Source organism: Sparus aurata, chromosome 11 (genome assembly GCF_900880675.1).
Source record: "Sparus aurata chromosome 11, fSpaAur1.1, whole genome shotgun sequence".
Classification (NCBI taxonomy): domain Eukaryota; kingdom Metazoa; phylum Chordata; class Actinopteri; order Spariformes; family Sparidae; genus Sparus; species Sparus aurata.
Genome location: NC_044197.1, coordinates 3,863,776 through 3,918,690, shown reverse-complemented (window position 1 = coordinate 3,918,690; position 54,915 = coordinate 3,863,776). Strand labels below are relative to the sequence as shown.

Below are 54,915 nucleotides of genomic sequence, written 5' to 3'. Positions count from 1 at the left end.
TTTCCACAAACTGGCGGCTAACACGACTCTCCATTGCTGAGAAAACAAATATACCACATGAATCAAACCTCTGTAAACTGCTGGTTGTTGGAAGCTGGAACCGAATATCAGAATTAATTTTAGACCTGACAAAATGTTTCATAATGTAATCATAATGACGTTTTTAAGGAAAAAAGAGATGTTGTTTGCTCTGCAGCTGCCTGAAAGCTCTACAGATGTATTATTCTTTAAAAAAAACGATTTGTCTACATGAAACATGGCGTGTGGACGACTGTTTCAAGATGTTTGCTGCTGCTGGACATTTGATTCTCCGTCATCTCTGTATCATTAGTCTAGAAATGGCGCGAGTAAACATGAACTGACGACCGGCTTCCAGCACACCAAAGAAGTTCCACAGATTATCTTTAAGTCATTAAAAAGGCAAAATCGAGTTCTTGTGTCTGTTTGTCCTGCATCCTGAAAATGTATCGGAGGCGAAGAGACTGAGACCAGCCAAGATTAACTGGGCTTTGTTCAAAGCTCTCAACTTGTACAAACGAGTCCAATGTCGTGTCTGCAAGTTCGCTTTAATAAAACCCTTCAGTCGAAGGACAGCTTGTCATCCGCTACAGTGCCAGGATATTTGTACTGCTGCACAAGCTCAACATCCATTAATCATCACAGGAGGGATGATGGTAGGACCCTTTCTGAAAACCATTTCCTTCTCTTTACTTCTGGACACACAGATGGGCAACAGAAGGATAGTTCGTACCAGGCTGTGAATTCTACCCCGGCACAGGGACATTTTCAGGCTCGTCACTGCTGCGAAGAGATACAACAACAGAATCATCGTTTATCGTGCAAAAGAAATAATCGGGAGGTGAGAGGACGCAGCTCTGAGATGATCCAGAGGAGGAATAATGAACACCGACTTTCACACACATCAGTGCTGTAGGCGCTCTGGAACACTCCTCCTAAAATGGCCCTGGCCTGATGCAATTAAATGCAGCTGAGAAGTCAATAGAAAATAAAAAATACCAATTTCCTTGTTATCTTTTATTTTTACATCCTTTATCTAGCAGTCTTCAGTCCGACTCCATTATTAGCAACACTCTCAGACTCTCAGTGAGGTTATTAACCAATGACGCCATCATTTTCCCCTTTTCAATGTAATTATCCAAACAATACAAAACATTTTGTCCTTGTTAGGACTTAACATTGACTTCCACTCATTTGTACAGCCTGGCCTAAAACTCTTACGCTAACCTAAACATAACCTCTGTTCAGGGTTAGGGTTAGCTCAGGAGGGAGCCAATTTTAATTTAAGTATTTTTAAGTATTAAGGGCGTCTGTGGCTCAGGGGGTGGAGCCAGTTTATGTTGTCGGAAGGTCGTTGGTTCAATTCCCCTGGTCTGCATGTGGAAGTGTCCTTGGGCAAGATGCTGAACCCTCAACTGCTCCTGATGTGCTGGTCGGCACCTTGCATGACAGCCACCACCACCACTGTATGAATGTATGAACTGAATATGAAAAACATCTGCTGAATGTAAATGTATTTTTAATTCTCCGTGAGAGAATCAGACCGACCTGCTGGCCTCAGATCTGTCATTTATTTGGTATTTCTTTATGACATAAAGTAAACAGCTGTCTATATCAGAATCACAATCAATATTATTGCCAAGTACATTTTTATATGGGAGGAATTTGCGGTGAAAACAACAAACAACACCAAAGACAAATCAAAAACAGAAACAACAAACGACGAAAAGAAGAATATAGATTTAAAACACATATGTGTAAGAATGACTAGATTTATACAGCAGTGCAAAAACATTTGACCTGGATTGTGTGAGGTCACAGTGCAGATAATCAATGTAATGATCCTGCACCTGCGCAACAAGCAATAATCAATATTTGGGCTGCTGTGGCTCCTGCAGATGTTGATGTTTGTTGATGGAGCAGCTTGATCTGGACGCTTCTTCTGCAAAAAAAAAAAAAAAAAAAAAAATGTGTCTTTGCACACACTTAAAGTATTGGTTTATTTACCTTGCAGGTGAGTGTGTGTGTGTGTGTGTGAGAGAGAGAGAGAGAGAGAGAGCGAGAGGGAGAGAGAGAGAGAGAGAGGGGGAGGTATGTAAGGGTGGGTGGAGGTGCAGTGAGTCTCAGTCCAGCAGCAGCTCCACCGTCACACACAAACAAACACACACACACAGACGGCGGCGGTGTGCAGGTGTGTGCAGCAGCCGGAGATGGGCGGTATGACAGCGGGTCTTCACGCGCGCCACACCGCGGGAGTCACCGGGTCCACGTGCGTCTGACATGAGCGCGGACTGCGAGAGTTACTTCAGCAAAGAAAACGTGCTCGTGGAGAGCTTCACGTGTCCGAGGGCGGACAGTGACACCACGGCACTTTTCTGCTGCGGCTTCAGCGACCTGAAGTACTGCTGCGATGACCCCAACAGCTTCTTCCCCTACGAGTACGGATACATGTGGTGGCTGAGGTAAGGAAGGTGTGAATGTACCTGTGACAGTGATGCTCACAGTCCATCATCGTCCTGCTCAGAAACATTTCAGTCAGCTGATTCTGTCTGAGCTGTGTGATGATGGGCTGTCCACCTGCTGGCTCTAATTGGCTGTCATGACAGGGAGACACCAATTGGAAAGATGTATGATGAGGTTTTAACCTGTCAGCTGCGACACATACAGAATATATTAACTTAATAATGGTGCATTATATCGTTTTTTGGAAGACATATTAATCACAAGAGATCTTTATTCATATTTCTTTCATGCCTCAACAAACTAAATCAACTCTCATGCAGCACAACATTTTTATTAACTTATATATATATATAAATGTATAGGACAACTATACATAACAATGTGTGTTTGTTTGTGCCCGACGAGAGCTGCATTGTGTTTTTGTAACATGTGTGTAATATTGTTTATGTTACCTCGTTGTGTTAAAGGTGAGTTGTGTCGTTCTGGGGAAGAAGTTTTAATTTGGAAGATAGATAAAATATTCATAAACAAACTCAATTTGGTTTCTCTGACGACTGAATAAACAAACTGAGCATAAAGGATGACGCAGTTTATACTGTTTTATTTTTGTTTATATGTGGCGGACCCTGCCAGCTTTCTAGCTTCAAACAGCAGCACCTGTCACACAGAGAAGCTGCATTATTGCAAATTTTCCGCCGTTGGTCGTTCACACAGAGCGCAGCATCTCCGCCTTAAAGACGAACTGCCGTATAATTCAAGAGGCGTGACAGAACGCGTCATGATGAAGACGTCTGTGTGTTTTTTCCCAAGTGTCCTCCTGTCAATCTAAACCTGCAGACAGTTTATAATCATATGGATGTTGTTATAATGTGTGATTGAGATCCTGACCCAACAAACATCCTGGAAAGTGACAAAGTTACGTTTTTCGCTCTAAATGACATAATTACATAATCGCCATCAGTAAACTGGATGCTGTCTGACTCTTTCTCGTGAGGACGGAGGCTGTTTTCTGGGGGAAAGTTCACTGAAGTCTCAGTCCGGAGGGCTGAACGTCACCGTGATTTATATTCAACACAAACACGTGGGGAGTTAAAGTTTTTTGCTGGTGACAGACGCTGTTTTTTGGGCAGAAATGTGACGAGGAGTCGGTAGGACGGTCAGGAGGACAGACAGGAGGACAGACAGGAGGACGGAGGCTTCTCCACATCTGCGGTATTTTTATCCTCATATAAGTTGCCAAAGACAGTTACAGTTACTACTTTTCTGTTGTTTGGTCATGTAACGTTGCTTTGTGGGACATTGAGTGTCGCTATCAGACCGTCTGATCGACACGCCCTCGATACGCGCAGCCAGCATATCCATTCACGCTGGTTCAGTTCGCCAATACTGCACCTCTGATACTACCTCCAGAGGCGGATCAGCGCCGGGGCAAAATTTGGTTAGAGGCCGAGAATTGTCGCAGGATCCCTGCATCCAAACTACATTGTGAATTGAGCTAATGTTCCCTGAACCTTATTGTCCTCTGAGAACAGTTTGTTCACTCAGCGATGGAAAAGAAACTAAGAGTAAAAATAGAAAGCACAGCAAGTGTATTTGTACTCAGACACAAGGCAACTCAAAGTGCTTTACAGGTGCAGACGAATTACATTGGAAGACATTAAAATTTGCATTTAATACGTTAAGAACATGTTAAGAAAGAGGACAGTAGGCTTAAATAGAAGAGGTTTAAATAGAGATGAGACTAGAAATTAGAAGTCACAGCCTTGAATTTGCTTCAGTGAAAGGATACGGCGAACACAAAGGACTTCAGCCTTGATTTGAATAAATGTTCCAGAGTAGTCTGTATTATTACCTCGTTAAAATTAAAATCCTGAGTTTGAATTTCTTCTCCAAAACTACACAGTGCTCCCTGTTTACATGCAGGTTAATACAGTAAGTTGTGAAAAAGGATTCTGTGTAATTGGGGTGAACTGAGACTTTAAAGGGGAACGCCAACATTTTTACACATTAAAGTGTGTTCCAGAGGAGGAACAAGCTGCCGCCAGTGATGTCACTCAGCGACTATGTTGCATTGTGGGTAATGTAGGCACCAGTTTTTAGAAAAGCAAGAAAATCAGTTTCGATCTCTTGTTTTGAAACTAAAGTCCGACAGCGTTTCAGGAGCGTTGGACCAGTGGACTTCCTTTTCAAAACCTGGCTCCAACATTACCCACAATGCAACTTTGCCGCTTAGTGATATAACTGGAGGAAATGTATATCATGTTATTTATGTTATTACTAGTATATGATGCTACGTTTATTGTGAACACTGTAACTTTACATCAGTTTAAATCTAAAAGAATGACGGTGTTTTATTTGAGCTGATTCTACTTCTGCTGCTTTCTGGGTTTTGTAATTTAATTTCAATTTCATTTTACTATTTTAAATGTAATTATCGTGTGTGTCTCTCGATGTCCTTCGCTGTTATAAATAAAGGTCATGACGATAGTGAGTTAATGGAAAGCGTAGTGAAAACACACAGTCACATAGGTCAGAGGGCGAGACTTACTAAATTAATGCTTTTTAGGCTGTAATCCGATCAAATATCGCAGGATTTTTAAACTAAATACATCAATAATGTGACAATACTGTCGGGATGACTACTGGTCCTTTTTGAAGAACAGTAGCACAATGAGATGTTAGAGAAACAATTCTCAGTCGTGTGGATGTATTGACTAAGAGGTTGAAGTCGAGTATAAGAACAACAAAAAATATGTCACTTTACTCAAAGTGGCGGACGGACGTCACCGGGTCGGCGGTTCTGTTCAAGGCCCCTGCACGCTACAATTGCTTCTATTGATTGTTCTAACATTGTGTAGGTCTGAATTCAATACAAACACACAAGTGGCCTTTGTATGAATGTGTTGTTCGATTGCTGCCTAGTGTTGTAAAAGTACTTCAGTGGTTGATCAGACGTGAATGTTCAGCCTGTCGTCACTCACAACGTGTGAAACCCAGCAGGAGGGCGGCCGGTCTCTCACAGGACTTTCCTTTACGGAGAACTGGACCTTCATGTCCTGTTAGTGACCAAGAGTCAAGAGTGATTTGTTTTTGATTAAATTAAGTTAACGTACGTAGACGAGGTAACTCCCATACATCAGATGATGTGAGTTACGTTCTGTGAGTGAGTGAAAATATGATGAGTGTTATAAACAGTCCAAAATGTCCAAAATATGCATCTAGTATGCGTCTATAAGTCTGTCTGACGTACATATTATGTGTTATTGCTGTTTAAAGCTGCTGAATTTGACGAGTTAAAGAGTGAGAACGCGTTGAAACGTTGTCCAATCACCATTTTCAAATCAGGAAAAGAAACACTTCATAACGATATCCAAACATCTAAGACCATACATAGTCCCAAATCACGATTAACAAATTAATATGAGAAGTATGGAAACTTTCTTTTAGACATTAGAAAGCAGAAATTGATTCTCAGGTGCACATTTTAAATTCCCAGTTAACTTTTTGCCATTTACGACAATTAAAGTTTATACATGTCTTTGTTTGATAGCTGCATTTGAGAGTCAATCGGTCAATATATCAATTTTCTGCGTCAGCCGTAAAACTCCAGAATCCTTTCAGCTCTAACAGGAATTTTTATAAAAGGAAAACAGGCTCCCATTGAAAATCTGATTATTCAATCTGCAAAACATTTCTAATAATCTGTGTTTTATGAGGGTTTTCTGTGTAAAGAAAGTTTATCTTTGTTTATTGTTGGTTTTTCAGTAAAATGTATCACAAAGCAATTCACAGCGTGCTGCCAAATCATCTCTGCAGGACGTTTCGGCGAAATAATGAGCAGCCTCTGGGCGGCCCAATATCCCGCCATCCTGCATCATTATGTGTCATTACGTGTAGTGAGAGTTTTCCTGAAACGCTGCTTTGCTTTTTACTGGAGTGCTTTGAGGCTTTCAAGGCGCAGAGTAGCCGCTCATATGGGAAGGCATGAGCAAAACATCTCCTCTGCTGCTCGATGATAACAATTTTCATCCAGCTGCGTTTGTATTTTTGTATCCGAGCTCTTAATGCTGCGGATTCAACTTCAGGTACACTCGAGGTGTCTTTATGCTGCTGACGGTAAAATAAGAAAAAGTCATCGTCACACCGAATATACATGTGAGAATAAACTGGTTAAGATAAAGCTCACATGCACAACCGTGCAACAGACGATGTGTTTGAGTTCCTCACAGAGCGATCTGTTAAACTTAAATTCAAAACTTCATGACAGACTCAGGGTCAGGATAAAAGACGCAACATAACGTGGAATATGTTCTATTTTAAAGAGGAAATTAGAGACAGTGGTGCTGGTTGAGAGATCTGAGGCAGCGAAGACATGAGAAGAGATTTCTGCCTGAAGTTTCTATAAGCTTGCTTTTCTGTAGTTTAATGTGTGTATTTTAAAGAGCTACATCTTGCAGCGATGCCTGTAAATATCATCATCGCTTAGTTGTTCTGTAATGTCCGAGATATTTAACTCTGTTACTGACTGCAAGATTACTGTCAGACAGTTTGTCCTCTTTGTCTCCACAGAGTAAGATAAAACTCTAACTGGCCTTGTATTTGATATTATGTTCAAGACCACGAACAGAACAAAAAGCAGGACTGATGACCTATTTATAACCTGTTATCACACACAAGCTTTCTCCTTTTCAAAGAGCATCAGAGGCAGAAAAAACATATTCAACTGTGTATAACCTCACTTAACTAATTTTCTTTTTACCTGTCGTACATCTAGAATTATTGAGCCACTCAGTCCAACATCGTATGCATTTATAAAAGAGAACATCAGACCCCACTTAGGGAATTGAACATACATACATTCATGCAGCACTTTAAAGTCTCTGTCGTGTGCATTTATCTTCTTTTGCGTCACAAAAAGCTCTTCAAGAAATAAGTGATCAAAAGCATTATCAGTTAGGCTTTTATTAGACTGCAAATAGACCACCTGTTGTGCTTAATGACTAACACGCAGGTCGTACAGTAATGATTGAGGGATTGTCGCTGTTGGATTACTGTCACATGCTGTTTAATGGACTGATGAACTGACAAAAGCACTCAGATGAAGCACATCTTTTTAACAGCTTTGCATCAATTAAACATGGGAAAAAACACACCTGCGCTGACGTGCATACGTGTTCCGTATCACAAAATCTCTGTGGTCGGTGCACCAGAGTCCATCTGTAAGCGGGGTGACAACACCCTTTCTTGGAGATTGTATTTGTGTAATTGTTGTGTTCATGAAGACCCAAACTGACTAATGTCTGACGGGGAAACACTCCGAATCTGAAACAACCGCTCCAAACGAGCCAGGTGTGACTGCGCTAGAGTCCACAGCCATGCTAGCATAACCCATGTTAAGTAATTAGGGTGTTAGCAGGCTAGCATTTGCTAATTAGCACTAAATGAGGGAATATCATCAGTTTTTGACTTGATAAGAGCTCTAGATGTAAAGTCAAGGGTTTCCCAATCATCATCATGTCAGTAGCAAATGTCACAGTAATCTATCTGATAGTCGTGGAGCCTCCTGTCGACACAAACGTCAGCCTCAGAGGTTTTGTAGAGGAGACCAAAGTCTCAAGGATTCATTCTCCGGACACGATGAATGTTTAAGTTAAGGCGATCCACCCTCAGTGTCACGATAACGTTTCTAAAAAACATTTCTGAAAGACTTCTAAACTGTCTGGTGAACACCTCCACCCAAATTTTGTCTCAGGGAGAACGAAGGGAGATGAAGCAGTTTCCAAGAAGCAGCATGTTGGAGATGCTTTCAGCTGAAGGAATTTGCCAGAGAGAGTTTTTTCGCTCGCTTGCTGAGAGTTAGTTCAGAAGGTTGTTACCTCTCATGTCTTTGAGTTGAAGTGTGGAGCTACGGCAGAGAGACGATGATACATTAGCATAAAGATTGAAAGCGGGGGGAAATAAATCTCCTGGCTCTGTTGAAGTGAACAGACACAGATGCAGCAGATTTAAAAAGTTTTGAGGTTTGATAGACTGTCGGCTTGTTTCACTTGCTTTTACATTGTGGTCAAAATGACCTCGGTTGGTTCCACAACATAAATTATGTATAACACAATTAAAGAGGTTGTATTATGCTGATTTTCAGGTTCATACTTTTATTTGGGGGTCCTGGTAGAATAGGTTTGAATACTTTAATCTTCATGAAACACATTATTTTTCCTATATTGCTCATTGCTGCAGCATCTGTTTTCACACTGTGTCTTTAACACTCCGTTTTAGCTTCAGAGTGTGACGTCTTAACGGGCAGGAAGCAGCCAATCAGAGGCAGAGTAGGGCAAGGTAGTGTGATCTAAAATAACGCTGCTACAAGCTTGTAACCATGGCTTCGGTACAGCTGTATATATGTTATGATATATATATATATATAAATATATATTTATATAACGTCTGTTACATAGTGACACATTGTGAAGTAAAAGCTCAATTCTGGGTTTTTTTTACTTTTCAGAACTTTTACATGCACTTTTAAAATGCTTCAAAGCAATAAAGGAAATGCAAAAATCCCCAAATCATCATATGACGTCTTTAATGTTTAATCGAAGTTGCTGAGAAATAAAATATATCAAAATGAAAGGATGGTAACCAATTGAACAATATGTATTTGTGACTTATATCAGCAAAAATAATCATCTCTTTTGTGTAGTGAGAAGAATCAGGACCAATCATCATCACCGACCATAATGCAGTTGGATAGATTTTCTTTATGCATCTGCTGTATTTCATTTTCTGTTTGACGGTAATAACTCCCTCTGTGTGTGTTTTTATTTTCCTGTTTCACAGCCTGGGCGCTCTCGTGGGTCTTTCTGTAGCAGCTGTGGTTCTTCTCGCCTTCATCATCACTCTCTGCGTCCTCTGCTATCTGTTCATCACCACTAAACCCAGAGGTCTAGACAACGGGCTGCCGTTGCGAGCGCCAGGTACCGACTGCACGTTGCTCTCTATGTATGAGGCGTTTCTCGCATTGATGAAATGCCATGAGTTATTGAGGAGCTGCATCCTGACATTTACAAATTGCCAATCCAAGAGTTTACAACGGAAGAAACTGCCGGCTTGTTATTTTCACATGGTCTATGATTTAGCTTTAAGGCTTATTTTGAGGTAAATGCTTCGCTTTTGAACGAGCACGAGCAAATTTCAGCAATACAATCAACCGACAAGATCAGATTTAATCTAAGGTTTCCTACTTTCTGTATTTCAAAACGTCTCTTGACATTTTTCTCCAGCTGTTTTTAAAAGATTCAGATTCGTTCCAGGTAGAAGAATCTGCTAAGTATAACTTAAAAAGTCACGCCTGTATCTGTGTTAACCAGTTGTATTACAATTGGTGAATGGCTGCCAAGACAGGGAGAAGGTTAAAGTTATTCATTATTTATTATTGATCAGCTGTAGTAGTGGGCAGCGACGGTGGGCTCAGGCTGGCGGCTCAGCAGGTGTAGTTGCAGAAGGCTCACAAAGGCTTAAGTGGACAAACACTGTAGAAGTCGAAGAGAAACAAAATTAGTCAGGTAAGCGAATATAGAGAGCAAGAAGTAACAGAGAAGCGCTAGCAGTGTAGCCGTAAACCATGTCGAAGAGTCAGTGGAGTGGAGAGAACACCAACGGTTTTAATCACCCGCTGTAAAGCCTTTCGGTCAGGATGCTTTCTATCCCTCCTCAGTAGAAGATGACCAGAATCTGACTCGGGAGTTTAGCCTCTGTAAGTTTACGACACTCCAATTGGAGCAGGTCTGGACCATTTATTTTACAGAGACAGGTGGATCTGTTGGTTCTGAAAGCATACCTGTGAGAGTCTATCTGGTCGTCATGATGTTGGTGGCTGTCCTGAAGAAGGTGGAAGAATCCTTCTCTGAGAGTGTGAAAGGTGTAAAAAGTCTCTGCAGTGGGCTGTTGTCAGCTCACCTCAGCCTTGTGCAGCCTGCATTCGTTCCTCTCGCATTAACACTGTTAATCTATTATAAATGATCTGAGCCCGATAAATACTAAAATATGCATCCCTTGCTTGCCAACCCTATTGATTCTCCTGCGCCTCACAATTAGCCTGGAGAGTGTCACACAGCGAGACTAGACGAGAGCAGCGACATGACTTTTCAGGTCGAAGCGAATAGAAGCTGCTCTGATCTCGCTTTTTAATTTAGACGCGATGGATATAAACTGTCGAATCTTAGAGCAAACAACTTCAGAGAGAGGTCAGGGACAAACTGCGCATTTACATGTATTAGTTCTGTCAGACACCGGGTCATCCCAACTGGTAATCATGGAATTACAGAGATTGATGCAGTTCAAGACCCACTACTGTGCAAACTGGTTAAAGCCTGTTGCAGAAACCCTTGTTTAAAAGTCTAAAATTCAAACTATCACAAAACAATTCTCTAAATCTGGCTTATTTATATTCCTGTGTGCCAGGCGTTGTGTTTTCAGGTTGTCCTTCCATCTGATTAAACAGCATGATTGGTGCACAGGTTTGTCTTTGCACTGATTGTCATGAAAGACGGCTTTCAACGGTTTTACCTTGGAAATAAAAGAGACATTTATTAAACTCTAAATAAAATATGGACTACAGAACTAGTCAGTAACCAGCAGGACCAACGTTTTCCTCGTGCAGTGCGACACATCTCTTCACACAGAGTTGAGAATCAGACATTCGGGAAAATTAGCATTCAGTTCACAGGCGACAGCTCTTGTGAACATTTCCTGCATTGAGCATGCCGACTGCACGCTCCCTCAAAAGTGACATCTGTGGCTTTGTGTTGTGTGATAAAACAGTTTAGAGTGGCCTTTCAACTCTGATGAGCCCAAAACACACCCGCATACAAATCACGCTGGCTGTTAATCAGCTCAGATTTCACACTGCCGCCTCCTTCTCTGATTCAAGTCAATAAAAACGTAAGAATTCGTCAAATGAAAAGACGACTGTTAGTGAAAATCAGGCCGCATTTCCAAGTAAAACAACATATTTGGTTAGCCATTAGCTCACGTTAGCGTGTAATGAGCTAGCTAACATTACTGTTTGATTACATCCAGTGTGTGTTTTACCTCCACGCCAAGATGTGCGTTTTATATTTAAGAGTTAATTTACACTTTCAAATGTTAATGTTAGCAACTGAGTAGTTGAATGCTAACGTTAGCGGGTGTCTGACAGAAGCTAATCATGCCACCCTGAGCATGACGTGAGAGGAAAATGGCCGCCGTAGGAATATTGTCTACTTGTCATCATGACCAGAACCGACGCCTTGACTTATCAATATGAAACTATTTGTAATAAGCTGTTTCTGAGGGAATTGTTTGTCTTCCAGGCAATTCGGCAAGTCCACAAGAACCGGGTCCGAGTCACGCCAGCGCCCCTGCTGGACCTCAAGGCCTCAGGAAACACTTCCTGAGGGGCAAGCTGGACTGCGACAACCAGCCACCGGACCCTGACCGCCTTTTCCAGCGATGTTTCATGGCCACCGTGACATCCATCAACGTCGAGGGTCCCGCATAGATCGCTGGACTATTTGACTTTTTGACCTGCGTATCAGAAACATGGTTTGTCTTTTCTGGACTCGACGGCTAACGAGTTTCTGAAATCATAGAAAAGTTGACCAGAATCTGATCTCAGTGAGTCGGACAGAAATGATTTGTTGTTTTTCTACATTACAGAATCAAAGCAACACTTTTTGCTCCTCATCATCAAGACACGCAACAAAACTGTGATTGCTAATTCCTGTTGTTTTGTCTGTTTCCTCCTGTGCAACAAAACTATTAGAAAAAGCAGCTCGGAGGCAAGGACACGAAACAAAACAGCACAATTATGTATAAAATCAATGTTTTTTTTAAAAGGCAGTAAATCAGAAGAGGCAAGTCGTCGGAAAATGATGTTTTCTGACTGCAAAAGCACGAGATGAATACAGATTCTTGGAAAGTTTTAATTGGGCCTGAGACGGATGAGATGAGCTGACTTGTAATAAATGTATTAGAGCTCATTCCGTGCAGTCAGGAGGTTGTCTGTGCCTCTTTGGTTGTGCATTTTTCTGCAAGATTGATTAGAAAACACTCAAAATGTTTTCAGAATGAGTCCACTGAGAAGCGACGTCGACATGCTCTCTGAATGATGATTAGTCTTTGACTTAGAGATGTTCTGTCGAACCTCAGAGACGGAGCGAATTGGACAAACAGCTTAATCTGAGTGAACCGTCTGGCTCGTCCACGTCTCTGAGGGCGCCGAGTTCCCCCTCATGCTGTGTTGTTTGATTTATTTGTGCCTGTCTTCTTGTCGAAGCCACAAGGTCTAATCTCTGCTCTCTCAAAGCAACGGAGCGTTCAGTGAAGATGCGAGGCGAATAAGGAATATTTAGTGGTGAAAGTTTTATGACAAATTTATTTGAAAAAAAATTAAACGGTATTTTAAAGGGCCATTCCACTGAGTCGACACACGGATACGTTTATTTAACATGAGGTTCAATGCAGCTTGGGGTTTGAAAATTTGTGGTTGTTTACCAAATCCAGAAAAAAAATCTCGAGGGAGTGCATTATGGGTAATGTAGGCTTAAGTGTTTCTGGAGCTTGAAGGGTAACTCCACTTATTTTAAACATTAAATGAGTGTTTATGGGTTTTTGGGGGAGTGCTGCTGCATATTTAAACGTTCTTTTAGATGCTACATGTAGTCTGATACATTTCCTCCAGTGATGTCACTCACAAGTTGCATTGTGGGTGATGTAGGCATCACATTTTGAAAAAAAGGGGAAAAAATAGGTGATATCTCTTGATTCTGCTGTATCGATTCTGATCATTTGTTTTTAAACTGTCCGTAATGAGTCCAGTGATGTCACACAGCGCCACAGAGTGACATCACCAGTTCATCTGATTACATGCAGCTTCCTCCGGAGCCAGAAAAGGCTTTATATTCCTTTTTTTTTATGCAGTAGAACTCCCCAAGACCTGTAAACTCAATCAAATGTGTAAATTTGGTGGAGTTACCCTTTAAAGTCAGGAGTGCTCCCCCTCTGCTTTGGTTTTTATCTGTCTGACAGCTTTTTTTTTGGCAGGTCATCACTTTCTGTGTCTGCTGAATGCAGCTGTGTCACTTTCCAGTGTAAATAACGTAAGATGTTTTAACATTAGCAGCATGACAGACTCACTTCCTTGTGCAGGTCACGTCGAGCAGTTCAGTGACAGCGAGGTTTTTAATTAAACCGGTCGTTTTTCTACGCTGTGCTGTATTTACTTCAGAATAAGCACAAGTAAAAAAAGTAGCCTGTTGCCTGCTTTAACTCCATGTGGGCTCCTGGACGGGGTAACACAGATTTGTTTTTCCATCGCCAGTGTTACAGCACCGAGTTGAGCCGAGCTGTTGGACCTGCTTCCAGAGTTGGGCCAAGCCGGTGACGTTTCGCAAGAGAAAGACGTATTTAAAATTCAACATTCAGCTCTCAGTACTCTTGTAGCTTCTAACAGAATCTGTTTGGTTTCTTTCGTTCAGTTTGTTCTTTCAAACATCTGCTGTGTTTTACCTTCAGGAGTCGTGTTTCCTGTACTGCTGCTTCACAATAATAGTCTTTAAATTACTAAAATAATGGGGGTATTTTATTGTGAAGAAGTTACAGAAAATTAAAAATGTCTGTAGCTGAATTAGCGGAGCCGCTTTCTCGGCTGTCATTCTTCGATAGTACTGCAGGGATTGAGACAAGTGCATGATTGCTTTAAGACACACCTTCAAGCAGGTGGACCAGTTGTGGTGGAAATTGCAAAATCTCAAATTGCATTTGTCTTTGGAGCCGGGTATTGATTGAAAGTAGCTTTTGTTCATGCCGTGGCGTTCCCCCACATTTCCACCACTGGTGCTAATGAGCAAACGTTAGCTTGCTAAGAAGGCGAACATGTTTGACATTATACCCACTTGGCATCAGCGTGCTAGCACTGTGATTGTTAGCTTGTTAGCAGGCTATTAGCTTTAAGGTCAAAGCACCGCTGTGCCTCGCTACAGCCTCAGAGAGGAGAGCAAGGCTGTAGACTCTTCGTGATTTACAAGCACATTAATAACATGTCAGCAGCTCATTGACGATCACGTGGGAACAGACTTCGCTTTACTTGTTTTAACGACTGTATGCACGTCCTGTCATCTTTGTTTTGTGGATACTATCGAAAGCAGAGCTCATCTGTGGCGTAAAATGACAACTAGAAAATACTTTCTGTAGTTACACAAGTCCTTTTATTAATGAAATGCGCACTGACACAGTTCATTTTCTCTATATAACCTTTAATACAACCTTTTTCTTATGACTAAGACGACGTGGCGTCAAGCTAAATATAAATCTGTGATGACAAAAACCAGGATGTATGTATGTTTTGGTTTTTGTTAACGAGACATGACTAAAATATTACTTTTGGGCTGCTGGACATTCAAACCGTGCTTGAAAAAAATACAGAGTGCGTCTTTGTTACTGACTGACGTGCAGATTGATGTAGTTTCCCAGAATCCCCGGTGATGTCGCCCTAAACCGACAGCGAGCTAATGACGAGAGGATGGCTCAACACACACACATAAAAAGGTTTTGTCGATAAAAAGAATGCATCCTTGCAGGAGCGGAGTAATAAATTAATCATCCTTACAGCTAGGCTAACAGTGGCTTGGTGGATGTGTTAGCTAACAGCTAGCAACAGTATCCATCGGGCCATGGCCCCCGCCGGTCCCCCCTGGTGGACGTCACTGCTTTTGGGGTGAAATATGTGTAAATCTTGCTTGTTTGCTCAATTAAATGAAGCATGAACGATAACATGAACCCCTCCCACACATAAGATTCTGATTTTTGTGTAGGTTGTTGGTTGTTTTTCATGTTTAGATTACAGTCATGTTTACAATTAAGTCGAGTTTGTTGATTTCACAGAGTTTCCTGCAGAACTGTTTTTCCAAAAATTGATGTTCACCTTAACGAGGGAAAACCTTCGTCTCATGTATTCACTGATTCTGTGCTGTGTTAATTGTTCAAGTTGTGAAGTGAAACATTCTGAATCTCACATCCCCGGAACAGTTTGTGTTTTTGCTTTCACGGTGTAGAAGAAGACGCCATCGCTTAATGTCAATACTGTAACAATATTCACATGCTGTGTCATGACTTCACTTCATAAGTTGATGTGCTGTCAATCTCTGTTTATTATTAAATGGACTCGTAAGGAAGATATCTGGCAGCTCAAGTGCCTCTTGCTAATGAATGTGTATTTTCCAAAGTTATTAAAGTTCCGACCTTCACATGCCGGTGTGCCGTCTCTTGCTTTGATGCCTGACTTCACTTTGATGTCCCTGCAACTCGAGCCGTTTCTTTAAATTATGTTTTCCTCTTATCTAAGGTGATGCATTTCTAATGAGTCCGAACACCAAAGCTGCTGTTGAACCTGCCTTAGATTATTTATTCTCTGGGCATCGTGTCTCATGGCTCACATATATCTTAAAGACTTACACGACCCTTTTGTAAACTCCTTAATTTCAGTTTGAACAGCGATCAAACCCCCAAATTTTCTTTCAGTGAAGCCGGCAATGCTTTGAAATTCATGCTCGTCCCTGAAGTCTCAAAATGAACAACTTTCAAGTCCCCTGAGATCTGCGAACACACATTTAAAGATGACACCCAGTGCTCATTTATCTTATCGTATTTGAAGCAGTGCCTGGTCTATGTGCTTTGATCTGGAGGCTGTCAGCTAGTTTAACATGAAAAAAACTGCTTAAAAACACTATGGGAAATAAAATATGGCTGAAATTGATTGTAAAGCCCACTGAGGCAATGTGATTGTGATTTTGGGCTATATAAATAAAATTGATTTGATTTGATTTGATTTGAAATGGTGCAACAAAGAACATAAAAACAGAAACGTATTGAAGGTTCTTGGTGTCAGGGGTGTCACGGTGGGGTGGCCAGCACCGTATCAGGGAGGCCGTGGCCCCTCCAGATTCTGTCTCTTATAAGAACAATAAGCTGACATGGTTACTGACCTTCCTTCACACTTGGCATACTAACGGCAGCAGACTAAATAAATGATAAAATCAACCTTGAAGAGATTCCAGACCTTCCTTGAATTATAACGAGGCAAAAGACGACTTTGTACAAGAATTCCACACACGGTCTCTGGTGGCCTCGTGTCGGATGACATGACGATACAAATCTATTAAACTGAGTAACAGTAATGTTATTTCAAGGTTTTGCTTTGTCAGTGTGAACATAATGCTGCAAGGTCTTCTCTTATATTCAGCTACAACTACATTTAAGCGAGGACACCTGAGATTTATCAAGTTTATTCTTTTCTTTACAGAAATACCATATGATGATTGAAGGGTTCTGCTTGGTCAGATCCTTGAGGTGATCACAGGTATGACCATGGAGACTTTAAGTGGCAATCAAACGATATCCTGAAGTGGAAATTGCAGGTGTATTTTTCGACCTCACTGCTTCCCAGAGACCCGGTGTCGCCTGTGTGGCGTCAGTCAGGCGTGAGTTGGCAGCTCTGCCTCCGTAATGGTCTGCACCTTTTCTGAAAGTTTCCTCGTCCACTGTTATCGGTCTTTTCTTTGCTTGGTTGACTGTTAACTGTTAACCGTTTACTGCCAACGCCAGCAGAAACCAGGACAGACAAAACAACCTACCACCTGCTCTCTGTGGCCGACCAACCACTGCTGGGTGAACGGGTTGCTAACTGTGAGCTACCATTAATGTATCTGGGGATGTCGACGGTTCACAACTGAGAACATCTTTGACCAGTTACGCTTTTGGGATCTTTTCCTCTAAAAAGCCTACAAGTTAGAATGTAAGTTGGACTAATAGGACAGAGGTGAAAACAGACGGGACGGGAAATCACACAAAGGGAGGATATGAAAAAGCGAAACATGACACTCGAGGGCAGAACTTGAAAATAAAGACAAGCTAAGACAATAACTAAAAAGAAGGTTGCAAATTTAAGTTTTACATATGTGTTGTAGAATATCTCTCTGCAGTGTAATCTGTAATTATAGGTCTCAAATAAATGTAGTGAAGAAAGAGGTCCAAAATTCTCCACATTCACAGAGCTGCAAGGACAAAAAGGAAATTTAATCTGCCATTTAATGTGCAGCCAAATGAAAATCACATCCAGCAAAACACATCCATTTGTTTTCTTCATCAAAGACCAGCGAACATATCTGAACTGCTGGCAGCAATTCGAGAGACTCTTCTTTTCATTTTGTTAGATTATTATTACTATGATTTAAATAAAAGAAAAGGCAGAAACAGATAACTTTTTGTTTCGCCTGGAGCTAAAAAAGCTGAGTCACCACTGATTTTGGCAACATCAAAACAAACAACATGACATTCGAACCTCAGTCGAGGGCGGACCGGCGCGTTTGCCTGACATTTGTATTATAGCTCCCACAATTAAAGATGCAAAAGAAAAATACAGACCACAGCAACAAACAGCAGTGGGCAAAGAGGAGCGCTAACAGAATATGAATGTTGAGTAAAGGTAAAAAGGGGAATTATTGGCAATGGCAACAGCTGGTATTCAAACTCCAATTAACATAGCTGCATTGTTGTATCAAAGAGGTCACTTGTGGGGATGGATGGATCTAATTTGTCTGCTTTTGCACTCGTGAAAGAAACGTGAAAGGTTCCTCGAGGTTAGCGCATAATTGATGCTTAAGACCTTCGTTGGGGAATCACAAATGTGACCTTGTAGAAATACATTTGCACAGAGGACAGAGGAGGGAAAAAAGGAATATAAAAAAACAAACATTTAATCCCCCAACACAGGTTGCGTGTACCTGAGTGTACATACCAAACAGGGACATTCAACATCGCTACTCATAGGGAGTAATTCTAGCAAAGTTATGTTGTCTGAACTAACGACCTCCTGCAGATTTAGCTCCAGCCACAGAAATGTACACTGTTTGTATTCAGAGCCAGCCAAGTTCGCAAAAAACATGGCGGATGTTGCCTGCTCAGGCCTGTGAGAGCTGACCAATCGTGTCTGACTGGGTTTTTTCGGGGGCGTGTCCTTAAAGACAGTCCGAGAAAAGTCCTGTTTAAGTGAAAACATGTAAAGATTTTCAAGTAAACACCCAAAATAAAAGCATGAACCTGAAACATTTGCTAGATGTGTGACCTTTAAAGCTGCAGTAAGTAAGAATTTAAGTTTAAAACATGTTATACAATTATCAACAGAATGCAAATAAATCCGTTTGGATGTTATTCGAAACACATCGATGTTTTGTGTTGAAGGGGTATGTTGTGAAGATAGCGTGCTAACCAGCTAGCCTCAGCACGTCCTTTTTCATAAAACCACTCCCAGCTCCCAGTCCGGACCACTAACTGCACAGCTAACCGAGCTAACAGCAGTTAGCGGTTACTCTGGTGATATGCTGCCCCCTGTTTGTTTGGGATTTAAGAGGTGGCCAGTTCTTAATATCACATATTGCACCTCTAAGTCCCATAATGCACTGCTCTCAGAAAATTCTCACCAGACACCAAAAAGAAAGTCTCAAATATAAAAAAAAATATTTGTTTTGTTTTCAGATTTTTCATTTCTTTCGTGAAGTTCTGGTGTTTCAAAACATTGTCTACGTAACCGTGAATACAAATTCTGGTGCTGAAAAGGTGAAACTTTTCTTTTTGTTAAATGCTGTTTGTATAAAACGTAGTCAGGTTTGAAAACAGATTAAACCAAATTGGGGCACTGAACGCTGCAGCTGCGAGGAAACAACAGCGCTCCTCAGTAGATTTGGAGAAGAACTTCAAACTCAGATTTAACATTTACAATATTAATGACATAATGATAACAACTAGGTAGCAGTACTGAATTATCGAGCTGTTTTAAGAGGAACATGAGGTCCCCAGAACACTGTTTGAAGCTGGAAAGGTGGCGGTAACCCTTTTTAACCTGTACATCATCTCCAGGCTGCCAAAACTGACAGGAAACATTGAGCACCTGACATCAGTGTCCTCGCTTGTAACTCACCATAATTGGAGATAATTACGTTCTTTGTAGAACTCAGAGCAGCCTGATTCAAAGACGGACGGTGATGATGCACACAGGCTGATACTGAGCGATGTGCACAAGGTACATGCAAAGGTTTGCAGGCACAACAAGATGAAAGCACAACGTATTCTGAATAATACAGGAGCGATGCCTCGAGGTCAGGATGGTCTGAACATTTTGAGGAAAACGACCGATGATTCAATCTGTGGAGAGAGAAACTGGAGACGACAGCGTCAGTTTCCTTCAGTTTGGTGTCGGCAGTATGAAGTCAGAACAAGGTCGATGTATTTTTACACAGAATTGAGCACTCAGACACTCGGTGACCTTGTGAACCGCCAGCCTCTGCAGGAATCAATCAGCAGCGTCTCCTACCAGAGAAACATCTGACTCTAATCCTCCGACACGTTCGAGGATGATTGAAGAAGGGGAAACAGAAACTTGTTGTGTCTCAACTGATGAAAATGAAAGAGTTAGCTGATTTATTGTAGGTTTACTGGACTTGATCCAGCTGCTGTAGCCGGCTACAGTTGGTTCTATGCTTTTATGCACCTGGTTGTCACTGAAATATCAAATGACTATTCATGCATTTTGTTTTTTCTACAGATTTCTATGCAGATTTTAGTAGAATGATGAGCCAAACAGAACACCAGAAAACCTGATCTCCACCTCAGTATGCATTGTCAAATTTATTTCTAAAGCACATATCATGATTACCAAGATAAACCTCAGGACAAGAGATCAACTACGGTCCAGTTTCAATACAGCAGCATTTATTACATCTTTTTTTTTCACCTTTATTTTAGCAGGAAGTCCCTGAGATCAAGATAGTTTTTTACAAAAAAAGACGTGGCCAAAGTAGCAGCTGTACAAAATCACAAAAAGCAGCATTATAATTAGGGCTGGGTATCACCAGGTACCTCGCGATACGATACTATCACGATATTTTGCCCACAATAACGATAATATCACGATACAGCGATTCTGCGATAATCGATATATTGCAAAAAATGTCATCCACGATGCATCACGATATCTGTGTCACTGAAGAAATTCAGAATTTATTGACTGCACTGAATCCATTTCACAGGAATTACAAAACATTGTCAATCAATTTCTAATGAATGACAGCCAAGTAAAACAAAGAGTATATTGCACAGTGTCTCTTCTTAACACACATACTGACTACAACTATCATTAAATATCTATATGTGGTATGTGTGGGTTTCAGAGCTACTTAAACGATTTTTTAAATTTTATTTGGTTGTATACCTATGTTTGAATAAAGATAAAGCTGTCCCCCGAAGAGGGGTGGTGGTGGTGGGCCGAAAAAAAAAAAAAAAAATGTAAAAAAAAAAATAATAATTTTTTTTTTTTTTTTTTTTTTTACATTTTTAAATATCGATATTTGGCACCAGTGTATCGATAACGTACCTCAAGATGAAATATCGCGATATATCGTAGAATCGATATTTTGGCACACCCCTAATTATAATAGGCAGGACAGACTAAACCCTTCACATTAAACATTTAAAACTCTGTGTCGATCAAGTGATTGGAAGTGATCCCAGTATTTAAAACAACCCACATACGAATGTAAACAGGAATGAAGCTTCACACGCTCTTTCAACGTGAACACCATCTTTAAACTTCTTTCATTTAAGAGTCCTTTTGATTACCAAAAACAACAGATGTATGACATTTTTTTCTTTAATACCAAACCTGAAGTTTGACCAGTTCACATAAACTGAACAAATCTTTTTGATTCATAGATTTAAAACATCTTGGGCCCAACACCGACCCATGTGGGCCTCCACATTTAACCCTCTTGGACTCTGAGGCATCACCAGCACGACAGCATATCAAGCTGAGAATATTTATAACATTTTTTTTATTTTTTAAGATTTTTTCTGGCATAGACACCTTTATTAAGCAGTAGACAGATAGGAAATATGGGAGAGAGAGGGGGATGTGACATGCAGCAAAGGACCTCCGACCGGAATCGAACCGGGGTCGGCTGTGTTTATGGCATGCGCTCTAACCACTCGTCCACCTGCGCGCAAGAATATTGATAACATCTAACATAGCTGGTAGGAAGTTTTTATCTACATCCAGTCAAAGCTAAGAGTGCATTATGCTGTTGTTTGTTTATATCTTATATTCTTAGCTTTCATCTCCACAAGTTGGACTGCGTTATTTCATCATCATATCATATCGAGCCTCTTTCTATGACTGGAAATGCCACTTTATTTTCCCCGTTGTAGCTGTCAAGATATTTCTCCATCTAAATTCTTTTGGCCTGAGTTGCTGAATTTTGTATATACCGGGCGTAGAGATGTCTGGTTTCTCTTGAATGTATCTGAACTAGAGGACACTCACAGAAACCATGACCCAGTGACTCAACATAATCTGAAGCCCTTTTTTTGGGAGCTGTCTCATGCAGGAGCTGCATTTAGGAAATGTATAACCACGAAGAAAGAAATGTGCATCGTGTACTCGTGGACGAGAGACTCGTGCTTGTGAGAGGGCGGATGTAAACACTAAAGGAGCACTTTGTAGTTTTGGGGAAGAAATTTCAGTCAGAAGAGACAAACTCTTTGTTTTCATGACTGAATAAACAAACACACATTAAAGGACAACAGAGTTTCGTACTGTTTTACTTTGCTTATATGTGGCGGACCCTGCCACCTTTTCTAGCTTCAAACAGTGTTCTGGGGACCTTATTTTCCTCTGAGAACATCTTGTTTATTCGGATAAGTTTCTTCTCCAAAACTACACAGTGCCCCTTTAATAAAACTCCCCCTCAGCTGAACTGTTGTGGATGCAAGTTTCCTCCTGCACGGTGATTTGGAAAGAAAATTGGTTTTAACGAGTTGAAACTTGAGAAACCAGGTGATGATATCTGAGAGGGATTTTTCTGGCACTTGTCACAAGCGGACTGCTGTCTGATTTGAGAGAAGGCCGACATCTCTACCTCCAAAGATCGACAACGCACAGCGATACAGTCTCGAGGGATAAACATTCTGTAAACATGCGTTCTTTGTTTTTAGGTTGAACCGGCCCGCCCACTGACCCGGAGGCAGGTGAACGGCGCAGCAGCCCTCGTCAGCAGCACGCTGTAGGCCTGTCGAAACTGTCTGTTCATGACAGCGTAGAGCACGGGGTTGATACAGCTGCTGAGCCACGAGACGTTTAAGAAGAACATGTGCAGGACCTGTGGGGCACGACTGCATCTGTCAATTGTTTCTACCAACATGACCAACAGGAAGGGGACAAAGCAGGACACAAAACCCAGCAGAACAGCTAAACACATCGCTGCCACGTGTGTCATTTCCTCATCGTCTCCTGAGGCAGAGGAGCGTGGTGGCGAGGAGGCCGCGTTTGCCGGCGCAGGTGTGGGTGAGGGTGACGCAGTGACGACCTCAGATGGAGACTCGGTCGCTGATTCGGCAGCGGCAGAGCTTTGGGCAGACTGGGAGGAGTTTTCGCTGTTTATCTCATCCTGGCTAATCGTCTCTTGGCCACATGTGTTGGCTGTACTGATCTCGATGCCGCTGTCGATGGCGTCTTGGACTGGAGAATCTGGTTTCCCCCCGGAGCGCCGGGGGCTGAACCGATAGCGGAGGAGAGCTTGTGATGACTTCTGGACGTGTCTGTAGATGAGGAGGTAGAATGTGCCGACGCATATCAGACCGCCAAAAAAGTAGAAGGTGAGCAGGATGATGGGGTACGGGTGGTACTTACTATGGTCGATGTTGCATACACAAACCTTTGGGTCAAACCGGTTGGCAGGCCATAGCGGACCAAGGGTGACCAGGGCGAGTGCCCACTGTGAGATGATGAGCAAAGAAAGGCCGAGGTCGGAGAAGACTCGGTCGAACACGGCCCTTTTTGCGACCATGAGGTATCTGGCCCCTGCTATCAGGCACAGGGTGCCGATGGAGACGGCGTTGAGGACGAAGAAGACCAGGCTGAAGATGCTGCACCACAGCTGACCAGTGCGCCATCTGAGGTGAAGATAGGAGTCAACTGAGATGGGATACAGCACGGTGCAGTAGAGGAGATCAACCAGAGCCAGGTTGAGGATGAGCACGTTGAAGCGTGTCCTCAGGTTAGGCTGTAAGGCGAAGGCCAGGAAGGTCATCAGGTTCCCCACCGTACCGACGACGGTCACGGCGCATCCCCACAGCACGGCGAAGTATCGGTAGCCGTCGGCTGAAGGACTGTAGCAGGAGAAGTTGTGTGGGTGGGCGGTGTGGTTGATGCAGTTCATCGGCATTCTGTCGAGAAACTGAAGGAAACACAAGATGCTGTGATCAAACACAATAACGAAGAGGAACCGTCCTGGAGGAGCAGCTTCGTCACCGTCACCAACTGGTCCAATAAAGATATTAAATAATGTTGATGGGCTTTCAACATAAATACTCACATTAATGTATTTCATTACTCAAGTTCTTGAACAAGAACAGAACGTAAGAATAGGGTTCAAAACAACAGTAGCAGAACTAGTAGAAGGAGTTATAGATGCATCTTAAACACCACCGCCAGTAGAAAATATAAAAATAAATAAATTAAAAGACAGAGGCAGATTTTGGGAAAATTAATAATAATAAAGACATATAGACAGGCGACCTTTAATTATGCATTCATTATATTATTTCTTTATTACCTGGCAGCTTTTAATTATCAGGGCTCTTAGTTAATGTGCAGATAAACTGAATGAATGAAAACATCTCCCACATTTTTAAATACGCATTTGAAATACTTGATAAAGCATGAAAGAGGAAGAGACAAATGTTTATGCAAATGAACGTAACCGCAAAAGAAATGTCAGGATTGTTCTGAAATGTGAAGTATGAATATCCGCCCACAAAAACTTTACGGGTCGGTCACCGTCTTCATGTGGAACCAGTTTGTCTCGTCCGCTTCTGGCAGCGTAACGACGGCGCATGCAAATACAGCAAGCAAATAAGGTTTTGGGGATATTACACTGTTGATTGATGAGTGTTTCTTCCTTGTCTGTTCAATAAGGAAACGCTGACTCAGCAAATTTAATCTCCAAAACTACGCAGTGCCCCTTTAACGGTACAGCTCGCAGTGCAGATTTATTTGGTTTGTTTTGTCGAAATGCTTCCAGATTTCACTCGGTGTCTGCTGGTTGTCTTCCAGCCTGTGACTTTAGATCGAGTGATTGAAAACGTTGCATAATATCAGGGGCTGTGCAGATCATCTAAATGCAAAATATTCATCAGGGTCACTTTATATTTATAGTTATTAAAATATAATCCTGTTATAAACTGTTTTCTCCCTGTACTGCAGTAGACTGTAGTCTGATCTTCAAACTTAATAAACTGTCTGTAGCTCATTCTGCAGCTCTCCCCATCACATACACTAATATACCAGAGTGATGTCTTTAAATTGCCTGTTTTATCTGACAAACACAGCATTTAGCCGTTTTACCTTCTGTCGTGTTTACTGTTAATACTTTGTTAATCAAAAGTGTTGAAGCAAAGTAAAATGATGCGTTCCTCACCTGTAACGTTGGCGACTTCCAGCAGCTGTGTGTGAAGCTTCATGCAGTGATCTGGTCTGCTGACACTTTGACTTCCTGGACAACACAGTGTTATACTGTTATGCCTTTGTTTACATGTGCCGGACCCTGCCACCTTTCTATCTTCAAATGGGGACTTTGTTTATTCAGGTCTGTAAAAAAATTTATAAATAAATAAATGATATATACATATATATATATATATATATATATATATATATATATATTTCTGCCCTTTAAACCCTTTAAATTTAAATTGTGGGGGTCAGGTGATGTGGGGGTCAGGTGATGTAGGTAGATGATGTAGGGTTCAGGTGATATAGGGTCCAGGTGATGTAGGGTTCAAGTGATGTAGGGTTCAGGTGATGTAGGGTCCAGGTGATGTAGGGTTCAGGTGATGTAGGGTTCAGGTGATGTAGGGCTCAGGTGATATAGGGTTCAGGTGATGTGGGGGTCAGGTGATGTAGGGTTCAGGTGATGTAGGGGTCAGGTGATGTGGGGTTCAGGTGATGTGGGGGTCAGGTGATATAGGGTCCAGGTGATGTAGGGCTCAGGTGATGTGGGGTTCAGGTGATGTGGGGTTCATGTGATGTGGGGGTCAGGTGATGTAGGTAGAAGATGTAGGGTCCAGGTGATGTAGGGTCCAGGTGATGTAGGGTCCAGGTGATGTAGGGTTCAGGGGCTGTGGGAGAATCTAATGTAGAAATGTAACAGCCCTTCTGATCCACTTCGGTCCAGCAGGTGGCGGTAAAGCACCTTAAAGCTGTTGTCCAGCCGCCATTAAAACACAAAAGTAGACGAAGAAGAAAAGAAAACTCTTCCTTGGAGACGAGGGACGCTCGAGTGGTCGTCATGCACAAAGTTATGTACATCGTGAAATGTTTAAGTTTCTTAGTGATGTGAAATTGTAGAAAGTTAAAAACGGACTCGAAATGAATCTATGACGCACTTTGTATCGTTAGCTCGCGTTAGCAAACATGGTGTTAGCTCGTATCGATAGCTAGCTAGCTAACACGGCTGTCTCCAGGGCAGAAACGCAACGGACCCGAACTGGGTTAGATGCCGTTAAAATAACCCGTGAAGATGTAACAGTATAGCTTAATGGAAGAAACGTAAGCTAATATTTTTAAAGATGTGGAAACGAGGCGGTCGGAGCTCCGCTCTGGACCGAGCTCAGGCTCTGCTGTCGGCCAAGAGGAGCAGCAGAGGAGACCTGGAGCCAGAACCTGCAGCCCAAACACGGGTTCGTTCCGTTACAGTCAGTTTGAAACGTGTTTAAATGAGCTGTGGGTGATGTAACACTACGAACATGTCCCTCGGTTCCTTCCCTCTGTAGGGTGCTGTGGGTTTGTCTGTGAATAGCAGGTCTGTTCCCCCAAATTCACACACTGTGCTCTCTGATCTGAGCGACCTGTCCTCGGATCATGAAGCTGCTGAGGGTCCTGGTGCTGCTGGTACTGCTGGGAAGGTCCAGGATCCAGGTTCTATCAAGGTACATAACTTTATAATATACATTGCACATTAATGCTTTTATTGCTCAGGACACTACATGCCACAATCAATCAAACTGTGAGGGGCGTTTGTATGTTCAATTTGACTACAAGCTTCCATGTTTTTGTGTCGCTTCCTGAGCTTTTCTTGTTTTCTTCTGCCAGGATGTCAGACCTCAGAGCTCTCTGGGTGGAGGAGGGAGCAGGTTCTTGAAGAAGGCACCACCACCACCTGCAGTAAACAGCTCTCAGTCTCCTGTCAGCAAGATCCGAATGCAGCAGGTGCCAGAACCCAGGTACAGTTCTCTGAATGCAAGTGGAACAAACGTCCCTGATCCTACTTAAAGTATTTCCAGTTCTAATATTTGTGTTTTTCTCTTCACCTCTCACCACCTCTGCTCAGAAATGTTTCATCTTCCCTGCGAGGCTCCCAGACGGCTGCTCTGAGTAGACTGGCTCAAATTGAGAGCCGCATCCGCAGCCGGCAGCAGGTCGGACAGGCATCGAAACCCGCTGAGAACTTAACCTCAGACTTAGGAGTCTCACCTCCACCAGCAGCTGCTCAGCATCTGGAGGCTTCTGTGCAAAACTCAGCACAGTCCAGCAGCGACCAGAGCCTGAGGGGGAAACGTTTCCTCAAGTGCAGTACAGCTGTAGCTCTGAACAACAGTAACACTGCTGCTGCTGCTGCTGCTGCTGCTGCTGCTGCTGCTGCTGCTGCTGCTGCTGCTGCTACGTCTCCACAAGGCCCAGATGTTGGTGTCAGGTCCAGGTCCATAGCTGCTGATGCTACATTAAGAGTAGTGGGTGGCATCAGTCTGGAAAGTGATGAAGAGGACATGAAGAAGCTGCTGGGAGACTCGTTGGACTCAGAAGACAAAAGCTTCCTCACACCTGGGAACAAGGTACCATTTAACTTTAAATTGCAACCAGCCAGGTCTCCTTAACAATACCCACCGGTGTGACTCAGACTGCAGTCGACCATTTAGCAGCCTTGTTGCCTTTATAGAAAGTAAAGAATAGAAACTTTCTTCAGTCAGCACCGTTAGAGGTGTAGCAATCAACTCATAATGTGCAAATTTTAACCAAAAAACAAACTTTCTGCTCTTTACTTTGGACCAAGCTGATTCAATTAAATGATATAATATGAAACTATTGTTAAATACTGCTGGTAAGAGCTGCAAAATGTTCACGCTGCAACAGTTGGTTGATCAATCAATAAAAAAACATTTGCTGATTCCTGCTTCTTAAAAGAATTTTATATAAATATTTAACTTCCGCTGACTGAAAATAGCGTAACGTTGTCTCCGTCTGTTCCACTCTGTGCCCCGACTGTTTGTGTTTGCACCATGTAACTCAGGTGGGCGGTGAGGATCCTCCAGGTGAAGTGTGTGATGCTTTATGGCACCATGCCACACGCCACACAGTACCAACTATATTTTATAGAGAAAATGTTTTCTGGTTCTCCCCTCGACATCCCTCGACTGCTCTGCCTCGTCTCATGGTGATTTACAGTGTCCTGATGGACAGTTAGCTTTACTTGTTGCTATAGTAACTGTAGCTGCTATTAGCTCGTTAGCTCATGTGACCTTACATCAAACAGTATTGATACAAAAGCCCGGGAATTTTATTTAGGACAGCTGTGTTGCACAACATACCAATTCTTAGACGATGTTGCTTTGACTGTGAGGATTTGCTGCCTGTCTTTTTCATGGATGATGTAAATGAAGTGTTTGTGTTTTTGAAACAGTTTGTTGGGAAAAAATGAAGCAATTTATAGACGCCTCTTTGGGTTCTTTAGCACTTTATCACAATTTATAGACTAAACGATAAATCCTGAATATAATCATCTGATGAAACAATAATGACATTAATTGGTAGCTGCAGCCCGAAAACTCTCAGTTCTTTCAGTTCGAACCTGTAGTGTACGTTCCTCTCTTACAGAAGTTGAGCAAAAGCAGTCAGAAGGTCGACTCCACACCTCCACCCGCTGCCGTCCCTCGCTCATCCTCCTCCAACCGAGCACCACCTCGCTCCCCGGCCTCTCCTGCTCGCCGCAGCTCTCCTTTCCGATTCACCGGTCAGCCTCAAGCCCACTTCAGCCCCTCTGCTCTCTCCCCGTCCCCCACTCCTCCCCGCGTCTCCCCTTTTCCTCCTGGAAGACTGAGCTCCCCTCACAGAGCGAGGAGTCCACAGCGCTCCCTCTCCTCCATGTCGGGCCGCAGCGAGGTGCTCTCTCTGGAGGAGCTCTTCCCTGTTGGGCCCGGCTCTGAAGACCCACACAGTGAGATGAGTGCAGTTTCCTCCGAAGGTGAGAAGTTCATAATACATGTTTTACTGACTAACATCACAATCAAGAGTTAAGAGGACTTAAAACCAGAAGGGTTTCAGAATTAACGGTTTAATGACTTGTTGAAAGGCCTGTGATTCTTTATTTAAGGAGGAAACATTGTATTCTTGATCAATAATTATGTTTTATTCTTCACTCCTCATCACATGCATTCAAGATGATCAACAAGGTACTTAAATCATCTCTCTGTGAAGTGCAATAGACAGAAAACAGGATCAATGAGTTTCTGTGCAGTAGAGCTGCATCGATTAATTGAGAAGTTGATTGATCTGTAAATTGTTACAGTCATTTTTCAAGTAAACCTGTCAAACGCTTGCTGGTTCCGGCTTCTAAAATATGAGGATTTGCTGTTTTTCTTCGTCATTAAAGATTCTAAATGAAGAGTTCTACTAAGTGCTCCTTAATGTATGTGTGATACCTTATGCATTAATAGCAGGAGACCTCTAAATAAGTGACAGATCAGTGACAGAAGATGCACTAATTAACCGTGTTGTTGTGATCTTGTATTACTGCAGACTTCAAGTTGAATGTGCTGACGCTAGACGACCTCGTCCCTGCTGATCTTGGATTCACTGATGAAGCACCGGGAACAAAGGTGGGTCGTGACAGCAGTAATGAAGTACACTGGGATAAATACAACTTTTGTAGGTTTTTCTGCTGGAAACGAGGTTGATCAGAGTAAAGAGACTGAACCACAACAGAAAAGTTGAGGGACATCAACCCAAAGCAATGAGCTGAAAGAGCTAAACGCTCTGTAGAGCTGAGGGGAACTGCAGAGGAACTGGGGATCATTTTCTCTGAGTTCACATTTGACATTACAAATCGTCATCTGGCGCATTCGTTAAATAAATTATTGTAACTATTGATCAGTGCAGTTGTAAGTAATGATCAAAAGGTGAAACCAAAACTGAACGCACACAAACAATCTGTTAAAATCATCAGATGCATTGAAAGAAACTTTGACAAAGTTAGACATCTCTCTCCCCCTCGGCTCACAAATATTTATCGGCCACATTGAGATTTAATTTTATTCCCAGAAGGACTTGTGAGACTGATGTGTTTTCTTTCCTCCTGCTGCCTGAAACAGAGAGACGCCAAACTCAGAACACCTGTTCATGGATCCTCGAACAGACAACAGCTGCCAAGACCGAAGGAGAAGAAGAAGGAGGAGGAGGAGGAGGATGAGGAGGACATGCTGGACTACCACAGTGACTTTGAGAGTGAGAGCAGGACAGAGCCGGATCACAGTGCCAGCCTGGTGTCAGAACACCTGCAAGGACACGGAGATGAAGAGGAGGTTGCTTCAGAGGTCAGAGATGAAGCTTCAGATTCAGACATGTCTCGTCGTGAGAGGACAGAAGATGATTACTCGAGTAACTTCTCGGACGCAAGCCGCTCTTACACCACACGGACCTCAGATCACAGTCCAACAGTCAGCAGGAGCAGGGACTCCAGATCCTCCAGATCCTCCAGATCCTCCAGATCCTCCAGATCGTCGGTATCACACAGCAGCCGGAGCTTTTCTCGCCAGTCAATGAGGCGAGCCTCAACTAGAAATGTTTTAAAAGAGGCAGCAGTACAGACTCAGACCGATCCACTGGCTTACGCATGGCCCACCGGTTAGTCCGCCCTACATGGTGTTTGGGCCTCTAATCATCTCTTCCACTGTCACATTTCCTTACAGTAGTCATGAAGTTATCAGGCACCAACACAAGGGAAGTGTAGAGCTTCTGTTTTTTTCTGTTTCTTATCTAAAGCTCTTCTTCCTCTGTAGGTGCAGCAGCTTTGGGTCCCGCAGTGGATGTGAACTACCTTGCTCCCTCCCCGCTGTTCACACATACTCTCAGTGCAGAAAGGGTGGAAGGTGAAAAAATATACAACACAAATACACATAGAAGACTAGAAAGCAGAGGCAACGTCTGAGGGCCCAGTGTGAGTCTGCTGCTTTGTGCTGCAGTGGCACCTGCAGGAAATCATTTGGACTGACAGAAGGTAGATCAGATTAGACTGATCAGGAAAACCCTCCAAAATAATTAGGATAGATGCTTCTATAGCATTTGTGCTACAACTTAACAGTCTGAGTGATGGCTGCTAGCACAAAGCTGTTTTTATATCGCTTAGTTAGCACCATGGGTCTATAAACCTTCATCCAGAGGGAAACCAGGTAGCAAAGTTGTCATTGTGCGACACATATTCCACGCAGTAAGTGGACCAGATGTTCGTGTCTGCTATAGTTGCTAAAGAGTTGCTCAGCCGGCCAAGAAGTAGTCAGGAACAGTTTAAACAAGACAAACGATGTTCATCAGAGAGCTTTAGAGATGCTGATTGTTGGATTTTTTAATCTTTCAATAGCACCAGCAGTTTTCTTCTGTTTCCAGTCTTTATGCCAAGCTAAGATAACTATGTCATGGCTTTAGCTACATAGATATCGTGCAGATAAAAGTGGTATAAATCCACTCATTTTTACCGTCAGCTAAAAAATGAATTAGCATATAATATTTAAGACAGTTATTTGTTTGTTTTCATCTATACTAGTGTATTTCACAGGACCACATTCAACATAAACCCAGTTAATGTCCGTCTGTCCCTCCCTCAGCCATCAGCACCTTCAATCCAGCCGTATTTGCACTCAATGAATTGCTGAAGCAGCAGCTGGCCATGACGAGGCGGTTCATCGAAAGCAGCCGACGCCTTCACACCAGCCTGGTGCGCAGCCTTGAACCGCCGAACTACAGATACACCACGCTGGACGACACCAAGGAGGTAAAACCTGCTCACACTGACACAGTTGTAGAGCTGTCAGAAGCTTTTTACTCCCAAGTTTGACTCAACAAACGTAGTGACTGTTTCATCACTGCTGCACAGCTTCAGTGGTTGATGTTTTCTCACTATATTTTCCTCTCTGCATGATGAAACATTAATTTGCTTTAATGCAGATGTTTGCTGCATTCTGATTGGATGTAGCTGCTGTGTTGTTCAGTTTAGTAGAATAATCAGTCTGCGTGATGAGACAAGAGAAGTAAAACTAACAGAAACCAGTCATCGTTTAAATTGGTATAACATTTCAAACTCAGGACAGCATTTAAAAGATGACAACTCTCTGAGCAGTAACCTGACACCTGAAGATATCTCTCACACACACCACAATATTACTTTTATTCTCTCCACAGTATATTCGCAAACACAGATCTCCCAAACTGACAATGGAGGAAGCCTTAGAGGAGGCGCTGCAGGAGATGAGGACCCACCATCATATCTGACCGAACTGAATAACGGATGTCATGAATTAATGAACCCATGTGTTTGGAACAAGAGACATTCACCGTGTTGTTCTTATTTAAATATGTTTTATACATCAGTGTTTTTCTACCGTGGGAAGAAGAAGAGTACTCGTTGGTAATAAATCGATGAGCTGGACTTTGTGTTACTGCATCATGATTGTCTGATTAAATACATTGGTTAAATAAATCCCAAAAGAAGTTTATTTCCGTGTCTACGAATGCGTCAACATGTTTTCTGAAAGAAGAACGATGTGGAAACGATTACACTTAAAGGGTCACTCCACCAATTTTACACATTGAAGTGTGTTTACAGGACTGGAGAAGTGCTGTACTGTATACTCCAGAGGAAGCTGCATGTAAGCTGATAAATTGCCTCCATTGAAGTCATTCAGTTGCATAGTGGCATTGTGGGTAATGTAGGCTTCTACAGGGACATAGAATGTGTGGAATGAAACCTTTTTTCCTTTTTCAATTACCCACAATACATCTCAGCTACTGAGTTACCACTGGAGGCATTTTATCAGATCACATGCAGCTTGTATGTGTTTTACATGTGTATTCGGACCACCTGTAAACACACTTTAATGTGTAAAAATGGTGGAGTTACACTTAACCTATGCATTTTTTCAATATCTTGCATATTCTCCAAAGGGAGTCACTCTCTCCTACAGAAAACACTGCTGCACTGCCTGAAACACCTGGTTTTAAGTCGAGCCTTTACTTCTGTAGCTTATGTGCATCACTATGTAACAGGCGTCATATAAATATATATATATTTATATATATTCAATGATACATACATACTAAGACATCTCGCTTCTGTTTAATCTTTGGGGAGAGTTGCACATTGCATTATTTAGCCAGGTAGGATGTAGCCAATTAGAGTAAGGTGTGTAAAGCTGAGCAAGGTAGTGTGATCAAAAATAACAGCGCTTCAGCAGTAGCAACTGTGTGTCTGCTGACTGACTGGAGAGTATATATATTTAAACATATTATACCAGGACCCCCAAACAAAAGTACAAGCCTGAAAATTAGAATAACATGACCTCTTTAATTTCAATGCATGCTATTTTTATTTTGGGTCATTGCTGCATTCAAAGAGGGAGTGTAATTAGCCAACAAGCATCAGCCGAGACAATCAACTCACCTGGCACTGCTCCCATTTAACCATCTTCATAAATGATCGACTGGCTGAATAAAGACGCCCGCGAGTGAAGTAACAAAATGTTTATTTTAGAAAATAACACGTACAGTACGTATACAGTCACACCAGAGCTTCCAGTCTTCATCACCAACAATAACTTGAAATGTTCTAATGATAAGTGCAGGATTTGACAGAATCTAAAGACAAACTCCGATGTCAGGATCCAGGAACATTTATAAGTGATATAGGAGGGCTATGTGGTGTTGGTGGGGCTGTTGAAGGCACAGATTCAGGGTGGAGCGTGGACGGTCAGTAGGGGTCGTTGAAAGGGTAGTGAGGATGTCCTGCATCCCTGGGAACACGTTCTCCGTCCACCTGCAACATCAGAACCAGAGTTGATACAGTGTTCGTGTTTACTCAGACTTGGACTCAAATATATCGTCTCTTATCAATGTAAAGAGAAAAGACATCATGTTTCCCAGAGCGTACTCACTTGGATCATTGGTACGATGTAGCGCCAGCCTTTGTTCAGCGCTGTAATACTTTTCATTTCCTCCGCTTCAAGGGTGAAGTCAAACACCTGACGACAAACACAAATCAACACCTCGCAACCCGCACAATATCCTTTAAAACGCTTTAGTTACTTGAGGACAAAACTGAACCTTAATAAGATATTCATAAATTCTCCATCTAAAACAAACAGCCTCATGGTTTGGAGATTAATGAAACTTTACTCCACCTGAATGTTCTCTTTGATGCGGGACTGTGTCACACTCTTGGGGATTGTTACCACTCCTCGTTGTGTCTGCCACCTGCGAGTACAACAAACATGTGTTCATGTTCAGTCACTGGAGAGATCCTCAATCAGGTCAGCGTATATTAGCCCCCCGCGGTACAAACTCCAAAAATGGCATTGTTTTTTCCTTTTCTTTCCCACTAAAATTGTGACTTCCACTGCCTCAACACACCTGATTCAAATGAAAGGGTCTTTTTCAGGCTTCAGCTGAAAAAAACACGTTTTGTGCAAACATTCTCCAAAATATTTCCAACAATGTTCAAACCCAGAGGTCCTGATATTGCTCAATATAAGGCTGCGATCGCCCGTGTCTATTACAGGCAGGAAGTCAGTCAAAGTGACTAAACACATTGGGAATAAAACTTTAAAACATGATCTCATTGGTGAAGATTTCTGCACGAGTCAGATACATTGTTATCGTTAATGATGGTCGTTAGACAATGACGACAACAATTCCCACGATCCCAAATTACTTACTAATCACCTTAGGATAATCTGAGCAGGAGACTTCTTATATTTCTCTGCGAGAGCAGCTATCACAGGCTCCTCGAGCAGAACCGGTTCGTCTGGATGTTTCCAGGCCCGGTCGGGAGAACCCAGAGGACTGTAGGCCGTCATCACCAGGTTCCGGTCCCGACAGTGGGCCAGCAGCTCTACCTGGGCCAGGTAAGGGTGCCCCTCTACCTGTCCAACCAAACAGAGAGATATCAGGGGGGGTCTGTAGCCATCAGAACACCCAACATGACATGCTACAGCTGGGTCCACACAAACGGGCTGTACCTGTAGCACAGTGGGTTTGATGCTGGCCACAGACAGGATGTCATCAATCTGCCGACTGTTGAAGTTGGACAGGCCGATGGATCTGACGTGGCCCTTCTCCACCAGCTTCTCCATGGCAGCCCAGGTCAGCTTGTAGTCTATATCGTCATACAGCAAAGTGCCATCCTCCTTTTTGGGGAAAGGATCGTCTCCTCGTCTAAATGATATTCAGACGGAGCCACAGAGGGAAGATTTAAAAGGAACCAGGGACAAACTGGAGTAGTCAAAAAATAAAACTGTTGAAAGGTAAATGCAGTGATAATATAATGTTAAATGTTTTATTTTTAAATCTAACTACACTGTTATCTTGTAATGAAATTCTAAAGACATCTTTGTCTGACCAACTGTTAATTAGCTCTTCATCCAAGACAACAACAGGGAGTTTTCTGTGTGATTAAACTTGGGAATCATCTCATTATTAGACGTTGGCAGAGGTTGAGCTCACTGGAAGGCGTAGGGCCAGTGGATGAGGTAGAGGTCCAGGTACTCCAGCTTCAGGTCCTTCAGAGTCTTCAGGAGGGCCGGCTCCACGTCCTCTGGGTGATGTCGGGTGTTCCACAGCTTGGATGTGATGAACACGTCCTCTCGTCTCAGGGCCTGAGGCACAGACGACGTGTCCAGATATAGTTTGGTAAAAAGTAAGTGTCTTGACATTTCAGAACAAGAAAGACAACAATGTCCTATCAACCCCCCAAGGAGACATTTTGTGTCATGGTAATCCAGCAGTTGCTCACCTTGCCGGGGCCGAGCGTGTCCTGTAAGGCTTCTCCAATCTCCACCTCGTTGCCATAGATGGCTGCACAGTCAATGTGGCGATATCCTGCCTCCAAGGCCCAAACAACTGCTTGCTTCACCTGTTAGCGGGAGAAAATAAAACACTGTTAAACACGGACTTTAAAAAGGTCACACAGATTTGTGCTGTCATGCCTCCATCATCTGTAAGGTCTGAATCTAGCTAAATATTACATTCCATGATTACACATTCCATCCTCCACACTGATTGTTTGAAAGAAAAACAAGTAATCAACAGATTTTACAGATATGGCTGGGAAATGTATTTGTGTGTGTCAGCGGTTCAACATTAATCGGTGGCTAAAAAATCCAGTGATTATTCTCCGTGGGTTCACTACGAACAACATTTCTGACTTGACACAGTCATTAGATGCATTCCTAACGTAAAAATACCGATTAGTGCAGCTCTGATATGGAGGATGAGGAGAAGTGAATGTGCACAGACACAAAGAAAGACTGACATTCAGCTGCAAGAGAGCACAATCATATCACAGAAGGCTATTTCTCAGACGGTTTTGTTAAAATACAGGAGATCGGTGCAGCCTCTACCTTTCCTGGCTCACTCTTCCATGTTCCCAGTCCGAGGAGGGGCATCTTCCGCCCCGTGTTGAGAACTGCAAAGTCATTCATGCCTCTCTGAAGCACCTAAAAAGGAAAAGCAGAGGAGGATTCAGTCAGCGAGGGGAGCTGCTCGGCTTACTCTGATGTTTAAAGCTGCAGGAACAAGAATTTTATGTAGAAACATGAGTGATGCACTGGATTTGAGACGCCATCTGATGTGTGAGATTTTCTTACTGCTGACGTATTCCGATATTACTGGCCACCTAATTGCAGGGAACGTAAAGTCTCTCCTATCGTGGAAATAATATATTGTTATGCCTGTTCTTATCTTGATAACCTACTGGCAACTGCAGACGAGAACTACTCAGTCAACGGATCACATCACTTACAGTAATAAGAGCATCATCTTATCAGCAGAGATGTTTATTCCGAGCCAGTGCTGATATTTCATTTTAAAGCCTGTATCAGCGAATACAGCTGACGTGCATCTCTTTAAAATACATCAGCCTGATTAAGCTAATTAGACCAGGGTTGCAACGTCACGACATTTTCACGATACACTATTACACAATTTAATTGGGATGAAAGCAGAAGGGTTTTCTGGTTGAACAAACACTTTGTCCTGACAGATATGAACTTGACATGAATGAGGATTTTTCAGTGAAATGCAACAAGCAAAAAGAGGCAAAGGCTTCCACACGTACACGTAACGAACACATCAGTACTGTGGTTAACGAGAAACCTCTACTAAAGCAGTTCAGGCAGAACTGAGAGGAAACACACAATCATGAGTTTACGAACTTCAGCAAATGTTCTAAAGCAACAGTACAGCACGAGTGGCAAAGATAGAAAGTCAGTTCAACAAAAGATGGAGTTGGCAAACTGTCAGCTTATCGAGAGCGGGTCAATCCCCAAAGCACGTCATGATGATAAAGCATGCACCAACATTTCTTAATTCCCTGATGGTTTCCACCACACAGCTACAACTTGAGAGCTAACGTCAGGAGAAAGCTGCAAGACGTGCTGATCTAACACGGCACGAAACTGTCTACATACGAGTAAAAATGTCGTGCCCATTCTGAAGTTGAACAGAATAACTTACTTTAACTCAAGTCCCACTTGATTCTGGTTTAAAGCTGCGTAAAAAAGGATCTTCTTTTGCAGAAAATGAGTCGAAGCACATACAGAGTTCTGCCAGCTGACCGTCGAAGGAAAGAGAGGAAGTGATGACTTTGCATTTTCCTCAAAAGTCACCAGACTGAGCTGAAAACTCTCAACACACTCTGAGAGGATATGGAATAAGTTCCTTTAATGAAACAAAAATCACTGCATATGTCAACAAAGAGAGAACCAGAACCAGAACCAGACACTGTAAAGCTGCTGCTTTGCTGCAAACAGACGGAACCAACTTTGTGATATTTTATGTGCATGTTTTATACTTTGCTTATTTTCAAGTCCTGGGAAAGTTAAAACGTTCAGTAATGTCAAACATTTGTGTGCCAGCCATGTTTTTCTCTGCCACCCTTGTCTGCTAAAACTAAAACTAAAACCTGTCCTGTCTTCCTTTGTCTTAGACGCTGCTTCTGTTGCTTAAAGGTTAACTACGCAAAATTCACATATTAAACATTAACACAAGTGTGTTACAGGTCCTGGGGAGCACTACGTCATATGTGATAAATGTAGTAGCCTTTAAATCCTTTTATGGCTCCTAAAAAAGCTGCATGTAATCTGATAAATGCCTCCATTGATTCAACTCAGTGGCTAAATTGCATTGTGGGTAATGTAGGCACCAGGTTTTAAAAAGCAGTCCTACTAGTCTCGCATTGCAATTACTCATTATTGACAGTTTAAAAACAAATTATCAAAATAGACAAAGCAGAGATATTGCGCTAGTTATCCTGCACATGCTTCCTTCTTCTCATAACCTGCCACCTACATTTCCCACAATGCACCTCAGCAGCTAACTTGAATGGGGACAAAAATGATTTAATCGTGTGGCCAAACTAAATGTTATAGGACCGAATAGCTCAAACTATGAAAGAGAAATAAGTCATTTCTCGGGGGGTTGTGACTCTAAAAAGAACGTATCCACTGTTTTACAGACGCTTCTTTGACAGTGGGTTTGTTGTTGTTTTCTCGTCCGTTACAACTGTTTCTGGCAAATATGTATCACGGTAATGTGGGTATGAATGACATCACTGGAGGCAATTTATCAGATTACATGCAGCTTCCTCTAGAGCCACAAACCACTTCATACTACTATTATCACATATGCAGTAGTACTCTGCCAGTAAAACTGGTGGGTTCACCCTTTAAAATCACCCACAATGCAACCTGACAGTAAAATAAACCAACGTTGAGCCGCTGAGCTGAGAAAACCTAAGTGAAAGTAAAACACCAGCTGTCAAATACATAAAAACACAAACATACATTTTCCAGACGTTTCCAAACATCTAGCTGTCAGCTGATGTTTCGGGGAGGTGAAGTCACGCGCCACACAGCCACGCCCAGGTGACTGACCTCGAGCTCAGAACCCCAAAATGTGTAAACATGTAGCGACCGTTAGCAAGCAGCGGTGATGCAATCAGACTCCTAGCGTTGATTACGTGATTATAACAGACTAATAACTGTGTTGTCACTCAGTAGATCCGCTCTTTGACCTCTCTGTCATCTGTTCTCGAGCCCAAATCAACAAAAAATGGCCAGAATAAACAATCAAGTCACCTCCAGTCGGTGCTAACACAACAGCTAGCTTTAGCTTTAGCTTCTCCTGAAAACACTCCTCGCGCTTGACTGATTAGCTTTTTATTCGACGCTTCGAGGTTAAGACATTCTCATGAAACTATCGATTCACTCACCCTGTCACCGGTGTCAACACATAAACGACGGAGCATCCGCTTAAACACCTGACATCTGAATGAGAGCATGACCCGGCGCAGCTCGGCAGAGAAACGACGTTCGTCATTAGCAGCAGCTGCTCCTCTCATCCTCAGTTAAAGTAGACAACTTACCGTTTCAAGACGTTAAAAACCTGCGACTTCTTCCTGTAGTCCTCCCGAGCAGGACAAGTGTGTGAGCGTGTTGTTTTTTGTTGTTGTTGTTTTTTTTTCCACTGCCAAATGTTCAAAAACACCACCTCATTTTGGTGACGTTTCCTCTTCCGGGATGATGTTTCCTCTACTTCCGGTGAGGATGCTGTCCAGTCCTGGGAGGACATGAGCTGACAGATGAAGAGATGCAGAGAAGAGATGTTTAACATGAATATAGAGTCACCATCGGTTATGATCAGGCTTTACAAACAAAATGTATTTTTGTATTTTGATGATGGGAAATCTTCAAATCCAAGCTTAATATTTATATGAATGCGCTGTATAATAATTAAAGTGAAAATCTCACCAAAATGCAACTTAGGCTTTTTTTGTTAATGTACCCGAGTCAAACCTTCATGTAAAAGCATAATTACAACGAAAGAGGCACTTCTAAGATTTACCATATTTTCGTTTTCGGGTCAAACTCATTTGTAATGGGAGTGCAAAGGACAAATTAGCAATAGCATCAAAATCTCTATTTTTAAAACAGTAAGAAGGCTCGACACAACATGAAACTTTGCTCGTGGTATCACCAGGGTCTCTACACATGAACACGAGCATTGAGAACATTGTTTGTGTACACAGAGTTTACTAAAAAGAAGGTTTTTGAACAACTCACGTTAGCAGTAGCTTGTTCCGCTCGCCGCCGTCATGGCAGCCGAGAAGTGTCGATCTCAGAATGTGACGTAACCTGGAGGACAGTTAAGGTGGAACTACTGTCTTCCGGCAACAACTATCTACGCCAGATCTCACGTGACTTTTCCGGCTTTTGATTTCAGTATTGTTTCATATATGAGGCTCCTTTTTTAACTTCAAGGTCGATATTGTTTTTTGCTAACGACAAAACAACAAATTATCCTGCATTTATATGGAACTAAGCTTTAGGAGCGTTCCACCTTAACTGTCCTCCAGGTTACGTCACATTCAGAGAGCGACACTTCTCACTGGCAGGACGGCGGCGAGCGGAGGAAAGATCTGCTAACGTGAGTTGTTCAAAAACCTTCTTTTTAGTAAACTCTGTGTACACAAACAATGTTCTCAATGCTCGTGTTCATGTGTAGAGACCCTGGTGATACTACGAGCAAAGTTTCATGTTGTGTCGAGTCTTCTTACTGTTTTAAAAATAGAGATTTTGATGCTATCGCCAATTACGAAAATACGGTAAATCTTAAAAGTGGCTCTTTCTTTGTAATTATGCTTTTACACAAAGGTTTGACTCACATACATTCACAAAAAAAGCCTAGGTTGGATTTTGGCGAGAGCTTCACTTTAAATGCCATTAAATGCCAAAAATTGTCTCATTAAAGAGAAAGAAAGAAAAAAAGAAAAAAACATTTAAACAAGTTAAGAAATAGGAAAGTAAGCCAAAATAGAAGAGGTTTAAAAGAGACTAGACTCAACGAATAAAAGTCTGAGTGCAGTTTAAAACCTTGAAATTGCTTCAGTGAAAGGCAGTAGCAAACAAAAAGGTCTTCAGTCTGGATCTAAAAGAGGTGAGAGTTGGAGCAGAACGCTGCTTCTCCATGATTAGTTTTGACTGTAGGGACAGAAAGCAGACGACTGTATTATTTGTCAAACAGGAAGCCAGTGTAAAGATCTAATAACTGCAGGGATGTGATCTGCTTTTCTGGTTCTCGTTACGAGTCGAGCAGCAGCGTTCTGAATCAGCTGCAGCTGTCAGATGGATTTTGTTAGAGAATCCTGTAAAGACACTGTTACAGTGGTCGAGTCTGCTGAAGATAAATGCATGGACAAGTTTTTCCAAATCCTGCCGAGACATAAGTCCTGTCGAAACACGTCACTGGGTCCTATAAATTACGTTGGCACACACACAGCATAAATTATTACAATTTCAGAATGAATATCTAAGAATGATGTAGCTGCAGCTCCAAATCTCAAGCAAACCAATGCAAAACATTACCTCCGACAACTTTTATGCTAATAAAGTGAATCAGCACAGAATTAAAGAGGTTTGAGTACATAGTGTTCAGGCAGAATCTCCAAATGTGTCATTTTGGAACATTTCAACTATATTTTTCTCTTAAATGTTACCATCAGCACCCAAAAAATAGCCCAATTGAGCTCCGCTCTGGTTTCTTCCGCTGTCAGACTGTCAGCTTCAAGCTCCACTGATCTTAATAATGTTATTTTTGATGTTTGAATGTAACCTCAGAGGACAAGATGATGAATGTCTGTGATCTGCCGCTTCCCTTTGGCTAAAGAAGAGAGAAGGAACATAAAATAGCTTCAAAGGAAGAGACAGAAACCTCCACGGAGAAGCAAAAAAATATCATTTTATTTTATGATATTCAGAATGAGGCTTTGATGTCTAATTACTTGTTTTCTTCTACAGTTGCTTAAGGCATTATCGTGAGGCACAGACAACTTTTGAAGAAATGCAAAAGCAAACCTCCCATCAGAAATAAGTGGAATATATGTGTGCAAGACAGTAGAACGGAGGTCGTTTATAAGTTTCCCCCAGTATTTAACCTGTACAATGTAATTTTCTGGACAATAAATGCACATTTATAACCACATTAATCATAGTAAAGCAATATTTGTTTTCATTTGAACTACGCTATGTTTATAATCTTGCAGAAAATGTTGGTATATTTGATGGAAACAACATTTAGAACATGCTATTCTATTGTTTTTGTTGCATATTGTATATAGTACTTTATCTTATTGCTTCTATTTTTGCCCTTATATTTTTATTGTATTTGTAGTGAATATACCTGCAGCTATGATGATCTATCTATCTATCTATCTATCTATCTATCTATCTATCCATGAGTGGGTGTAGTGACGCTCCCTGCCGGCAGGGGCGCACTGCAGACTGCACGAGCTGCCTGCAGAGGGGGGGAGACCGGAACCGGAAGTAACATCGACATCAACAACCTGAGTCACAACAACTCGGACAAAACTTTCACTCTCGTTAAAACTAAAACGCCTTTTAAAGTTATTTCACTCGCTACAAATGCTGTTTTAACACCGGGTGTATTATGGAGGAGGTGTTTCCCTGCGCGGCGCGGAAGTGGTTTGTGTTAACGCTCAAGCTCGGTGGCTAATTTAGCCAACTGGAGCAGTTAGCTAAGTTAGCTAAGTTAGCTAACTTTCTGTCAGCTGACTGGAGTGAATTCATTTTGACAGCCTCGGTAAGCGAACAGTTGTGTAATATGCCCAGGTGTTTCTCCGAGCGTAGTTTTAACAAGGTTGTGGGTGTAGCTGGATTGTCTGCTAGCTCTCGCTGACACGTCCTGGTCGTGGTTTTATGCGGCGCCGATAGAGCCCCGGTTCGCAATGCTCCTGCAGCTGCTCCCACCTGTCAACTAGCTGGCTCCCCTCCTCCTGTCTCCCCCCCCGTCTCTCTCCCCCCTCCATGGCTCACTGCGGCTCCTCCGCGCAGAACGCAAAGGTACAGACGCCACGTCCGGACAGCATCATGCCATCGTCGGGCAGCGTAGACCAGAGCATGAAGCCGGTGCTCTTCGAGATCTTCGGCGAGATATGGACCGTCCAGTCGCGGCTCGGCCAGGGGGTCTCGGCCTCGGTGTACCGGGTCAGCTCCGGCAGAGCCGCCACCGCCGCTGTGAAGGAGTTCCAGGCCGACACTCAGGGAGGAGACTACGGGTATCACAAGGAGAGGTCCGTGCTGGAGGACATCCAGGGGCATAAAAACATCGGTAAGGATTTTTTACTCATTCCTAAAACATTTGGAAGTGTGTACGAATATGAGTGGTCTCAGGCTGCCCCCCATGTAGCCTCACAGTGGTCTAAAATCTACACACACCTGTACAGAACATGTATATCATGGCAGACTTCAGGTACAATCATTTCTACAGCTCTCATTTGACTGTGATGGATGACAGGGGCAAAAAACATTGATGAAATTGGGTCCAGTAATTCATTTTTTACAGATTTTCTGAAAATGCATACAGTGATTCTGAGATTTAGTTTGAAGGCTGTACATGGTTTTTCTGTAAGCTGATGTAAATGTGACCGTGCAGGCTGAGCTGTTTGTAACGACCGATGTGTTCTCCTCTCAGTGACGCTGTACGGGGTGTTCACCAACAACAGCTGTATGGGTGTCACTACCCGCTGTCTCCTGCTGGAGCTCCTGGATGTGAGCGTGTCGGAGCTGCTGGTGAGAGGCAGCAGTGGTACCCAGGGTGGGAGGTAAGTCGAGTCATGATGTCACTGCTTCTCACACAGTCTGCTCTGACTGTGGCAGGCTGTCCGTCATTCAGCCTGCCTTCATTGATATAAATGGGGTGGAGAAATTAATAGAAAAAGGTGCCAGTATAATGTAATTCAGTTAGACAGCAACCCAAAATAAATGCAACCTCTGGCCGATCATCGTAAAACATCGTAACCTTCATGAAGGGAAGATTTAATGCAGTCAAACTGTTGTATTAAGCAACATTAGTTTTATCTAGGTGGTCCTAATGAATTGGCAACACTGTACATTGTGTTGCCAAGAACGCAAACTTGCCCAGTAAAGCTGATTCTGAGTCTGATTTGATTATGCATGCTATAGGCTGCAGTTGCTGTATTCAGGAGAGATTTCCTTTTGACTTAATGCTGTCACATCTTGTGTCAGACCCCAGCAGGGCCACTCCATGTGGCTCGTCCAGCACTGTGCCAGAGACATTCTGGAGGCTCTCAGCTTCCTCCACAGGGAAGGATACGTCCACGCAGACCTCAAGCCACGCAACATTCTCTGGAGCGCCGACGACGAGTGCTTCAAGCTCATCGACTTCGGCCTCAGCTTCAAAGAGGGGAACCAGGTGAGTGCGTCTGGGGATTTGTAGGTGTGTGGAAAAGTAGCATTGTGCCTCTAACTCTCTCCTGCTCTCACCTCCTCCAGGATGTCAAGTACATCCAGACAGACGGGTATCGCGCACCGGAGGCGGAGCTTCAGAACAGCCTCGCTCAGGCCGGGGTGGAGATGGACGTGGACTCGGGCTGCACGTCTGCCGTGGACCTGTGGAGCCTGGGAATCATCCTGTTGGAGATGTTCTCAGGAATCAAACTCAAAGACACCATCCGCTCGCAGGAGTGGAAGGTATGACAGAGCTCTGCTTGGAGGAGATGGCTGATGTAAAGTTAACTTAGCAAGATTGAATTCTTTTTAGAAATGGTGAAAATTAAACAGATTTGATGACTTAAGGTGTACTAATCGATGCAAATAGTGGACGTGTGATTTCTGCCGTTAGACAATATGTGTTTGACTAAATAGATCTGTATTTGTAACAGTAAGCATGACAGTTGCCCCTGATGAACAGTGAAATTAAAATATTATATCAGTCAGGTATAGGAGTAAAGAAAAAGAAAAGGAACACTTGTCTGTTCTCCTCTCTGTTAGGATAACTGTGCTGCCATCGTAGACCACATCTTTGCCAGCAACAGTCTCGTGTGTCCTGCCATCCCCGTCTATCACCTCAGAGACCTTATCAAAAGGTAACTCCTCTCACATGAGATGCGACCATTATGCCGTGTACTTCACTGTGTACTGACCTGCTTTCCCGTGGAAGCAGAGGACTCTTGTCTGCAGCTAAGCATCAGACTTGTGTTGCTTTGTGTCTGCAGCATGCTTCTCAACGACCCAAAGCAAAGATGCACAGCTGAAACTGCCCTGCTGAGCCCATTCTTCAGTATTCCCTTTGGTATGTGTCAATATTTGAGACTCGCACCAAAATCAACACAACTATCAGTGCGCCATATTTACCTACGTGTGTGTGTGTGTGTGTGTGTGTGTGTGTGTGTGTCAGCGCCTCACATTGAAGACCTGGTCCTGCTGCCCTCTCCCGTCCTGCGTCTGCTCAACCTGATCGATGACAGCCATCTGCACAATGATGAAGAGTATGAAGGTACAGCAGCATGTTGTTCATTTCGTGTGACTCAGAGCGGAATGACTTGATTTCCTGTTTCTTCTGAGCGTGTAGAGGTTGAAGTAACCTTTCATTGTTTTCTGCCAGACATACTGGAGGACATGAAGGAAGAGTGCCAGAAGTACGGCTCAGTGGTTTCTCTGCTCATCCCCAAGGAGAACCCCGGGAAAGGACAGGTGAGACTGTTGATCCGTGAACAAGGAAACTTTTAAACGTTTCAGTTAAAGTGGGAACAAGAGGAGATACAGGGGAATAATTAATGAGTTCATTCAGTCGTTCTGTTTTCTGTGCAGTATAATTATTTGCGAAGTCTGCAGTCAGAAAGTCACGCAACGCACAGCCACCAAGTATCTGTTTACACGTCAAAATGAGCTGTTAAACACAAAGTACAAAACAAAACAAAATTTAAAATGTGGCTGCTGAAGAACAGACTGCTCGAAAACAACCACAGTCGACGCAGCTGCACGTCTGAGTTAAGACACGAGTTCAGTCGTTCGCCCAGTAATTCCTCTTCCTGTCCTTCATGTGTCCACCAGGTGTTTGTGGAGTACGCCAACGCCAGTGACTCCAAAGAGGCTCAGAGGCTGCTGACGGGCCGCACCTTTGACGGGAAGTTTGTCGTGGCCACCTTCTACCCTCTCAGCGCCTATAAAAGAGGTTACCTGTACCAGACCGTGCAGTGAAGACCCACAGCTCACTTTACACCTTCTGCACTGTTTGCATGCTACAACACTACTGCACAGGGCAAGTTACTACAGCCGACACAGAATCACGAGCGGATGCCCTGCAGGTCGAGTTCAGATGATTCAGTTATTAGTGAGTGTAGTTCAAACTTCTGCATGTCATCATGTGGTTTCCTACAGTAGATTCTGTGTTTCACGCGGAGTGTGAATTGAACTCTGCTGTGAGGAGCGACAGCATCTTTATATCTGCCGCCTGCAGTCTGTGCACGGCTCATATCAGTGCACATCCATGTAGTGCTTTATAAGGTGACCTTGAATCCACCTCATGTAACGACACTAGTTCCTGTTCTAGCTTCCATTTCACTCTCGTTCGTTTAATGAAATCACCACGCTGGAGGAAAAAGATCTTCTGATGAGGGTCGCTCGAGCAAAAGCCTTCGTCAAATGATCAAAATTAGAAAGTTTGAGAATCTGCGCTCGATATAACTAAATAGTTCTACATATCTGAGTAGTTTCATCTCTTAATATATTATTAGTAAAATCAATTAATCTCATCTGTTGAGTCAGAGATGTGATTAGAAACTTGTAGATAAAACTAACCTGAGTTTCTTCTGCGGTGACATATCTTGTTACATGAATGATGATAATTATTGTTACCTGTATATGAGAGGAAACAGCGTGGGACGAGGGGACACGCAGGTGAACTCTGCTTGGTTTCAGGGAGAAGTGGTTTGGAGTGACCTCGCTACAACTCACTTACTCTCCGATATTATCCGAGCGAGCCGAGGCGGCAGCTGAATAGTCCTAAAAAAAACATTTCCTGTGTCTTTTCCTCAACACTTTCCCGTGAGCTCGATAGAAAACAAGTTCACGAAAAGAAGAAGAATTCACGAGGAATTAAGAATAACACAACTGTACTCCTCAAAGGGCAACAAAGAAATATGAAACGGCTTCTAATTTCCTTTCATAAAGGACGGTCCAGGAGACAAAGGAAGGAAGTGTTGAAGCAATTTTTCTTTGTACTGAGAGATTTTGAACAGCTCTTATAATCTGTGTTCGGATACTTCAATGTCATTTATCTCAGTCAGGAAAAAGACTATTCCACCGCAGCCCGGCGCTCCTCGTGCCCACCTGTCCCGTAGCCTTATGTTTTGTAGCTTTCTATTTACAAAGTCTACATACTCTGAGAATATTTGTACTATCAGCTGAGTGATGCTCCTGTGTGTGAGGGCATAGAGTGAGTTTTGTGTTTTGAATGCAACACTGAAAGGGCACATGAACAAGACGTAAATATTTTGGTGTACGTGCTGAAAATGATCAAAGATCTGACGTGTGAATGCAATCACAAGTGTCCGACAACTTTTGTCCAGCTGGAAAATGAGTCTGTGAACAAAATAATCGCAGTTGTTCCAACATAGAAAGATGGATAGAATCTAGAAAAACATCCTGTAGCTTTCTGAAGCTAACTGCGCTTTAATTTAACTTGTAGGCGCGGTGTGATATGAGCAGCAGCGTCGAGCATTGTAACACTCTTAGACGATGCAGAGGTGAGCAGCAGTTTAAAGCCACTGTGTGTGTGTGTGTGTGTGTGTGTGTGTGTGTGTGTGTGTGTGTGTGTGTGTGTGTGTGTGTGTGTGTGTGTATAGAGTAACGAATGTAAACAAATGTTTCTAATAGCGTAGGTTGCTGTTGTAGAAAAACTAGCACAGTCTTTGTATCGGACATTTTCAAATCCTACACTTAGTGGCTTAAAAGATTGTAAAGCACTGATGCAAGATGAAGAGCACCGTGCAGTGGTTACTGTACTAAACACACAGATAAAGTGTGATATCATGCAATCTTTCAAGTGCAGTTTGTGCATGAACCAGTGGATTAATCCCCAAAAATGCAGGACTCAGAATTGCTGCACACTTCTGTCAGTTTCAAGAAGTGTTGCGAGTCGCACGACAACGTATTGAGCTTTTCTGAATCAATAATACAACAGAAAAGTCATGAAATGTAAAACAAATATTTAAATGGAACAACTATATCAGTTTTACTAATAGAGTCCAGGAAAAAGCGGGATAATGTTCGACAGCAGCGACTAAGATTCAGCAAGTTGTGGTGTTTTTGCAGCGTGGAATGTAGGTTAGAGATAGTTGTGTGTTGTGGTTTTCTTCTCTTGCTTCCACTTCATGGTAACCATGGGAAAAACAAAAATCGTACCCATCGAGCCCGCTGAAACATCAGATGATTTCTACACAAGTGCCCTATGACATTGAAGCTCGCTAACTAACCAAAATGCTGCTATAACAACAGGTTGTGCTACACCTGCGTGCATCGATTCCTAATGTAGCCCGAGCCATCGCAGATGCCTTAGAGCGTAATGTCCTCCAGCCGGGAGCAGAACCAGACTGTGCAGCAACCTGTTTGATTCATCAAGTTGTTTAAGGCTCATTTCTCAGACTACAAGTGAAAATAAGAGTTAGTCTCATTATGCAAATTGTCGATGTTAGCTACAATAAATGCTATTAAACTACAGCGTGACCAGTGTGCTAATGCTGGAATTAGCTAAAACAGATACTATTAATTGATTATAAACTGGTAAGCTAATACTCGTATTTCCTACGTAAATGCTAATGTACGCATTGGCTACATTGATTTATATTAATTGATACCAGCATGCTATTGCTGGTGTTGGGATTGGTAAATGCTAAACAGATGCTCAACTACTAAATACTAAAATGCTTAACTAACATAAACTGCTGTTTAGCGTTTAGCTACATTACTTGGTAACTGAAAGAGTCGCACACGTGGGGAGGAGTCAGTAAAGTCACTGTGTGTTGTGCATTATAAAGCCATATTTACCTTCAGTTTGCTAATTTTAGCTGACATCTTGGCTGTAGGCTCAAATTCTCTTCCTCCTCTGATAGTTAAATTAAAGTCGTCTGTTGTGTGAAGAGCCACAAGTTGTTGACTCACGTCTTAGAGCACAAATACAGATCACTGCTCCCTCTACATGTGATTCAACTATGTGTAAGAAACAACGTAAAATGAGTATCTGAGTCTTCTGCACATATAAATGTTCCTCTGTCTGAGACCTATTTTTATTAACTGATGTCTCCCTCCAATATTAGAAAACATGTTTAAATTCCGCAACTGAAAATATAAAAAAAAAAACAAGTCGGAGGAAAAGTTGTCTCGTCCAAAGTTCTACCAAAAAAAACATATTTTTCTATAAACATTATTTGTACGTGCCTGAAATGTGAATTCCCAAGTTGTTCTCTCTCTCGGAGAGCAACACTGGCCTGAAAATCTTGATTTGAAACTTGAATCGGACTCCAACCACTCGACTACACAGCACTTTTTGAATTCGCAATCTGTGGTACGCGTCGTCAGTTTAACTTGTAACCAGTCGTCCTCAAATAACAAAAACCAGGTTTAAAAACTAAAGAACACATTTTCTTCCACATTTCTCCACAAGACCTGGTACAGAAAATGAATCTTTGATACTCTTTTACAGCATTTGAAGTTTTATGTTATCTTTGGTTGATTGATATATTTACACTGAAAGAAAACTCCCTTCGTGTTCGATGATTCAAAAGATGAGAGCTGCAACTAACTTTTACTTTAATTCATTGTTGATATTTACCCCGATTTATTGCTAGAAAATGTTGAAAAGATATTCAGTTTGCTGTCGCGGAGGAAGAAAGAAACCAGAAAATGACGCAGTTAAGATGCAGCAATCAGAGAATCTTTACACAAGTAGGAAGGTTGTGCTCTTTTCATCACGAAGACGTCTGTGCGAGTGTAGACTTGAATAATAAGAGTGTGTGTTATTGAGTGGTGTTGCAGTTACCTGATGTGTGTGTCTTAACAAATGACACAACAAACGACATTTTCCACTTCTGCCGATCTTAAAAATCGAGGCTTTACATCCTCGTACGTGCATTCGACACATGGCGACACGCACCCAAACTGAAATCTACCTTCCAGAGCTCAGTCCTGCCTTTTCCCTTCAGTTGAACAGTAGCTGGTGCCGTCCCACTTCACTTTAACAACACACCTGACAGTCAACACGAACACTGAGCACCAACAGGTGATGACACAAAAAGCACAGAGGCAGAGACAAAACCAAATTTGACTTTTAATACCCGCGACCATCGACTGACTCCTCCGCTGAAAAGCCACACTGCCGTTGTTGATGCACTGCAACACGATCAGTTTCTAACTGATCCTCTCGTTGGTTTGTTTGTCATCCTGTCGGGCGGTGCTGATTCTGGATCTGTTTTAGTGTTGGGTGTGTGTATTAATGTTAGCGTTAGGTTGTCGGTTGTATATCGAGTTTCGCTGTTTGTTTTTACTTTGAGAAGGGCGACGCAGGTTTTTCTACTGATGGCTGCACCTTAGAACAATAACGTGACCAGCCGGCCTTTATGGATGAATACGAATGACTGATTGATTGATCCGGCATTTTTTTTTTTTTTACGATGTTTGTTTGCTGCAGGTGTCAGTCGAGCTTTGGCCCTGAAAGCATGGACAGTCTAAGAAAACCGCCTGCAGCCACAGAGCTGCGAGCATCTGCAGTGGAAATAATTTAGCTGTGTTTGAATATTAGACTAATATTTATTGATCGGAATGATATGATATTCATTTGTCGGCTGTCCTGTTTGGAGTTGGTCTTTGAGCTCGAGGATATGCAAAAGAAGCAGTTTTGTTTGTGTTCTTTACACCCTGATCATCACTTTTATATATCGTTATTATTATTATTATAACTTTAATGCTGTGGATTTCTTTTAGCCTGGTTAGTGTTTAACTCATGATTTTGCCGCCTGCCCCCTGTGTGAAGCTGTGTGCTCACAAATGTAAAAACTACACACTGTTTGTGTTTCACCCTGTTAATGTGATTTTGATGCACTAGTCAGTTATGTCTGGAGTGATTCTGTGTGCACGTGGTTAATGTTTCTGACCTGATCTGAGCTGTTCGATCCCTCAGCATCAAACACTTCCATCATTGTATATTACATTACAATATGCAAACTAAGGCTGCAGCGTCATTGTTGTCGACTGCGGCACTGATGATGAGCACATGTTGTTATAGAGAGAGAGAGAGGCGACAGGGTGAAGAAGGTCCAGCGTGCAGGATTTGGTCCCTGTTTAAGAGCCAGTGTTTTAGTTTGGCCATTCCAGGCTCCTGTAGAAACACGGTGGCAGACACAGAATTGGACCTGCGCTCTCTGCAGATATTAAGGGCTCATTTTCTAAGCATTTTTTTTGTTCTGGGTCCGTTGCAGACCAATGAAAATATCCTATTCTGCCAATAGATCTCCCCAAAATCTGCGATGACCAAACTTTTCGTTGTATTTATTTATTTCCCCGTTCCCAAAACATCTGTTGGGCCAAACTGAACCTCGTGCCGGGCCGTAGTTTGCCTGCAGGCCCCTCTTTGGGCCACCCTGCCCAAAATCCTGCAAACTGGACCTTTTTTTTTAAGCACTCTGTCACACGTGTTGGGGGATCTTGATCCGAAAACAATTTTCTTCCAGTTATGACTTTATATTCTAGAGTTGAGAGTCGTGTTGTGATGATGCCGACGGCTCTGATGCTGCCGAACATGCCGTACTGGGCAAGGGTGTGCTGAGATCTGATACCACATACTTTATCAGCCTGAAACCGGGCCCTGCTACTTCCCAGAGGGCCTCCCAGTTCACCAGTGCAGTCCACCATATACACACACAGGGCAAGCATTTGTTATAGTTGTTGATATTTGTGTTGTTTTCAGGGTTGGCTGTCAGACTAGATGATAACAGAACGTTCTCCGGTTGTGTTGTTCATGTTCTTCAGAGGGTCTGACACTTTGTGTCCGATCTGTATCGGCCAGTACGCAAGTTCAGGTACTGGATTTGGTATCGGTGAAGAGAAAGATGTTATCCAAACATTTCTAGTTGTGTGTTGGGTGTGTTGGTCTCTGTCCTGTTAGGATTCAGTGGGTTTGCATTCAGTTTTCTCGCTCTGTGATCCTTCATGCTTGGCTCCATTTTCTCCCTGCCTGTCCTCCAAAGACCGCCATCCTCGTCTTTACGTCCCTCTGTGTGGTTCTGGCTCAAACATTGGCTTTTAGGAGACGCCCTTAGGTAACATTTGTGCTCGTCTTCCCATCCGGACACTAAAGGGAAATCTGTGCTGGCAGGAAATCAAGACAGGCTTCTGTGAAGACAGCAAAATGTTTGTTTCTCTCTTTCATCGGCGCTGCATTACAGGATCACTGAGTGTTTAAGTCTTAACATTTCTAACTCTCACTGCCATTTCGGGTCCGCCGATGGCCGCCTTGAAATCTGTTTATCTTCCATTTTTCCATCACCTGAGGCGACTCTTTCCTTTCCTTTTGTCGTTCGCTGCTCAGAGTGGCTCCTTCGTGCACTGACAGAGAATCAGGGGTTATGAAACGTGACCTCTGACTACGATAAGCTCTCAGCACATGAGTGTGTGTCTCGATAGTTAGAGGTGTGTGTTTGTGTGTGCTCACGTAGAGGAGGAAGTAGCAGGAACAAGTTATTATCCTATTTGGTGGGAGCGTTTCAAGTTTCAAGAGCTGTCTACCTGCGCGTGTGTGTGTGTGTGTGTGGTGTATCTGTGTGAGACGGATGTTACACTGTGTGTCGGACTGCTTCCCGCCATCAGTGTGTGTGTGTTGTGTGTGTGTGTTGTGTTATAGTTGAGGCGCTGTATGCCTGTTTGCTTGCAATCTCGAATCATTTATAATGGCAGGCGGTGTGAGCAACAAGCCAGAGCGAAGCAGCAGCCAGATATTAATGCTGTGACGTCTCCAGTATCCATTCCTGTTAACAAAGCACACGCTACGAGGCGAATGTTGAAATCATTCACAGCACAGAAGATACAAAAGTAAAAGCTTGATGCAGTCGAGAAAAAAAGGATCAAATATAAGTAAAAATGAATCGGCTGCTCAGCGGAGCGACGCAAAAACTTTAATAAAGAGCGCTGAGAGGACTTTGTGATGGAGTAGGTCGAGTAAAGGTGAATAAAATCTATAATTGTACCTTTTTTAAATGCAAATTTGATGGTTCATATGATTCATATTGACAAAATGTTGAAAAGTGTGAATAACCGACTTCATCGTTCTTTCTAATTCCGATTTAAAGGGACAGTTCACCCCTTAAAATCAAGAATAGATATATTACCTCTTACCTGTAGTGATATATATCCATATAAATGGTTTGTGTGTGAGCTGCTGAGTTTTGGAGATATCTGCCTTCTCTCCAATATAATGTACCCAGATGGCTTGTGGTACAAAAAAAAAAAATGCATTTGAACAACTCGACAGCAGTGTGTCTTTGCAGAAATCAGGACAACACAACTTGTTGCATTTAAACAATCTAGATGTACTACAGCACCACAGGTGAGAGGAAAAATGTGTTTTTTTCATCTTTGTGTTGAACTGTCCCTTTAAAAGCTGCAATCATTGATTTATTTTTGTGAACAGTGATCCAAAATAGACAAAAAGGAAGAACAAGCTGCAGAGTTGGGTGGTAATTCTCTGTAGGTTCGAAGCTTGACACATTATTTCTGTAAAGAATATTGATTAGTGCACCTTTTAGAGACGCCATGAGACCAAACCTGACCTTGTTACTGTCGTCCAGTCGGGTTTGAGAATAAATAATTGGCTACTCAAACTCTGAAGGAGAAGAATAACACACCAAAACCAGTCAATCAGAGTCTGAACTGATCAAAGATATCTAGAAGTCAGTATTTTATTTTTTAAAGACAATCCTAAAAACTAATGTTTGCCTTTTCTCGGTTGAGTTCTTCCTTTTGGTTTTATTTGAACCAGTTGAAGCATTTTTGCTTCAATTCCGAGTCAAAGTCAGATGATATGTGGGACATTTGAAGAAGTGTGAAGATTCGCTCGGCCAAATAAATACAAATTCAAATCAAAACATAGAGAGTTGATTTTAATTTCTGCTTCTCGTTTTTTTTGAATCCATCCTGAGTGAGCAGCTCTGCTTCAGGAGAATGTCCCGCAGGTCAAACTGGACTGACAGCTGAAGTGTTTGTTACCGTTTTGTTTCTATTTAAAGGAAGTGCGATGTGAGGAGGTCACTGTGTACAAGACACACACAAACACGTATGAACCTGTGTGAGCTGGTCCATGTTTAACAGCCTTCCAGCTGAGAGTGAATCATGGCGCTCATGCTGTTGTGTTTGAGTATCTCATGATAATAAAACGATGCTTGACTTGGACTCGTGTTTTCGTCTGTTGTCTTTTGGGGCTTGGTTAATTGGCTGATGGGTGTTCAGGACCGTAGACGTCTCTGAATAATATTGAATGTGATGTTTAAATATATAAAAAATGGTTTAATCCAAAATCCAACAATGAATGTACTTTGGAGACGAAATCATAGCGAACAAATGACCTGTAAAATTGACTTAATGTGCACTTTTTGAAAACCTTTATGCCAGAATTCACTGACAGATAACGTTGAGTGTGGCGCCTCCATGTGGCTGCTGTTGGAGCTACACCCAGCAGATCTCTGCATGCTTCTGTCATGACGATAACCACCATCTGTACTCAAAGATGCTTGTTGGTGTTGGGTGTGAAAAGGCCTTTATGACCTGATAATGATGTGATCTTTTTAATCACAGGGTCAAATGTGTTTTACCTACAACACTGCCGCTAAACTAAACATGAACTCCACAACCAAGTGGATTCAGGGACGTAGCCAGAGTTGATACAAAAAAAAGCCTAAAAGAAGTATTTAAGTATTTTTTGTGTTGGGTTGTTTCTTCTTTAAATGTTACCTTTTAACGTGACTGTTAAGCTGCTGTTAGGGCGTCACGACACAAACATCTGGATGATCGTTTTCAATAGACGAGACCACAAAAGCTAACGAGAAAGATGTTGCGGAGCAGCTGACAGTGCTGCTAAGCAAAGGTAAAGCTTGTAGCCCTTGAAGCTAACGT

The 54,915-nt window shown here is 42.5% G+C and overlaps 5 protein-coding genes across 12 annotated transcripts; 3 read left to right on the top strand and 2 right to left on the bottom strand.

The window, feature by feature from the left end:
- Window positions 1–2,144: 2,144 nt before the first annotated feature.
- LOC115590879 (protein shisa-like-2A) lies at window positions 2,145–15,764 on the top strand. The gene is made up of 3 exons (XM_030432363.1): window positions 2,145–2,480; window positions 9,319–9,455; window positions 11,832–15,764. Exons 1-3 carry the CDS (start codon window positions 2,299–2,301, stop codon window positions 12,017–12,019), a joined length of 507 nt encoding a protein of 168 aa, XP_030288223.1. The 5' UTR covers window positions 2,145–2,298; the 3' UTR covers window positions 12,020–15,764.
- A 6,792-nt stretch (window positions 15,765–22,556) lies between these two features.
- Window positions 22,557–23,798, bottom strand: LOC115591513 (G-protein coupled receptor 84-like). The gene has a single exon (XM_030433579.1). It carries the CDS (start codon window positions 23,787–23,789, stop codon window positions 22,557–22,559), a length of 1,233 nt encoding a protein of 410 aa, XP_030289439.1. The 5' UTR covers window positions 23,790–23,798.
- A 2,042-nt stretch (window positions 23,799–25,840) lies between these two features.
- c11h19orf44 (chromosome 11 C19orf44 homolog) lies at window positions 25,841–32,369 on the top strand. Of its 6 annotated transcripts, none has more exons than XM_030432306.1 (12): window positions 25,841–26,304; window positions 26,398–26,553; window positions 26,717–26,847; window positions 26,955–27,226; window positions 27,266–27,456; window positions 28,496–28,862; window positions 29,059–29,070; window positions 29,417–29,496; window positions 29,989–30,520; window positions 30,676–30,765; window positions 31,498–31,664; window positions 32,072–32,369. In XM_030432306.1, the coding sequence occupies exons 1-12, from the start codon at window positions 26,194–26,196 to the stop codon at window positions 32,159–32,161; spliced, it is 2,199 nt and encodes a 732-aa protein (XP_030288166.1). In that variant the 5' UTR covers window positions 25,841–26,193; the 3' UTR covers window positions 32,162–32,369. The 6 variants fall into 6 exon arrangements, with proteins under 6 accessions (XP_030288166.1, XP_030288164.1, XP_030288167.1 ...); XM_030432304.1 differs by having other exon boundaries at window positions 27,263–27,456; XM_030432307.1 differs by having other exon boundaries at window positions 26,955–27,235; window positions 27,275–27,456.
- A 1,025-nt stretch (window positions 32,370–33,394) lies between these two features.
- akr1a1b (aldo-keto reductase family 1, member A1b (aldehyde reductase)) lies at window positions 33,395–39,491 on the bottom strand. Of its 3 annotated transcripts, none has more exons than XM_030434590.1 (9): window positions 39,306–39,491; window positions 36,283–36,378; window positions 35,676–35,795; window positions 35,387–35,538; window positions 34,903–35,098; window positions 34,607–34,806; window positions 34,066–34,138; window positions 33,820–33,906; window positions 33,395–33,701 (listed from the first exon to the last, which is right to left on the bottom strand). In XM_030434590.1, the coding sequence occupies exons 2-9, from the start codon at window positions 36,361–36,363 to the stop codon at window positions 33,636–33,638; spliced, it is 975 nt and encodes a 324-aa protein (XP_030290450.1). In that variant the 5' UTR covers window positions 36,364–36,378; window positions 39,306–39,491; the 3' UTR covers window positions 33,395–33,635. The 3 variants fall into 3 exon arrangements, with proteins under 3 accessions (XP_030290450.1, XP_030290449.1, XP_030290451.1); XM_030434589.1 differs by lacking the exon at window positions 39,306–39,491 and adding an exon at window positions 39,153–39,297; XM_030434591.1 differs by lacking the exon at window positions 39,306–39,491 and adding an exon at window positions 37,397–37,505.
- Window positions 39,492–42,227: 2,736 nt separating this feature from the next.
- On the top strand, window positions 42,228–54,195 carry uhmk1 (U2AF homology motif (UHM) kinase 1). The gene is made up of 9 exons (XM_030433390.1): window positions 42,228–43,066; window positions 43,430–43,559; window positions 43,984–44,170; window positions 44,251–44,448; window positions 44,749–44,843; window positions 44,973–45,049; window positions 45,155–45,253; window positions 45,362–45,450; window positions 45,811–54,195. Exons 1-9 carry the CDS (start codon window positions 42,763–42,765, stop codon window positions 45,955–45,957), a joined length of 1,326 nt encoding a protein of 441 aa, XP_030289250.1. The 5' UTR covers window positions 42,228–42,762; the 3' UTR covers window positions 45,958–54,195.
- Window positions 54,196–54,915: the final 720 nt, after the last annotated feature.

Bases quoted from the DNA above. Each gene is read 5' to 3' on its own strand.
- LOC115590879 (XM_030432363.1), top strand. From the start codon at position 2,299: ATGAGCGCGGACTGCGAGAGTTACTTCAGCAAAGAAAACGTGCTCGTG. The intron at 2,481-9,318 runs GTAAGGAAGGTG...CCTGTTTCACAG, and splicing joins GGATACATGTGGTGGCTGAG to CCTGGGCGCTCTCGTGGGTC. The intron at 9,456-11,831 runs GTACCGACTGCA...TTTGTCTTCCAG, and splicing joins GCTGCCGTTGCGAGCGCCAG to GCAATTCGGCAAGTCCACAA.
- akr1a1b (XM_030434589.1), bottom strand. From the start codon at position 39,281: ATGAGAGGAGCAGCTGCTGCTAATGACGAACGTCGTTTCTCTGCCGAG. The intron at 34,807-34,902 runs GTACAGCCCGTT...TTGGTTGGACAG, and splicing joins TCAAACCCACTGTGCTACAG to GTAGAGGGGCACCCTTACCT. The intron at 34,139-34,606 runs GTGATTAGTAAG...TTGTACTCGCAG, and splicing joins CCTGCTCAGATTATCCTAAG to GTGGCAGACACAACGAGGAG.
- c11h19orf44 (XM_030432301.1), top strand. From the start codon at position 26,194: ATGTGGAAACGAGGCGGTCGGAGCTCCGCTCTGGACCGAGCTCAGGCT. The intron at 26,554-26,716 runs GTACATAACTTT...TTCTTCTGCCAG, and splicing joins AGGATCCAGGTTCTATCAAG to GATGTCAGACCTCAGAGCTC. The intron at 30,766-31,497 runs GTGAAAAAATAT...TCCCTCCCTCAG, and splicing joins CAGTGCAGAAAGGGTGGAAG to CCATCAGCACCTTCAATCCA.
- uhmk1 (XM_030433390.1), top strand. From the start codon at position 42,763: ATGGCTCACTGCGGCTCCTCCGCGCAGAACGCAAAGGTACAGACGCCA. The intron at 44,449-44,748 runs GTATGACAGAGC...CCTCTCTGTTAG, and splicing joins TCCGCTCGCAGGAGTGGAAG to GATAACTGTGCTGCCATCGT. The intron at 45,050-45,154 runs GTATGTGTCAAT...TGTGTGTGTCAG, and splicing joins ATTCTTCAGTATTCCCTTTG to CGCCTCACATTGAAGACCTG.
- LOC115591513 (XM_030433579.1), bottom strand. From the start codon at position 23,789: ATGCCGATGAACTGCATCAACCACACCGCCCACCCACACAACTTCTCC.